Below are 68,300 nucleotides of genomic sequence, written 5' to 3' on the forward strand. Positions count from 1 at the left end.
TAACACAATTTTTATATAAAAATTCAAACAACATGTTTATTCTCACGTGCACACATTAATATATATATATATATATATATATATATATATATATATATATATATATATATATATATATATATATATATATATATATATATATATATATATATATATATATATTAAATATGATTGTGTTTTAAATAAGTAAAAAATTCTTACTGACAAATGGGCAAAAACTTAGGATAGTGGCAAAAAAGGGTAAAATTACAACTAATTAGTATTTGGGGTTAAAGTAATTAGTTATTTAATATGTCATAAATAGATTTTTGTTAAAATGTATCGTATTAATTTTGGTAAAAAAAAAAGAAGAAGAAAAAAAAAGAATATATTTTGGAATTTATTTGTTATTATTTTTTTTAGTGTCTGTGTGTGTGTGTGGGGGGGGGGGGGGGTGTCCGGGTGCAGCAGCAACAATTTAAAGCAGTATTACACTTATTGTTTTTATGCTTTAACACTTTTTGTGTCTTTGACCCATATACAAAATTTATTTTAATTTCAGAAATTGTTCTAAAATAAAATTAAGTGATTTTCCGTTATTAGACATTTTAGATTTAGATTATATTATTTTATATATTATTAATAATTTATTTATTTACATTTATTCATTTGACAGACAAGGTCCACCCTGGAGCCGTAGTCTAATTTTGTCTTTTCTAGTTTTAAAATAATTTATTTTTGTGGACATAATTTCTACATTTACATTTATGCATTTAGCAGACGCTTTTATCTAAAGTGACTTACAGTGCATTCAGGCTAGCGTTTTTTACCTAACATGTGTTCCCTGGGAATCGAACCCACAACCTTGCGCGGCTAAAACAATGCTCTCCAAAATGATTTCCAGTTGGACAGCTGTGCACTGCTGTCTCTGTTTCTTTTGAACAGCTGCCGTCTTATCCATCACGCTAAGAGTCCTCTCCGCTAATTGCTCGTTGTATAGATGTGCGGAACTCGTCGCGAGACTTTCCCGCTTTCAGACTCTATCCGGCGAGCTGCTGAGCACAGGTGAATTAGTAAGCTGTGTGAGTTCATCTCTGCCAGCAGCTGCTCAAAAACAACATTTGAATAATTCAAAGCAGCACAATGCACAGCAACATACTCTCCATATTGTGCTACGATGAACCATCATTTGGTTATGCTTACATTGCTCGGATCTTTGAAATGTCTTCAAAAAAACTTTGATGCCATTTTAATTTAATCTTTCCTATGATGCCTGATGAAGTAGAATATGTGAGTGCAGTTCTGCTTTGATTACAGACGTCCTGGGAAACTGCTATTTCTGCCGCTCCAAAAGCGCCACCTGCTGGCAGAGTGTACATTTGCATCTTCGTGTTGCTGCGCAATTGCTAGCGTGTTGCTAAGCAGTTGCTGTTTTGTTTTTCAGTGGTTGTTAGGGCATTGCTATGTGTCATGTCTGACTTGTGCGTGGTGGATTCATTCAAAAGGTTTAAATAAATAAATAAAGGCACGAGTGTGATTGTCTCGGCTCAAACGTGCCACGTTCCTGTGAACTTCGGGATGCTGTGTGTTCTTCTGTGCATGTGAGAAAAAAGATGTCATTTTTAGTACTTTTGCAATGCCTTAGGCAAGAGAAGACATCAAAAGCATCGATGCACCAGAATGAGAAACAAAAGACTGTTAGCAGTCACGTAATGAAAGCGCCACGGATGGATCTTTTGTTTTCTTTGCAAAGTTATCAGTTTAGTGGCATTGCTGGGCTGATCAAAGCCTGGCCGCCAGACACTAGCAGAAAACAGTTCGTTGGCAAGAATACTTTAGGGTAGCATCAGAGCTCGTTTTGCTGTGCAGACATTATTAAATCCATTGTGTGACAGCGTGTGAATGTGCAGGAAAGAAAGTGGCTAGCGTGCAGAAAACATGCGAGATAGACACTAAAGCATGCTGGGAGTCGAATGTTACATCAAAAGACTTTTACTGGAGTCTCTTGAGAAAAAGATCTGAGTAATCTCACACTTGTCTCCTCCTCTGGGGTGTCTCAAATTCAGCTCAGATTCAGTAAATCTCATTCAAATGTGAGAAAAGTACTGTATTTAGGCCTAAATTTAAGGTCTATGTATTTGAAGTGCATGTAAAATTGGATTGCAAATATAAAAGTCATTTGGTTTTACCAAAAGCAAATTAATAAACTTAATGTGATGCATATTTGTCAGTCTCAAATTGATTAAACGGGCACTCAAAATAACAATGATAATAATAATAATAATAATAATATGATGGCATAATATGGAAATTTTTATTAACTATCTGTGTATATTTGATTTTATTATGAACTAATTAAAATTGATATGAGCATAAATATGTTCATTATGAAAACAATTAAATTGATTCAGTTATGAATGTGGTTCAAATACAACTAACTGTGGAACAAACAATATTTAATTATTTAAAATGCATGCGATTGAAACAGGATTTTATGATGAATATATATATGGTATCCGTGTTTTTTAAGTATTATTGATACTAATTGATACTATTGATACTATTATTGATATTATTGATACTATTCATATTAAATTTTTAAACATTTATTTTACTTAAAGCTTTTTTTTATTAGTTAAGTATGTTAAGTATGTCTATATAGTTTTTATAAATGTTTCATTCCATTTTATCGTTTTAATTATTCAAGATAAACTAAATGAATAAATAAGTGTTTTATTTTAGTTAACATTTATTTGATTTCAAGCAATAATTTGTTTTTCTTTTTTTTTTTTAGTTAACTATAATAACCCCGGAGTGTATCTTTTTCATTGATGTATGACTGAAAAATATGCCTCACATAATGTAATTTAACGTAACTTAAATTAAAAGACTTTTATTTACTGTCAAACCAAACTTTATTCAGACACCTTCACACATTATCGCAGTTTATTTGCTTTTGTTTAGAAAATGGTAATAAAATATGACAAGAACTCAGAGTAAAACAGTGTCAGAACAAATTCATCTTGATAATGTCACAAAACACTTAAGCAAAACATAGTCAGGTCAAAGTGTCTGAATCATATTTGGTCCCAAAATGTACTGGTACTCCACTGCATTAAGTATTTATGGATATAATATGTCACAGCTTATTTTATTTTGCTATCCTCACTTACATAAATGAATTATAATGTCTGCACACACTAATAAAAAAATAACAAAAAATATATCTGGAGTCTAAATAATTAATAAAATAATGGTTTGACTGTAAGTGATGAACTCATCTGTTCTGTTACAGTATGATTTTTCCATGAGAACAGAGAACAGAGCAAGAAGAAATGTGATTAAAAATAATGCAAAATATGTAACACATTTTTTTTTTTTTTTTTGCCTCAGATGAATGCAGTGTAGATTTAAAGGCAATTTATCATCTCGGCTGCATGTTCTGAATGTGTCTAGCACATCCGTGAAACTTTAAAAAAAGATGCATAATGAAATATTATGATATATTCATAGAGTGCTGTGAAAATGGTACATTTCGAAGCAACTCCGACTCTGCCAGAGACAAAAACAACTGTATTATTATAATCAAGAGCTTGTTCTCAAATGAACTGTTTTAACATTCTCTTTTTGTTTCCGTTCATGCTAAATTCTTTATTAGTTCGTTGAAACAGGGCTTTTTTTATTATCCTCGGAGTGAAAACATGAACATAGAAAGATGGAGAAAGACCAAGCAAATCAAACCAGTTTTTTGAGTCTGATCTGCATTTTTGGGTCCACTGATTTAAATCCATTATGCAGATCTTTCTGAAAACCAGCACAGTAAATGCAAAGAAAAGCACTTTAATCTTCGCACTTGGATGGATTGCACTGCCACATAATCTTACATAATCGTAGCATTTATGTTGAATTGGAATTTGGCTTTATTCGCTTCTTTTTTTGCATCTACTAAATGATTAAATAAATAAATGTAAATGCAGGGAAAGATCAAACCGATATGACAGTGAAGTGCTTCCATCCTCCATAATATCCCTCATATGCTTTAAAATAAATGACTTCAGTATGAAATTCAAACAAATTTAGTCATTTAGATGCACTTTTATGTGACTGCCTTTATAAAGTACATTTAAAACTAGAACATTTATAAATAGTTCAGCTCCATTACTCTTGTGTTTTTAATCAAACGTTTTTCAGTGAGCCTTAAAGGGACAGTTCACTCATAAATGCAAATTCTGTCAAAAAACGTCATAACATTTTAATTTTTTTAACAAAAACTATAGGTATAGGCATATTAAATAATAATAATTATTATTAAAATTATGAAAACACACAACAAAATGAAAACAGAAAGTATGAAACTAATTGAAATATTAATATACAAACATAATAATATCTCAGTTATATTAGGTGCTAGTGTTATTATTTTATTATTAATATATATTATTAATCAGCACATCTGCTTTTGTCTTAAACAGGAGAAAGTAAGTCCAAAGTTCCTTTAAGAAAACATGCACAAAGGCTAGAAAACAAGACACTTGGAATGAAATAAAATCAACATGAGTTTTATGGTAAATAATATTTCCACATCATATGCATTTTAATATAAATGCAAATCATGTTTGCCCGGTTTATTTTATCACAATATCACAAATATACCTAAACAGAGATTTGAATTTAAAAGAATTCTACTTTGGGTTGGATGGATGACACATAACTAACAAAAGCGTCACTTAATGACATCATTCTGCAGGAAGTGACATCATGTTTGGTGGAAACAGCAACACAAGCAAACAATAAATGGATTTCATTAATTATTTTGACTGTTTCTATACTTTGATCAAATGATTCGCGATCCCGCTCCGAACTCCCAAACTGACTCAAATGATTCGCGATCTCGCTCCGAACTCCCGAACTGATTCAAATGATTCGCGATCCCCAAACTGACTCAAATGATTCGCGAACCCGATTTGAACTCCCGATCTGACTCAAATGATTCGTGATCCCCAAACTGACTCAAATGATTCGCGAACCCGATTTGAACTCCCGAACTGACTCAAATGATTTGCGATCCCGCTACGAACTCCCGATCTGACTCAAATGATTCGCGAACCCACTTTCAACTGCCGAACTGACTCAAATGATTCGCGATCCCGCTCCGGACTCCCAAACTGACTCAAATAATTTGCGATTTGAATTTAAAAGAATTCTACTTTGGTTTGAATGGATGATACATAACTTACAAAAGCGTCACTTAATGACATCATCCTGCAAGAAGTGACATCATGTTCTCTCTTTGATCAAATGATTCGCGATCCCCAAACTGACACAAATGATTCGCGATCCCGCTACGAACTCCCGATCTGACTCAAATGATTCGCGATCCCCAAACTGACACAAATGATTCGCGATCCCCAAACTGACACAAATGATTCGCGATCCCACTACGAACTCCCGAACTGATTCAAATGATTTGCGAACCCACTTGAACTGCCGAACTGACTCAAATGATTCGCGATTTGAATTTAAAAGAATTCTACTTTGGTTTGAATGGATGACACATAAAAAAAGCGTCACTTAATGACATCATCCTGCAGGAAGTGACATCATGTTTGGTGGAAAGTACAAGCAAACAATAAATGGACGGAATATTTTGACTGTTTTTATACTCTTTGATCAAAGTCAAATAAGTTAAATAGATAAAACAAATATAAAAAAATGGATACAAATATACTTCAATCCCTATTATGTCAAATATGCACATCATCTAATATATTTATTTACAACAATGGCCGCCAATATACTCAATATACTTTTTTATGTTAGCATATTCATCAGACAATAATTACACAATTGTAATTATGTAAAAACGACAACATTACAGCAGCATCAGAGCTCAAATCACACACACACACACACACACACACACACACACACACACACACACACATATATATATATATATATATATATATATATATGATTTCCCCACTGGTCTCACAGCAAGTAAATGAACATTTCAGTATGTTCATTTGCATATATTTACATATTTAGCATGATTCACACACTTCACATATGAATATTGGTTTTGAAACATACTAAGAAGATTAACGTTTTATCCCCATCTCTCTCTGTAACACATTTGTAGCTGCATAAAGTTGCACTTAAAGATAGTTTAAGCTCATTTTAAATGTTTCAGGTATGATTATTCAAATAATCAATGAGTTTGAATCTGAAATAGCAAAACTGAGCTTATTTATTTTTTATGTAATGTAAGTGAGAGTAAATTTGCTAAAGCTATAAAGAATGAATGAAAATTGTATGAGATACCTCAGATGTTTTCCCTAAAACCCCTTTGGAGAAATTAAAATGGACACAAATGAGTCGATAGTTTATAAATAAATAAATAAATATATATATATATATATATATATATATATATATATATATATATATATATATATATATATATATATATATATATATATATATTAAGTTTTTAAGTTTTTACAAGAAAATACAATTTCAGTCATTATACTTCAAAATTACATTTAATTCAATGCGTTACTTGTAATTATTTGTGGAATCTACTGGCAATTTCTGATTGAAAATGTTTAAAATTAATTCTTAAAAGTCTTTCTACTTCAAAATTTCATGTATAAATCAGTTTGATATTTTCTATTTCTTTGTAATTAAGTTGTAAATAAAAACAAAGTTTTGTACATTTTACAAGAAGAGTACAATTTCAATCATTCTATTTCAAAATTGCATTTAATTATGTATATTGCTTTTAATTTTTTTAAGTTTTAAATAAAACAAAGTTTTGTACATTAAATAAGCAGAGTACAATTTCTGTCTTTCTACTTCAAAATTGCATTTAATTAAGTGTGTTGTAATTTTTTGTAATTACGTTGTAAATAAAAACAAAGTTTTGTATATTTTACAAGAAGAGTACAATTTTAATCTTTCTACTTCAAAATAGCATTTAATTATGTTACTTGTAACTTTTTGTAATTGAGTTGTAAATAAAAACTAAGATTTGTACATTTTACAATAAGACTACAATTTCTGTCTTTCTACTTCAAAATAGCATTTAATTATGTGTTACTTGTAATTTTTTCTAATTAAGTTGTAAATAAAAACTTTTTTAAAGATTTGTAAATTTTACAAGAAGAGTACATTTTCAATCTCTCTAATTAAACTGTGTTACATGAATTAAATCAAAGATTTGTCAGTTTTAGAAGAAAATAACATTTTAGGACTACTTTAAAATGTAGTTTAATTCAATGTGTTACTTGTAATTTCTTGGTAAATTTAGCATTTTACAATTAAATACTATTTCAGTTTTTCTGCTTTAAAATGTTGTTTAATTCAATGCATTACATGCCATTTCCTTGTAACTCATTGTGAAATCTACTAGCAATTTCTTAATGAAAATGTCCTACACCAGTTTTTTCGGCATACATGAGAAAAAGGGCGAAATGACGAGCAAGACGAGAAAAGTACAAAAAGTGAAAGACAGACAGAAAAATCTATGTAAATATAGTGTGGAACATAGAAGAGAGGGGAAAATGAGGCCATGATTACATTCCTTCCCTGTCGAGAGGTTGATTCTCTGAGGCAGCCCATGGTTACAGACAAAACTAAATGAGTCTCCAGAGAAAGCAGCCATTACCCGACGAAATGACCCTCATTCGAGGCTTTAGAGCTGCTGCGAAATCTAAATGCACTGTGAGGTGTGACACTCGTAGCTGTGGCTCAGGCTTTTATTAACTTATCTAATTTTTTTGACCCAATAATGTTCTTATGGAAGCAGATATAGTAAGATTAAAGGGATAGTTCACCCAAAAATGGAAAAAAGTGTCATCATTTACTCACCAAACCTTTATAAGTTTCTTTCTTCTGTTGAAAACAAAATAAGATTTTTTGAAGAATGTTGGGAACTAGGTTGTTGGTTTCATTTTTTGTCAAACCATCCCTTTAAGGCCTACAGATGTCAAAATCACAGCGTTTAAGTTATTTGCAGAGCTAGAGATATTTCCATATGAGGCCAATTGTTTGATTGACAAAATATCGGCTTGCTCATCTGTATGCGCCAGATGGAAAAACGGTCAGTTGTAAAATGAATGAAAACATAATTATATCTCTGGCACATCACTTGTTCAGACTGCAGAGTGCAATGAGTTAAACAAACCTACATTAGCAACTTTCAATAAAGAAAAACACATTTCAAACGTGTTCATATTAGAAAAACATGCAGAAAAGTGTTTGGTTTTATATTGTCTGAAAGTGTGGCAGTATTTTATTCTAACTAACATACTATAATAGTTTTTATTAATATTTTGAATTAGTTTTTATTTTTCTGTTTTTATTTTAATTTAAGTTAAAGTTTTAACAGGTGTGATGTGTGTTTTTGTCATTTTTATTATATATTTAATTAATTGTTATTTTTTATTAATTATTATTTTGATGAGTTGAGTTTATTCCAGGTAGCTTTTATTATTATATTGATTATTATTGTTATTTAGTAAGCTATAATACACCAGTAAATGATCCTTTTTAGTTTTCATTAATATTTTGAATTAGCTTTTATTTGAATACTTTTTATATTTACATTATATATTTTCGTTTTAATTAAAATGTTAGTAATTTTGTTGTGTTTTTGTCATTTTTATAAAACATTTTTATGTAAAAAAAAAGATAATATTTTGTGTGTATATTTGTAAATATATATAAATAAACTCAGAATTGTAATAAATAAACTCAGAATAGCGTTAAATAAACTCAGAATTGCGTGAAATAAATTCAGAATTGTGATAAATAAACTCAGAATTGTGATAAATAAACTCAGAATTGTGATAAATAAACTCAGAATTGCGAGAAATAAACTCAGAATTGCGTGAAATAAACTCAGAATTGCGAGAAATAAACTCAGAATTGCGTGAAATAAACTCAGAATTGCGTGAAATAAACTCAGACTAGCGTGAAATGAACTCAGAATTGCGGGAAATAAATTCAGAATTGCGAGAAATAAATTCAGAATTGCGAGAAAAAAGTCTAAATTAAATATAGACAGAATTACGAGAAAAAAGTCTAAATTAAATAAACTCAGAATTGCGAGAAAAAAGTCTAAATAAAATAAACTCAGAATTGCGAGAAAAAAAGTCTAAACTAAATAAACTCAGAATTGCGAGAAAAAAAGTCTAAACTAAATAAACTCAGAATTGCGAAAAAAGTCTAAATTAAATAAACTCAGAATTGCGAAAAAAGTCTAAACTAAATAAACTCAGAATTGCGAAAAAAAGTCTAAATTAAATAAACTCAGAATTGTGAAAAAAAGTCTAAATTAAATAAACTCAGAATTGTGAAAAAAAAAGTCTAAATTAAATAAACTCAGAATTGTGAGAAATAAACTCAGAATCACGTGAAATAAACTTGGTACTGCAAGAAATAAACTCAGATTTGTGAGAAAAAAAGTCTAAACTAAATAAACTCAGAATTGTGAGAAAAAGTCTGAATTAAATAAAATCAGAATTGCAAGAAATAAACTCAGAATTGTAAGTAAACTCTGAACTGCAAAAAAGAAAACAAAAGAAAAAAAGTCTGAATTGTGAGATGAAAAGTAGATATTCTTTTTCTTTTTTTTCTTTTTGGAGAGATTTTTTTATATTTTTTATTTTTTTTTCCATGGCAGAAATAAGCTTATGGATTTATGCTGATTCTAAGCCGTTTGAATTAATAAATTTTAAAAACATCAACTACTGGATTATATAACTGTTATAAAATCAAATAGTTGCGAATAGTTAATAAACATTTTCATTTCTGTATGACTGACAAATATGCATCGTGTTAAGTTCAATAGTTTGTTATAACTGTGTAATTCAAAATCATGGAATTTTAATATACAATTCAATTACAAGTATCTAAAATTGAGACACTGAGATATTTTTTAAATCTCATTCCTGACCTGTGCAGTAGCTGTAAATGCATCTTGTTTGACAAACTCACCTGTTTTCTGACATTGTTTTCTATGTATTGTGCCGCTACGCTGCTTCTGGCCTCCTTCTCTTCTTTACGGTGAGCAGATTTTCATTTCTGCGCTGTCAGTGTGACTCGCTCGCCGCGTCAGCCGTCATCTGTTTAGTTTCGGGCACAGCAAACCATCCAAGTCCAACTATTTATTTTGAGGGAGCTGAAATATGAAATATAAAACAAAGCATGATTTATAGATTCATTATTCTTATGCATTGATTATATTGAATTGTAGGCCTCTAGAATTATTCCCACCCTTCAACCCATAAACTACAACCTTGAGTTTTCACTGAGGAACGGCATTGAATATGTGACATTCATCAGAGCATGCTGATATCAGACATACAACCAATTTTCCATCAGATTGTCATGCAAAACATCTAGTTGCATCATCTTTGATTTCAGAGCTGCATGTCAAAGAATATATAGATGCTTTTATTTCACATCATTAAATAGGTTGGCAAAGTATTTTGGATATTTATGATGACCAGAAAAAACACAACTCCTCTCATATTTGCATAAAAAAGGCAAAAACACGCATTTAAAGGGACAGTTCACCAAAAATGCAAGTTCTGTCATCATTTACTCTTCTTTATGACTATGAATAGGCTCAGAAAATAACTAGAGGAGATGAATTATGATGTAAAAGGGGGGACAGTATATTATTTAATGTGCAATTAATAATAAGAATAATATTAAAGATAAAGCTGTAAAAAGGAAAAACATGCTTCACAAGAATATACTCTCAAAACATATCTATACTCATTTTAAAAAGTGCATATGAAATCCTCTTTTATCTTAAACTTTAAACAGCAAAACCTTTATTTATAACCAATAATAATAATAATAATAATAATAATAATAATAATAATAATAATACAATCCTGAAAAATACTTAGTTGGTTTCAGCTGAAGCAATATGAGAGATTTTATATTATATAAAAAGTTGTATGACTTTTAATAACAATAATAGTTCATTTTAATTAATATGTTAATTTAATAATATATATTAATATAATATTATTATTAAAAATTGCAATATAATTGATTTGCCAAATTGTGCCAATATATATATATATATATATATATATATATATATAATTTTAAATTTTTCTGTTTTATATAAAATCTATAATAATAAAACATTTACAGAGAAAATGTTCAAGATTTTATCTGTTTACTTCTTGTGACCAACATCAGAAAACTAGGAACATACAAAAGTGTTATTAAATATATGAAATATTACATTAAAATGGCAGGGGGACTTCAATTAGTTAATAATAATAATACTATTTCTTGTTTTTATTATTACTTTTTTGTTGTTGTTATTATTATTATTATTATTATTATTATTATTATTATTATTATTATTATTATTATTATTATTATTTAAGCCGAAGGGATTTGGCTGACAAAAAAAAGTTTGGGAATCTCGGTTTTAGAAGCACATTGAAAACAACGCCTTTGCCAAAAAAGGTGGGCGAGATGAGTACATTATTCAGTGTACATCTTTTTTTGTGAAAACAGAAAGCATTTGGGACTGGACTTACATGACTGAGAGTAAATGATGAAATAACATTTAGAAGATACATATCAAGGCATGAGTCTCCAAAAACATCGCTTGGCTGCTTTGGACATGAAATACTCTTGCGCAAACAGGTGAACCTCTCTCTCACTTGACGTCTTCCTGTTAGTGTTTCCAAGAAGCAGACATTAGTATGAGCAAATACATTCTCAAAGGCATTGCCAAACTCTGCCTGATGAAATATTGAGCAGAGCTGTGGGAAGTGAGAGGCTATCGCTCAAGACAGGGCCAGTCCTCCTGCTGCGCCACGGAAGATACGGTCACCGATCCATCCCAATCACTCACATGTGCGCCGTCCAGCCGATGCATTTCATCACCCACATCTCTGACAACAGCCTCAGGGATGGAGAGAGGCGTGCAGGAGGGCGTTATCTGCCTCCAGCGCTGCTGTCTGCTGTTTGAGGCTATTACGGTTATCTGGAGGTTTCTTAATGCGTACAAACCTCTGCACGACCGCTGTGTTGGGTATTTACGAAGCCTTCAAAGATTCATTTTACAGAGTATTTGTATTTATTAGAGTGTGATAATCTCTGAATACTGAAATATAGAGCGATAGTTCAGGCAAAAATTAAACTTCTATCATTTACTTAGGCTCGTGGTGGTTCATAAACAGACAAAGGAGATGTTTTGCAGAATGTCCGTGCTGCTCCTTTACATGCATTTAGGAGCTGCCAAGCTGTAAAAAGAACAAACAAGCTTCATAAGAAAAGGAAAAATCGTATAGAGAGGCATTCTACAAAATGTGTTTATTAAATTTATATTTTCTAAATTAGTTTATTTGAAACAATATGACCTTTATTTTATAATTAGAATTAAAACTAGCAGAAGCAGTATGAAATGAAATATCATCACGATATATGAAAATAATTTTCAAATCTTAATTGAATTAATAATTGTGATATAATTTATATAAAATAATGTAGGCATAAATATGGTCAAAATAAAATATTTTGTTTGATTACCTGCGTGTCATTTGCCCAGTTGGGCATAGAAATAAAACTAAATATAGAAATACAGTATATATATTGTAGCATTCACAATATATGATAAAATAATTTCAATATAATTTATTAGACAAGTACATAAATATTTACAGAAAAAATATTGACTATTTTATTTTTTAACCTGCATGTTAAGTGACCATTAACCAACATCAGAGAACTGTGAACACTCTAGTGTTATTAATTAATTCATAATTAAACTGACATTTACATTATATTTTTACATTTAAGTAAATATTTATGTGTTAGGGGTTCAGATGGAAAAAAAAAGTTTATAATATAATAAAATATACATGAAATATATTTGTATATACATATATAAATATATAAATAATGTATGTAAGTTTACATAATATATACATTTGAATATGTTATTACATTATTAAAATCTTCAAGTATGCATTTTATGTCTTGAGGAGGATAAAAAAATAAATAAAAAATTGGGGGGAAAAAATAATAAATAAATAAAATAAAAGTTTTTTTAGAGCATAAATGTGGCCAGTATGACAGAAAGTAATACAGTTAAAATTTATTTTCTGGAACATCAGCTCTCTGTTGGATTTCTGTCTTAAAAAACAGTCTTACACATTTCTCTCAGCCCTAATATATTTTCCATTTGCTCTCTCCTCTCTGCTTTTCATTCACAGGCACCGATAGTGTTGAAACGTTCTCCCATTGCACTTTACAAACCTCGTACAGTTTGAACCAGTCGAAGTCTTTGTGATGTTGCTTCCCTCGTGACAGCGGCGATGTCTGAAAGATGAACGTGGCCTCAGCGTGCCCTCTCTCTCTCTCTCTGCCGTGTTTCATGACACATATTCCTGCAAACACAGGAACAAACACGGCCGAGGACGAGCCGCAAACCCTGAGCTGGGCTTTAAGACCAGAAAGATGGAATGTGCTACGAGATCACTCCGGGGTACATTTGACCCCATTTGAAAGCTTTATTCATGGGCTTTAAAAGAAAAAGATGAATACAAATGCATTCATCCCAAATAATTTATCTCTCGTCCCTCCAGAGAACATTTACAGCCAAAACCCTGAGATGGGCTACTGTATATGAATAAATGAATAAAAGAAAGAGAGAAAGAAAGAAAGAAAGAAAGTAAAAATAAATGAATGAAGGAAGGAAAGAAATGAATGAAAGAAAGAAAGAAATAAAGAAAGAAAGAAAAGAGGGAGGAAGGAAAGAAAAAGAAATTAAGAAAATTAATGAATGAATGAATGAAAGAAGGAAGGAAAGACATGGAGGAAGGAAGTAAGGAAGTAAGGAAGGAAGGAAAGAAAGAAAGAAAGAAAGAAGAAAGAAAGAAAGAAAGAAAGAAAGAAAGAAAGAAAGAAATTCTTGAATGAATGAAAGAAGGAAGGAAAGAAATGAAGGACGGAAAGAAAGAAAGAAATGATTGAATGAATGAATGAAGGAAGGAAGGAAGGAAGGAAAGAAATGAATGAATGAATGAATGAATGAAAGAAAGAAAGAAATGAAAGAAATGAAAGAAAGTAAAAAAGAAATGAATGAATGAAGGAAAGAAAGAAATTAAAGAAATGAAAGAAAGTAAAAAAGAAATGAATGAATGAAGGAAAGAAATGAATAAACGAATGAAAGAAAGAAGGAAAGAAAGAAAGAAAGAAAGAAAGAAATTCTTGAATGAATGAAAGAAGGAAGGAAAGACATGAAGGAAGGAAAGAAAGAAAGAAATGCAGGAAGGAAGGAAGGAAGGAAAGAAAGAAATGCAGGAAGGAAGGACGGAAAGAAAGAAAGAAATGAATGAATGAATGAAGGAAGGAAGGAAGGAAAGAAATGAATGAATGAATGAATGAATGAATGAAGGAAGGAAGGAAGGAAGGAAGGAAGGAAGGAAGGAAGGAAAGAAAGAAATGCAAGAAGGAAGGACGGAAAGAAAGAAATGAATGAATGAATGAATGAATGAAGGAAAGAAATGAATGAACGAAAGAAAGAAAGAAAGAAAGAAAGAAAGAAAGAAAGAAAGAAAGAAAGAAATTCTTGAATGAATGAAAGAAGGAAGGAAAGACATGAAGGAAGGAAAGAAAGAAAGAAATGCAGGAAGGAAGGACGGAAAGAAAGAAAGAAATGAATGAATGAATGAATGAAGGAAGGAAGGAAGGAAGGAAGGAAGGAAGGAAAGAAATGAATGAATGAATGAATGAATGAATGAATGAATGAATGAATGAAGGAAGGAAGGAAGGAAGCAAGGAAGGAAGGAAAGAAATGAATGAATGAATGAATGAATGAAGGAAGGAAGGAAGGAAGGAAGGAAGGAAGGAAAGAAATGAATGAATGAATGAATGAATGAAGGAAGGACGGAAAGAAAGAAAGAAATTATTGAATGAATGAAGGAAGGAAGGAACGAAGGAAGAAAGAAAGGAAGGAAAGTAAGAAAGAAAGAAAGAAATTATTGAATGAACGAATGAATGAATGAAGGAAAGAAGGAAGGAAGGAAGGAAGGAAAGAAAGAAGAATGAAGGAAAGAAAAAGAAGGAAGGAAAAAATGAATGAATGAATGAATGAAGGAAGGAAGAAAGAAAGAAAGAAAGAAAGGAATGAATGAATGAATGAAGGAAGGAAGGAAGAAAGGAAGAAAGGAATGAATGAATGAATGAATGAAAGAAAGAAAGAAGGAAGGAAGGAAGGAAGGAAGGAAGTAAACAGAGAGAGAGAGAGACTGGTTTGTTCAGTGTTTGAGTGATGGAGATGAATGAAGGATTAGTGATGGTGACTGAACTGGTCAGGAGAGATATTGATCACATTGATTGATTTAGAGTTACACAGAAGCCTGAGATCCTGAATCTTGTTGATCTATATCTTACAGTCCGGGAGGTCTGTGTCTCTCACCGCTGCTTTACACAACCATCCATGAGATGTATTTACAGATTCAGAACTCACCGCATTTATTCACAATAATCTGATGGATCTGCGTGTGTTAAGTGTTTATTTCTTGAATCAATCCTTTAAATTACTGATGAATAATCCGTCTGTACAGTGGACAGTAATGCATCGCCCGCTGATGTAATGCATGATTCCCCATCTATTTATTCTCGGGAATTACATCACATTTTGTTCAGATCTCAGATATGAGAATAGACATTAAAGCATGACACTGACATGCATTATTCCCAGAAAACTGCACAGACACAACATTGAAAATGGCTCTTTTAGTTTAACATTGTCTTTGTGGTTTGAGTGACAGGTTGAATTGACATGGTTTTAATTATAATTTATGAGTGGGAACTCAGAATATCAGACCTAGCATTAAAGTAGTAAAGTTTAGATCTAGAATTGGATGATAAGTGGCTGGGTTAGTGATTATAACCTACTGTAGGAAGAAATTACATCCATTAACACATCAATATGTTATGTTTCGTATCTAATACTGTGATATTCACCAGTCATTTAAACTATTGATTTAATAAATACACACTTAGGTGTATTAGACATTCATAAATCAGTTCATTTCATGCATGTGTGTAATTTGTAAACACACAGGGTTCTCACAGATTGTAAAAATTGATAAACAACATTCAAGATCATCAAAATGTTCATATAACACTATGTAAACCTGACTAACAGATTTAGGTTACAAAAAATGTTGTGAGAACATTGTTTTTCCATTTCTAAAACAATAAAATTAACTTACAACATTCTACTAAGTTAATTTTCACACAAGATATGAAATTATTAGAATTTTTATTTTATTATAGAATTTAATTATTTGACGAAACTTTATTTTAATGTTTCAAAATATTTGTACAAAATTTTACTTCATTTATTTTTACCCAAAATATTACGTTATTTGAATGTTTTTTGAAAAATATTTCTAAGAATGATAAAATGTCCCGTTTTTATGTCATGATTTTAACTTTATTGTAAAATTACAAAATGTTTTTACAAAACTTTTACTGCATTAATTGTTACCCAAAATATTACCTTATTTGAATGTTTATTTGTAAAAAATATCTCTAAGAATGTTCAGTTTCCCTGTCATGATTTTAACTTAATTTTAACTTTACAAAATGTTTTTACAAAATTTTACAAAATTCATTTTTACCCAAAATATATATTATTTTTTTATACATATTTTAAAATGTCAAAATGTCCAGTTTGCTTGTTGTGGTCATAAAGTTATTTAAAGTTTACACAATGTTTTTTTTTTTTACAAAATTCTACACATTTTATTTTCACCCAAAATATAACGTAATTTCAATTTATATATATATATATTTCTAAGAATGATAAAATGTCCAGTTTTCATGATTTTAATTTTTTTTTTTGTCACGGGGCTGACGAGACGTGAGACATGCGCATGTGCAAGCTTTTACTGAACAAAGAAGTGGTCATAACAGGCATGAGTCAAACAAGGGCAAACAGGTATATAGAGGGCAAGACACAACAATAATCCAAGGGCAAGCAATCCAAGGGTCTTCGATGAGCAAACAATATCCAGACAGGGTAATCCAAAGGGTAAATCCAAAAATAAGAATCAAAAACCTGGTAAACAATCCAAGAACAAAACATGAAGGCAAGACAAGGCAGGAAACAAGACAACATGGGCTAAACAACACTTGGCAGTCTGAAAGTGATCTGAGTGAGTGTTATATAGTGAATCTGTGATTGGTTTCAGCTGTGTGTGTGTAATCAGTGGAATGGATGATGGGAACTGTAGTCTGGGGTGAAGTGCAACGGTGGGTGTGTTGCAAGAGTCCATGTAGTGAGCAGGTGACCTCTAGTGGCGAGTGACCAGATAGACCAGATTCATGACAATTTTAATGTTACAAAATGTTTTTTTTTTCTTGTTTTTTTTTTTACAAAACTTAATTAATTTATCTCCACTCAAAATATGTTGTAACAGTTTTTGAATGTTACTTTTATGAAAACGTATCAAATATTAATACAGTAATAAGAATGTTCCATAATTTAAAATAACTGCTTCAAATTTTGTGTTTTGGGCATGGATGCATGTGACTTATGTTGCAGAACAAAAATTGGAAATGATAATTGAAAAACACCACATTACACTTCCGGTTTCTGACGTCATAGTTCCCATTCTAATGGGGCATCAATTAATGCAAATAGTTGTTTGTTTCTACTTTATTTTTTTACATTATTGTCTACCACACACACTGACCAATGTGACCAATGTGCATTACAGCACAAGATAAAATACCCAAATTTGATCTAAAATCGGAAGATTAGTTAGGTTAGATTATTTTTAATTTAGGAAAAACTAAATGATATGATAGCTAACGTCAGAACCTTTGTGTTTTAACCAGGACAGTCAAATATATCATAGTTTATATATTGAGATTGCTGGATCTGTGCGCATTAAAAAACAACTCCTCCTTCAGTCTCTCTCTCTCTCTCTCACACACACACACACACACACAGAGTCAGTGAACTCCGCGTGCGTCTCTCGTGCTGTGGATCGTCAGTCTCGCGCTCGGCGCGTGTAGAGAAACAGCAGCGCCGCGCGCGTCCTCGAGGAGGGATGTGATTGCCTCCTGCTCTTCTTCAGGAGGAAACGACGCTTCGGGACAGTAGGAGAACCGAACCGAACCGGACCGGACCGGACCGATCGGAACAGTGTCAGTGCGCGCGCGACACACGCCGAACGCGGAGCGATGGATTCGTCAGCGCGGCGCTCGCGAGGAAACACAGGTGCGTCTCTGTCACCTGCACAGCATTCCTGACACACAGAGGCGCGCGATTTCACGCTCACATCCGGCTTTAATTGTTTGTTTTATGGTGGAACGAGCGCTATTAGAAGTGCTATGGTGGAACATACAGTGATGCATGTGATTCTCGCTTATAATGGCACTGAAATACAATGGCATGTGCCTGATACTTCAAGAAATACCCTGGTACTATCAGTATACGAGAACCAGTGTAAATCCTGCTGAGGTCATGATTGCTTTGTGAAGAAATATATATATATATATATATATATATATATATATATATATATATATGATGGCATTGAATAATTTCCAAATGTATGCAGCATGTATATACTACAGTATATGTAAGGAAATACTATTGTATAATGTAATAAACATGGTGGTATCATGGTACACTATGCAAGAAAAATCTATTTATTTTTTAGCTGAGGTCATGATTGCTTTGTGTGTATACTTACAGGAAAGCATTACTATGGCACAGTAATTAAATGTGGGATATATATATAGCGGTACTGTTAATAAAACACCGTAGTGCCATGGTAAAGTATCCCAAAACCATGATAAATGTATTTCTTATTAAGGTAATGGTTGTTTTTTTTTTTTCTATTAATACTTACAATAGTGTAGCAGTAGTGATGGTTATACCATGGTACTTTTTGATTAATATATTTGCTATGGTATTTGCATGATGGTCTAAAGTGCTTAAAATAATAAATGTCCAGTAAAACATGGTCTGTCCAAAACAGCCCTGTTGTATCATGATTGCTTTATATTAAAGGTACTCTGGCAGTACTGTGGTACAGTGACGGTGTCAGTTATTGATGCTATTACTATAGTATTTTGATTTGATTTGATTTTCTCTGCTGTATTTCTTTACAGTATAAGCAAGCATGTTTAGGAGCAAACAAGACTTCCTTATATAAATTAGGATTTCCATGGATTCATGCATATACTGTATAAATAGATTTTCTTTTTGCCTTTGGTAGATGCACTAAAAGGATTTCTTATATGCCAGTTCAGCAAAGCCATGCAAGTGAAGTAACGCGCTTTATAAAGTAGGATTTGCATGCTTGAAACTTGTGCAGGTGATTTGATATCCTGAGGTATCGAACCTTCAGTCTGGTATCATGCATTGTGGTTTTAAGTGCATGTGCAAGCTATTTTAGATGTGTTTTGTTGTTGCTTTAATTCTCTTTCAATTCATCAGCATGTAATTGAAACCTGGATTGTTGTGGCGCTTTGTCTCGGGCTGCTATTTACGGTCTAACAGGAAAGCAGACGCGAGCAGACGTGTCAATCCCTCACACAGTTGGAGGCGATACACACTGCATCAGTTCTCATTTGCGAGTGCATTCGGTTTAGCCTTGTGTCATTGTTTAAGTCCGATCTGATTAATGATGTGACGGGAGCTGTGAAGTTTAACCGTTAGTGGCAAAGGTGTTGAGAGAACAGGAATGGATATAATGGACAGCCTATTCAATACTGTTCTTCAGGGACCCTGAGAGGCGTCTCCTGGCCAGTAACCCGCTGTCATCTTATATTGAGCTGTTTAAGAAAGCCTGGGTTTGGTTCGGGGCGTTTTGCCATGGGCCAACCGGTTCACCTTTAATTAAAAGAACGAGGTGCTGTTTATTTTTGGATTCCCTCCGGCTCGTCTCGGGAAGCCTGGCGGCTCGTGCCATTTTACTGAAGCATGTTTTCAATTACATGCATGCAAATGTTTGAGATTGCGTCAGGTGGCTGGAAAGTGACTGGAATGGGTCGTAAATGATCAGATTCCAGATGCTGTAGGAATGCTTCAGATGTCCGACACTTCGGCTGAAAGACACCAAACTTTACTCATTATTCACATACTTCACAGAGAGCTGAATGCTTCACGGTTTTCTGTGCAATCAAACGGCATTTCTCCAGTTTGGTTTACTTGGAGAGAATGAAAGAGTGGCAGAACTGACATCAGGGGGAAAATGAATCGCATTTACTCTATTAGATTAAAAAGTTTAGAGATTAGAAACAAATTACCTAATTACATAATGAAATTTGCTGCGTTTAAAAGAACTGAAAACGGCAACAAATGCATTAGACATGATAAGAGAGATACATGCATTAATAATGCAAACCCCGAGAACATAAAGATGCGAAGCTCTGCGTCCTTGATGAGATCAAATAATAATTATTGTGTTTGTGTTCTGATCTTTTAGATTCATTTCGAAAGGAGGCGTTTTTAGTTATTTGTTTGATTCTCGCCTTTCTTTCCTCTTCCACTCTGTTAGAGACAACTCTAGAGCGATATTAATATTTGATGGGATGGTGTTAGTTGAATTAAAGGAGGAAAATTGCTAGCTGAGGGAACGGTACATTGTTAAGCATGTAAATGTATTCTGCTCTTTTTGGGAGAGAAAATCTAGACATCTCTCCCCTCAGGAGGTCCACGAGCTACACACGGCTTTAATGCGTGCCAGATTCAATCTGCAGGCCTTAATGTCTGCTGATAATTAATATTATCCTGCTGGAGATAGGACGTACAGACGTACAGTTGTTATAGGAGCAGATTGTGTTCGGAGGGTGTAGTACAGATGTCTTGCCAGCCGTTTGTATTATTTCCACTTTTTGAGCTCGTATCTGTTTTGGAAATAGTTTTACTCTTGGGTGAAGCTAACATTGAAAGGTTGTATTCCATTTCGAAATCAAAAGAAACATAGGAAATTATATTTTGCATGAAGAAAATGCATACATTTCATACTAACATAAAGGGTTTTCTGTGGGGCTTGATATTAAGGCCCTAAAAAGTTCTAAAATAAGAGCAGAAAGGTTTTGAGTTTATAAAATCATGGCATTGAATGTTGCATGCATTGCAAAAAATAAAAAATATATCTTTTTTTAGTATTTTTATCCAAAAAGAGGAAATTATATTTAGCATGCATTAAAATGCATAAATTAAATACTAACATAAAGGGTTTCCGTGGGGCTTAAAAAGTCTTAATATGCACTCCCACATAAAAAGCCCTAAAAAGTTCTAAAATAAAAGCAGAAAGGTTTTGAGTTTATAAAATCATGGCATTAAATGTTGTATGCATTGCAAAAAAAAAAAAAAAAAAAAATCTTCCTCATTATTTTTATTCAAAAATTGCATGTTATATTTTGCATGGAAAAAAATCCATAAATTAAATACTAACATGATAATTTCTGGGTATTTATGGGTCTGAATATATTCCTCTGTATTTGTATTTTCAAGTAAAAAATATCTAAACGTCCTTAAATCAAAATACGTTTCCTTGAGAATGCAAATGTAAGTCATTTTATGATTCAAAGTTAAAACAAAAACAAATGTGTCAGTAGAATATAAATCTTGTTTCCCTTTTTGAATTAACATGATTTTTCTAAGCCCATTAGTAGATATTTGTTAGGGTTTTAATCATAAATTCTCTCTTTCAAGTAAATATATCTTGATTTAAGGATCTTTAGAAATTTCAGTTTGTTCCTCAGATTTTCTTTACTTGGTCTTTAAAAAGTGTGAAATGTACCTTCATCAAACCTGCAGAAACCCTCGGATCAATATTTTATATTTGACATAATAAATCATTATATGCATTACAGTAATGAGAGTGATATTAAGAAGTGGGGGGGTGAAATATGCTCAACTGGCATTAAAAGTAAAAAAATATCACAATGCATAAAACCCAGGTTCTAAAATAGGCTTCATTTTCGTCGTGCATAATATCATTCGTGTATTTTTCTTTTGAGTCGGGGTGAAATATGATCTGGATGTGTTTATGACAGGTTTTGTGAGATTCGCCTCATTTAGCTCATTTTGCATTGGAACGAGAGGGACTACACCCTCAATGAATAATACATCAAAATATCCCAGCGCTAAAAGAATGAAGTGTTCTCGCACCTGGAGGCTTCTGTGGAGACGGGCACAGAGGATGGTAATATGGCATGACCAGAGGAGTCGTTTGTCATGGGTGTGTGAGCCGCTCGCTGCTGGCGATGTGTAACTCATCCAGACACGTCAAGGCTCTCAGCTGAGTTCTGTTCTGTGACTTATTGAACTCTCTTTTATATGGTTAATGCTGAACTGGGCAAATACAGATTAGCCCCTGAGGGATGCGCTTTGCTTTTCCTCTCAGATCTAACAGTGCTTAAAGGCAGTCTTTGACTGGGCACAATTCTCTGACTTATGGACCCTTTCGAAATCCAAAAGAGGCTTTCGGCCACAGATGGGAGTCGAGTTTTGTGTACCTTGCTGTTTTTTAAAAAGCAAATGCTGCAACGGCTGTCAGAGCAAAGGATCATCATTGTAAATATACCTAAAAGCATTGTTTTGGAAGCACATTGGACATCATGTGATGAGCTTGGTGTTGCCAGATTGGGAGGATTTCCGTCTGGTTTGTATTTTATTGTGCGGATCAAAATTGGGTTGGAGGGTGGACAACATTTGGGCTGGTTTGGGATCAGTTTGTGGATCATTTTATAGGCTAACTGGTTAACGAATAAAACCCTAGTGTGCATGTCCTCAATCTAGTCAGTCATCATGAAGATACTATACAGGTAACACATTTAGGTTACAAAAACGTTGTGGGAACATTGTTTCGAAATGTTTCTAAAACATTCAAATGTCAATTTTTTTTCATTAACAAAAACTTTTCTACTAACCTTATTTTCGAGCAAAATATATTATTAGGTTTTTTTTTATATTTTAAAAACATGTAAATATCCAGTTTTCTTTTCACGAAATCCAAAATGTAACGTTATTTGAACGTTTATTTTTAATATTCTACAAACATTCAAATGTCCAGTTTTCTTTCTGTGATTTTAACATTATTAAAAGGTTACAAAACTTTTCTACTAACTTATTTTTTTACCCAAAATATAATGTTATTAGAACTTTTTTTTAAATATATATATTCTAAAACCATTAAAATATCTTTTATTTTATTTTCATGCTTATAAAGTTATTTAAACGTTACAGAAAACGTTTCTTACAACATTCTTTATTTTCATCCAAAATGTAACATTATTTGAATGTTTATTTTTAATTTTCGAAAAACATTAAAATGTCCAGTTTTCTTTCTGTGATTTTAACATTATTTAAAGGTTACAAGTACGTTGCTTACAACATTATACTAATTTTATTTTCACCCAAGATATTTTATTAGAAGGTTTTTTTTTATATTCTAAAAACATCAAAATATCCATTCCTTTCATGATTATAACGTTATTTAAGCGTTACATCTTGAACGTTTATTTTTATAATATGCTATACATATTCAGATATACAGGTTTCTTTGTGATTTAAACATTATTTAAAGGTTACAAGTTATTTTCTTACAACATTATATATATATATATATTTTTTTTTTTTTTACCCGAAATTAAAATACAGTATTCTTGATGTAATTGTAACATTAGGTTAAAAAAAAAAAACATTTCTTAAACCATTCTGCTAACTTTTTCATCCACAATATAACATAATTTGTTACTTATTATTTAAATGAGTTTTTTTAAGAATGAAAACGTTACATAAAGGTTACAAAAATGTTTCTTAGAATGTTCATCAAGTACAAGTAACATCATAAAGACATTCAAAGAATGTTGATCTCAGAATGTGTTTCTCTCAACATTATGAGAATATGTATCAAATATTAGAGTTTTCCATAAACATTTCTCTAAGAACGTTTATATAACGTTTAAGAAACTAGTGAGAACGTTTCCTTGATTCGGCTTGTGTTGGTGTTAATATCAACACTATTATTGCGATAAGGGATCAGATTTTGAACTTGAGCTGAGTAATAAAGTGATTGCTGTGGCATAAACAAGTTAAAACTACAGTAAAGAATGGGAGAGTGACCCAACTCTCAAATCTTGGACGCTTCTGTTTAGAAATAAAGTGTAGCACTGTCATTCATTTGTAGATGGTTTTTAGATGGTTCTTTGACTTCCGTCTGCAAATATTGTACATGCTTTAATATAATTGTCCTCTTTGCTAATTCTCTTTTGCAGTTTTCATCTGTTCTCCTCTCTGGGAGATCGATTCATTTTTATAGCTTTATTTTGTCACTCGTTGTAAGGAGGTAAAAACTGTGCTTTTTCAACCTTGGTTGGCATGGGAATAGAATTCAGTCGCATTCTTCTAGCATTGAAGTTTTTGGGTGGGTTTTGTGCTGGAAATCATTGCTCAAATCTGGCACTAAGACTAATGTGAGACATGCATACAGTGAAATATGCCTATGCATACCCCCCAAAAAACATGCACGTTATTAACAACTTAGTTTCTAAATGTCTCTGGAAACTGAAAGTTGCATTTTGCATGTTAAAGCTTTTTTCCTCTCCATCCCTCATATGAACATAGCCTTACATGTCTTTAAAAGTTTGGCCTAGATTGGGCTCATTTGGTCCCCAATGAGACTCTCCTCGTGAACTCTTTCTGTTAAATTGACTCAGATGTAGATGGATGGGATCAGATTCCTGATTAGGCCTTTAGGGGAAATGAAAGGATTAGCTTCAGCGCTACGCTTCGCCTCAGTCCATCTCACAAGCCTCCCAAACCTAACGACATCATTGTCTTTAATAGCTGCGAGACTTATCCGCGTACTTCTACCCAATTCCCTAAGTCTCCCAGGATTTCATTTATTAGTCAAGTAGACATTAGGATTTTGGAGCTGGTTCACAAGTTATCGTTAGCGTTAGCAGCCGACGAGCTCTTCATTACACATCTCATTCATATATAATATATAACTCGCCGTAAGTTACAGTGCATGCATAACATATTTGAGCCGAACTGCATTATTCACGAGAGCACTGAGGTTTTTCTTCACCACCTTCACCTTTTTAAGTTGCATTGGGGAAATTGTTTAAATGCTAGAAGGGAATTATTTTGATGTTGGGTTCTGTTAATAGGCTACTTGTGCTTAAAAATATTATGTGTGTAACACTGAATGTGATTAAAGACAAAAACATGTCTTTATATGCAACATTGACTCTTATAAGCAGGTCATTTGCAATGATTTTGGTCTTTATGACTCTGTATGTACTGTATTTCAAGTCTTCTGAAGCTTTACAGGATATTTGTCTCAGTAAAATACCCAGATTTAAGTCTTTACTCACTGAAAATCTCCTTTTTTAGATCACAGCCAGTAATGTTTGGTGTTACTGACGTCAAACCAAGGTTAAAATATTAAACCGTGTGATACCAAATTTGTTTTTTCGATCGTGGACTATTAAAATCTCTGTTTTTTTAAGAAATATGCTATCATAGTATCATGCTGCGCCACACATCAGCATACATTCACATGAAATATTAACTTACACTTGGCTTTAAAGACTTTTTAAAGGGTTTTCAAATACAACACGTTCTTGTGTTCAAAAACACTGTATAAATTATAGATAGCTTCTTACTGAAGTTCTCTGTGTTTTGCTGTCTTATTTAAATTAAAGTGATAGTTCACCCAAAAATGACAATTCTGTTATCATTCACCCACTCTCAAGTTGTTTTAATCTTGAACGAGTTTCTTTCGTCTGTTGAACGTAACAGTTATTTTGAAGAATGTGGGGATCCAAACAGCTGCTGGTCTCCAGTGGCGTCCATAGTGTTTTTTTCTTTCTTTCTTACTATTAAAGTCAATGGGGACCAGCAGGTGTTTGGTAAAATATCTGTTAATATCTATTTTGTGTTCAGCATAAACTAATACAGGTTTGGGACAACATGAGAGTGAGCAAAGTCCCTTTAATGACAAGCGGCATCACCTTTGTTACTGTTAGACTGCTGTCACTTTAAGACCTACACGCATCAAGCATCTCAACTGTTTTCTTTCAGTTTAGACATAACCAACTTGGTTTATATGTGTGCTTTTGACAGTATTAGCGCAATCAGATGCAAAATATATCTCAGTCTAGTAACCATTGACTTTGATAGTAAAAATTTGTATAAATACTATGGAAGTCACTGGGGACCAGCAGTTGTGCAACAAAAGAAATAATTCGTTCATGGGTGAACTAACCCTTTAATGTTAATAAAACATCAAAACACAGATAAAAATCACTCAATGCTCTTGACTGAAGAACTTTAATACATTTGCTATAGGAATCAGCGTATAAGTGTTTTATTTTTATCTTTCTAAACTTAACAACTTCAACAAACAACTTTCTTACTATCAATGATCAGCAGAGTTTATTGGGAGACAATTATAGTGAATATGTGTTCTCTAATCTAAAGTGTACCATAATAAAAGTTTAGGAATGGAGTAGGGTTAATGGATCCAGAATATGGTCATGCAGAATAATGCATTCATTTGTGCTTTGTAAGTACTATTAAACAGCCAGTATGTAGTAGTTTGCATGCAACTAGTTAGTATTGAAAAGTGTTTGTGGTTGTAACCAGTTCTTTAATGCATCTAATGTGATCTAATTTAGTTTTTATTTCTAAGGCACAAACTGGCATGGATGTAATATCATTGATTTTAATCTTGGCGTGACATTCTTGATGCAGCATATTTAAATAAATGTAAACATTAATGCGATTGGAGAGCTAAAAAAAATATCAGCGAATAATGGTTTGCAGTGTAGGATATTGACGAAAAAATGGGTTCTCAATATTTTGTGGAATTTTTTCCGACACCGATAATTAAACAGTATTTTTCTGTTTTTGTGCTGGTTTAGGTTTGTCATGGATAAATAAATACGGCACTAAAACTTTCAGTGGAAGCAAGTCCCTGTTTTAATGAGTGATTCAGTGAATCATTCATTCAGACGATTCATTTAAAGCAGCTGATTCGTTTAGAAATGAAGCAAGTTGCTGTCTTTGTGATCAGATAATTGAATCGTTGACTGAACTCACTTTCATTCGGACTATTTTCGTTGGCATAAAACATAATATTGTGTGAAAAACCCACACAGGGATGTTCTTTGCTTTCATAACTTGAATTATGGTGCACTGCTATATTCTAACCCACTTTGACATTACACAGTAAATGCATTTGGGTTCACAATACTCATACACAACCGAGAAAGTAGCTTGCATAGCATTAAAAAAGCAATTACGATATTATCATAGACGATGAATATATCACACCCCTAATAATGGTTCAAACTCTGATCAGCTGCTCAAACGAATCAAACGATTCACTGCCATTGTACATTTAAAGAGCATCTGTTTTATGTTCCACAGAATAAATCAAATCAAAACAGGTTTAGAACGACACAAGAGCGAGTAAACGATGACAGAATGTTTATTTTGGGGTGAACTGCCCCTTTAAATTGAAATGGGAACCAGAATCATTAAATTCCTAACGATTCTCATCCCTAGTTTTATACCGTGGCTGTGCAGTGCATCTGGATAAGTGTATTGATTTCCGTTCCCTCTCATAAGCTCCTTTAAACTCACACAGCATCAGATGATCGCACTTGATCCGTGCTGATGGGATATGCTCATTAATGCTGTATGTATTCCGATCAGGCTTCCTGGATGTGCGCCTCCGAGTGACGGCTTTGTGCTTTATTCTGTTCAATTTGCTGTCATTTTGGAATAATTGGACGCTGGCGCGTTTGGAGTGCGGTTTGAGAAGGAGTTGTTCAATATGAGGCTTTTGACACCTAATTTAAAATATTTTTTCATCACAAATTCTGAGGCAAATGCATTATGGGGGGGAATTTATCATTCTGCTTGATGAGCGGAAATACTTTTATTCATGGCTTTGGTTCTCTTCGGATCAGAGAGAAAGCCTTCGTTACTGCATGTTGTGTTGCTCTTTATTTCACGCTACAAGCGTGTAGTTATTCAGCTGCACAATAAGACAATAAATGTGTGTTTAATGACTCTGTTTCTCAAATAGTATACCTGTGAGAGGCAGGAGCCAAAATATTGTTCTAGTATTGCAGTGTTTAGTGTGAAATGAAATTACCCGGAGATTAAAGCTCAGAAACAGCAGTCATTTGATTTTGCGGCTTACTTTATTACGTTCCACGCCTTAGATTTTCCATTCGGTGTTACTGGAATCATTATTTATTATTTTTTTTTGTTTTGTTTCCAGGCTTTCATAAAATGATTTTTTTTTTTAATGCAGCATTGGAGAAAGTACAGCTGAAAGACTCTTTCTTGCAGTAGATGTGGAGGTGATTCACTCAAGAGGAAACTTTTAAAGTGCTCAAGTAAAAACTAATAAGGTTGTGCTTGAACAGAGGCGTAAGGGTCATGTTTTTATTCGAGGTGTTTGTAGTGTTAGAGATTTAAATAAACCTTTAACCCAAAGTATTCATACTTGTATTGCACAATTTTTCATGCTGTTTGTAAGCATTTAGTGTCAAGTTTAAAATATTCAAGGGTCTCAAGACCCCTGTAGTTCTCTTGTATTTCGTTTTTTTTTTCTTGTTGAGCTATTTTTGAACGTAAGAACGTCATATGTGAAAACCCTTAATAATGGTTTCTTTTTTCCTTAGAACTTCCTTAGAGTTTCCTTAAAACTTTACATTGCACAAAAGCTTCTTTTTTAAGTGGCTGTATTATGAAAAGTCCTTTGAACTTTATTAATATTTGATATACTGTACATTCCCTAGATGTTTTCAGAACACAATTTTAATACGTCCTTATGTTATTTGTACCGTTCTACGAAATGTTTTTGTAACTTTTAAATAACGTTTCAATCAGAATAAGAAAACTGGATGTGTAATGATTTTAGAATGTTAAAAGGAAACATTCAAATAAAGTTACATTTTTAGATCAAAATAAAGTTAGTAGGATGCTGTAAGAAACGTTTTTGTAACCTTTAAATAACGTTACAATCACAAAAAGAAAACTGGGCTTTGAACATTTTTAGAATTCTAAATAGAAATGCAACATATTTTAGTTAAAAATAAGGTTTCATCAAACCGCATTATTATTTAAATTGACCTTTTGCTATCAAAGTAGTATTTTTGTTTGTTGTTTTGCCATTTCTCTCTCCTACAGCCAACTTCCAAAATTATTATCTTCACCGTTGATTATATCTTATGTGATTTACCCTGCATCTACCCTTTATTTTTCACTTTAAGTGTATGTTTATTGCTAATATAATATGTCTTTCTCTGACCTAGAAAACAGAAAGCCTTGACCCTTCGGCAAATGAAAGTTTCTGAACTTAACTTCACTCTTGATGAGGGTTTGTGTTTTTGTCATGTTTTTGAAGTATGCCCTGATTCTGCCTCTGTCCCCCAGAGTGGAATATTTTAAGGTTTAATTTAAGGCCTTATTTTAATTTACATTTATTGCATTGAAATGAGGCTCCACTCAAAAATCTTAGAGATTTTAGTGTCAAGACAAGGTGATGTGTAAAGGACAGCATGTGGACTGATTCCACTCACAAATATGATAAATACTGTATGAAGGACACTGATAAATGAGCCTTAAGTCTTTTATAAATGTTGCCATTATAAAACAACCAAATTTGCGAATATCTAAAACGTCTAAAACGCATATTAATGCATATATATGCAATCTGATTGTTGCATGCATTTTAAGGAATTTTTTCCTGCTTCATTTGCAGTCACGAATTGAGTTTGTCTAATGGTAATTGCAGAGTAAACAAAAGGTAAATCATCCTTGTTGGTCAAATTAAGCTATTAACTCACCGGCCTGAGTTAAATGTAGAGAAATTGCTCATTTAATGTCTGATTACCAAATAATAGAGCGCCATAAACAATGGCCGACGCTCTGCACCAGATGCTAATTCTCCTCTCTTTCCCAAGATAACAGCCTTTATCTTCACGCATAGGCGCCTAACGTGTGCAGACGTGGACGTTTTTTATTAAAACGCACAATACAGTGAAGCCTTCTGATTCGTTATTAAAAAGCTCTTCATTCTAGAGATGCATCTTCATTATACTCGTGCACGCTTCGTGAAGATAATGCTCCCTCATTTGCTCAAAAACCCCTCAATTTTCCCACAGACGAGAACGCAGCATCTTTCTCACAGCCATTCGGATGACAAGAGCACACCGTCTTCCATGTCCTCACCGGTTTACAAAGGTTAATCATCAATTTGAGGCTTATTATGGCCAAATAGTAGCAAGACTACTCTAACAGAATTGAAGCTGCCGGTAGATGGGACAGATATAATCGACCGGGCTGAGAACACACGGTCCAGTGTAAATTGAAGTCCCTGTTGCATGATGATTAGAAGGTGTTTGATGGCTTAAACACATCTCTGTTGGACCATTGAAAATACACAGAGCAATCACGAGTCACTGGGCCGTATTGATCGCGTTTTACTCCGTCAGGAGGGACTCTAGTGAATTCTCTAGTAGCTTGAGAGAGAGAAACACTGTGGGATTGAATTTTAAATAGTGAAGATGGTACCGAACCTTTGCACAAGTAATAGTGTGATTATTCAAGTTTAACTGAATAGCAAGGCCAAGTAAACCACATAGCAACACTCTAGCAACTGTTTTTTGCAGACAAACAACAATCACATTTGCTTGCATTTGCATGCTGGTTAAAGTTGGTTCATCCTGGTTCATGTTGGTTAATGCTGGTTAGTTTTGGTTAATGTTGGCTGGTTAATGCTGGTTAATGTTGGTTAATGTTGGTTAATGTTGGTTAATGCTGATTAATGTTGGTTAATGCTGGTTAGTTTTGGTTAATGTTGGCTGGTTAATGCTGGTTAATGTTGGTTAATGCTTGTTAATGCTGATTAATGTTGGTTAATGCTGGTTAGTTTTGGTTAATGTTGGCTGGTTAATGCTGGTTAATGTTGGTTAATGCTTGTTAATGTTGGTTAATGCCGGTTCATGTTGGTTTATGTTGGTTAATGTTGGTTAATGCTGATTAATGTTGGTTAATGCTGGTTAGTTTTGGTTAATGCTGGCTGATTAATGCCGGTTAATGTTGGTTAATGCTTGTTAATGTTGGTTAATGCCGGTTCATGTTGGTTTATGTTGGTTAATGTTGGTTAATGCTGATTAATGTTGGTTAATGCTGGTTAGTTTTGGTTAATGTTGGCTGGTTAATGTTGGTTAATGTTGGTTAATGTTGGTTAATCCTGGTTAGTTTTGGGTTAATGCTGGCTGATTAATGTTGGTTAATGTTGGTTAATGTTGGTTAATGCCGGTTAATGTTGGTTAATGCCGGTTAATGCCGGTTAATGTCGGTTAATGTTGGTTAATGCTGGTTGGTTTTGGTTAATGCTGGCTGATTAATGCCGGTTAATGTTGGTTCATGTTGGGTAATTCTGATTAATGATTGGTGATGCTTGTTACTGCTGATAAATGTAGCTTATTGTTAGTTTATGACGATTGTACAGCATGGCAGTTGTGGAAATCTTGCTGGTTAAGACACTGGTTAAGAAACCTGCCTGAAAAACCCAAATGCATGCTGCTCATTTCAGCAGCGAATGTATAAATCTAGTGTAGATTTACATAGTTTTCATCCCCTGTGACTTGCAATGCATTCGGTGTTTTTAATTTGATCGGTGTGTGTGTGTGTTTTCTGTGAATTAAACCCATGTCCTTGACATAACTAGTGCTGTGCTCTTCTCTATGAATAACTTTAAGCCTATATTTTGTGTCCACTGCAATATAGTCCACAATCTGCTGCCTGGAAATAGCTTCACACCATCATCTACTTTGCGTTTCACTTCCTCAGTCCACACAAAGTGGCCAACAGGAGTGCTTGCTCATGGAAATGTAGTGGTTTAATCTGATTGATGTCAGTGTCAGAGTTAGCATTATGAAGAGACTGCAGCTGGAGGTTGACATTTGCTTTGCACATGAGCACCTATGTTCATTACATAAGAGTCTGAAGCATTTTATCAAAGAGCACGATGGAAAGTGGATGCAGCTGTTTGGCGCCCGTCTTCCTTCGCTGAGCACGATCCGCACACGAGAACTCTTACAGTGATCTTCAGTCACATTTCCACAGCCTGGCTCTCAGCAAGGCACTCGAGAAGAGCTTTTGAAGTAAGTATTTGTTTCAGACTGAGTGGCACAGTGTAGCTTTCCAGGTAATTTTAATTCAGGTGAAGTAGAGCTTCGTTTTATTGTGTGCATTGTTGGTCACAGTGAATGTCTTTTCCTCATATTGCTCTCTAGTGGGTTTAGTCATTGTTTCTTCAAGATGTTTCTAAGAAAGCAAAGGTTTGACAGGTTAATTAAGGTTGTGCAAGGCTGTTACAGCACTATAGTTACTTGAGATACAACATGACATGAGATATTAAATCTTTTTCTGCAAAATGTGTCAAAAGTAAGTTCGAAGATAAAACATGAAAAAATATCTGGTAATAAAAAAAATGCTTCAATGCAGTTTTTCTGACCCCACTGGCAGGTATTTTCTTTACATTTATTTGTACATTTTTCAGAAAACAAGCTTTATCATATCATGTATTTTGCATCTTTGCGTTCATTTGGTAAAAATATCATGATTAAACAAAGTTAGATATATTTGTAATGGAAATACTGTGGAAGAAATAAAATTTTCGCAGCGAAATCGACTTTAGTTTTTGCAATGGTAAATGTTGCAATGAAATTATTTGGGATTAAAATGGAAAATAAATAATACTTTCAAAACATCAGCAAAAAAACACCATTTCTAAATTGTTCATGGAACATATTTTTTCTGAATTTTTTTTTACAATTTTTGTAACGTTCCAGTTTGTTTCAGAACATTCAGAGAACATTCCAAAACTATCCCATAATGTTTGCAAAAATGATTTCATGGAATGTTTTCTTAAAATTTGCATTACCATCATATCGAGGAAAGATTTTTAGAAATTTGTACTGGAAACCAAGACAAAAACACAGAGTAAGAACTGGTGAAAATTGACTCTGTCCAGTTAGTTCTTACTGGTAGATGCTATAACCAAACTATTTGTGAATAAACTGCATATTTTTACATTGATGGCCATTTAAAATAGCTCTGTATTCTGACTGAATAACCGTTTTTACATAAAATAAATCATATTTTAGTAAACGTTTGCCAGTGACTTATTCTTTGGAATTTTAAAGTCTGATATGAAGTATAGTTAATCTTTTAAAAACACATCTGGAGACCAGCTTCTGCTCTGTTGAGCTCCATCCAGCTGTTTTCAATATAATTTATGAACAGCCCCTAAAAATCTCTGTCTGGTAGATATGTGCAGCATAGTTTTGCTCATCCTCGTTGAGAAAGTAAACAGAAAGCTGATCGAAGTGTTTACATGCAAAGCAGGACAAACATCTAGCGGTGGACTTCGCTTACACCATTTCTCTGATAGAAGAAAAGCATTTAAATTCAGCTTAATTAGTTTAATCAGATTTTGTTAGCATTCAAAACATCAGGAAGGTGACTCTGTGGAAATGTGTTGGTTCTGAAAGCAGCGGTATTTGGCACAATGGATCCGTGTTGAAAGTGCCTGCAGTTTAATGATATTTGAAGTGAGATGTGTGCGCTGGCCTAGTTATCCTGTCAGAGTCTGACTGATGAAGTCTTTGGCTGGAACTGCTGCTTCTCCGAGTCTAATAGCTCAGAATGTAAGCCACCGTCGCAGAGGTTGTCACTTTAATTACATGGACGGGTGACCCAGGAACCAGAGAGACGCTAAGATCAAAATCACCTGCTCAATCAGTGCAAAACACTTTACTTCAGAGTTAAAAATAAAATAAAAAAGAGATCCGCTAGTGAGCGACGCCTCGTGGTACCATCACAGAGAGTCTCAAAATAACTTTCCAGAACATTCTCCTTCACCGGTCCTGGCTGGTGAAATGATCTTCCCTCCCCGATCCGGAATACTGAATCCCTGACAAATTTCAAGCGGCAGCTAAAAACCCATCACTTTCAAAGCTACTTGGCTTCATCTTTATTTATTCCTTCTCATTCTAGCTTGTATTTATTTGAACAATGTCTAAATCTTGGTATTACAAGCACTTCTGTTAAAAAAAGGTTATAAAAAACGATCGATACCGATATGAAACATTATATCGCCCAGCCTTAATTTTATGTCGTAATGTAACGTTTTTTAAATGCTACTAGTTGTTTTAGAATGTTCAGAGATTTCAAAAGTAACGTTTCCAAAATGTTTGCAAAATGATACAATGGAATTTTTCCTTTTAGAGCGTTATTTTTAAAACAATCCCATCAAGAAGACATTATTTCTGAGTATTCTTGGAACAAAATGTCAATTAAAAAAAATTAAATAAACTTTTGTCTTGGCTATATGAATGTTAAAGAATTGAAAACTGTCATCATTTACTCACTTTCAAGTGGTTCCAATCCTGAGTTTCTATCGTCAGTTGAAGGTATAGGTAACCAAACGGCTGTTGATCTCCATTGACATCCATAATATGGGGAAACAATACAATTGAAATCAATGGGAACCAGAAACCGTTTGGTTACCAGCATTCTTTAAAATATCTTCTATTGTGTTCAACAAAAAAGAGGAACTCATGCAGATTCGGAACAGCTTGAGGGCGAGTTAACAGCAGAATTTCAGGGTGAACTGTCTCTTTTCAGAGAAATGAAATATTGAGGTTCTGTGGTTCTGTCTGAAAGCGTTCTGATGGCTGTAGCGGGTCAGTGACTCGTATCGGTCCAGTCCTGAATCCTAATCGCTCAGCTTTGTCATTTTTATGTACCCGATGTTCCTGTGGAGCAAAGCAAATAAAAGAAGTCCAGTCTGTTCTCAGATTCACTCCAGATTACTGTGTTCTTTGTTCTTTATCTCTCCAGCTCTACCTGAAGTCATTGGTGTCTCTACAATTATTGCTCCTCTTTGTAGATTAAAGGTTAGAGTTTCATCTCTGCACAGCAGAGCTTTTACTGTATGTTATACATAAATGTCAGAATCATACGTGACTCGTTCTTGGGGGAAAATGGTGCAGATCCTGTGCCAAAAGCCAAAATCAAAGCCTCTGTCAGTATTGTTTGCACTCATATTGACCACATAAAGCTCTTTGCTATAGAAAAATGTAAAAAAAATATATATATATTGTGTATATTGCTTTTAGTACAGTAATAGTGTAAATGTAAATAATAACTTGTAGCACAAAATTCCACCCAAACCATATCTATGGTGCTCACAAAACATGAACATATTGTTGTCTACAACAAATTAGACTGAGAATGACCCATTTATATTAATTCAGTGATGCTATTTATCCTTTATAGTTGAGAATTTTTATTCGATCGAGTTATATTAAAATATTTCAATAAAATGGTGAAGATAAACATTACTATACATTACAACAAAATTATTTAAAATAGACTTATATAAATATATACACATATACACAATATATATATATATATATTTCTAATTGTTAATAAACAAATGAATAAATAAATAAATAAATAAACAAAAAGTTACAGATACTATATTTTATTAAATATAAAACAAAATAAACTCATTTGAATAAAATAAATTAAAATAACTAAACATGAAAAGCACAACAAAATTACAAAAAAGTGTTTTATATGTATATATATATATATATATATATAATATTATATTTATGTAATATTAATATTTAAATGTTATTTTAATTATTTAAAAAATTAATGTCTGTATAGAAATCTTTTTTTTTAACCCGTTGTACATTTTCTTTTTGTGTTTATTTTTCTTTTTAGATTTTGCTAAATTTAACCTGTTTCTTGCCATTAATACATCCACTGGCCTAGTGTTGAATTACAAACAAACAAGCAAACACAAATCTTTCAGAGGTGATGTGTTTCTAGTATTTTAGCAGTCATTTCTGCCGCTGGTTAAGTAGTAATGCATGTTCTGTAGTCGCACACCGCTTTTAAAGGTCATCTCTGAGAACAGAAAAACAAATAAGAGTGTCTGAAGATGTTTTTGAGGAAGCAGCTATTAGTAAAGCTGAATGTCATTGTCTTTAAAGGCACACCAAACGGGACGCAACAGTACATCATCTGAACCCAAGGGCCTCAGTAGAGCAACACAATGAGTCACTTCTCATCTGAAGTGCTCCGAGATAACAAGAGCTTGTTTGTCTGTAATACAGCCATTGGCAGTTTGATAGAAAGTGTCATTGTGGTGTATTCACAGCAGATGTCTGGCTTCAAACGCATCCACTCGGCTGCAATCAGAAAAGCGCCAGAAACACCGCTGCTAATTTGCGACAGCTGAGTCGCGATGATTACGCTATTTGGATTTTGGAGGTCAGTCTGTTCAATCAAACACAGTGACTTCCCACCATCGCTTAAAAAAAGTGAAATTAATGAGCAGTTCTCCGCCCTGTTTACTTCCAGTCTCTCCGTCTGTGTTTCTCTCTGTGTCAGTAGAGTTATTAGCGATTGATGGAAATTGTTTCCACAGCTAATTAAAAGCAGTTCGGGTTACAATGATGAGTAAATCAGCAGAATCATGACACATCCAAATGGTTTGGGATTGCTTGGGGATCAAAAATAACTTGGTCTTGTTTTGATCCCAGACAGAGTTGTTTTAGTTGTTTTGAATAAGCTTATTTATATTTATCATATTTTCCTATTAACTAATGTATGAAATAATATTTTGCGCAAAGAGATTGAAGCTTTAATTTTTTTCAGGATCAGTAAGATGTTTTGTATTGCAACTTTTTCATCACATTAATTACATTACATTAAAATCAGATTTATTTCTGTGATGTTCAGCTGTATTTTCAGCATCATTACTCCAGTCTTCAGTGTCACATACCGATACCGATACCGATACCGATATTCTTGAGCCGATATTTGGAGCCGATACTGCTTTTTCTCACTCAGTTTACATCATAAAAATGACACGATGATACCAACTGTTACAAGTCTCAATTTAAAAAAGGAACATTTATTGAACTTAATATGGATGTGTGCACTGCATATGGTTAACTGTGCAAGGTTAAAAGGCTTTCATCAGCATCTACAACACAGTCTTGATGATGCATTGCTTGCTGACGTATTATAAGACCGATATAATCAGGTCATCACAAAATGTCCTGACTGTCAACACATTTAAATCATTTAAGAAAACAATAAATGTGTGGTTAGTAGCCATTGAAATAAAGTGCTTGATTTGTAATTTAATACTTAAAATAATACATAAAATAAAATGAGCATGTCTAAATAGAGCTGGGTATCGTTATTTTTAATAAATATTATTTATTTATTTTAATAATAATAAAAAGAAATGGGGGGGGGGATACTTGAAGAATAAATATTTCTACCTTTTATTCTTGCCAATTTTAAGGAATAACCAATAAAATGACTAAAGTGAAAGGAGTCTCTTCAAATAAAGATCGTGTTGATTACATTACTCCAGTAGGTGGCAATTTTTTTTTTCATTTAATCATTTATTTAAGAAGACTCAAGAGATTCATAAAAAAAAAACTGATTCATCCATTAATCAAACAAGAATTTATGAATGAGACTGAATTAATTTTAAACATGTTCTTGAATTAATGATTCAAATGAGTATAAAAAAAATAGACTGGAACATGTTAATCTGTGTAGTTGTCTGATATATGTAATCGAGTTTATTATGAATCAGGGGCCGTTATCACGTCTTAAAATGCGTTCTCCTTTTCACAAGTGCTTGCGCTCCCGTGGCGTCTGTCGATGTTGTCATGGAAAGGTCAGTTATTTTTGTCACATGACCTGCATTTGCTTGCGGCATTCTAAAAAGTTGAGATGTTTTTCATCTCTACACGGCATAAGCACGCCTGGACAAACGAGCATGCGCACACCGCGTCGCTTCTTTTATGAGCACGTGTCCAAACCTCAGCCAGGTGGTCTCTGAATAAAACTCCTACAAATACCACAGAATCACGGAACAACGTAGGCAACTCTGCATTATTTTATTATTTATTTATTTTATTTTATTTTATTTTATTATTACCAGTGTTCGTAACAGCTACATACGGAAAGCCTACAACTTAGCTATTTGCAGCTCCCTAAATACAATGGCTAGCAGTTTTATAGGCATTCGGCATTCGCGTTTTCCATTTTGACCCACAGACTTTCTTAGATATAGTTTTTTAAGACATAAGTGTTCATCGAATCAATTGTAGAATCGATTTTCCATGTCAAAATAAAAAAAAGTTGTTTCCATTTTAAACACCAAATAATGGACGAACGTATAGAGAGTGCTGGAAACACTCAAGTCAGCAATATTTCTTATTTATTGGCATGAAGTTTCGTGCAGAATAACAAAAAGCAACAGGAGTGCAACATTCTCGAAAAAATATATATGCAGGGTGGACTGCGGCCATAACATAAATGTAAAACATTACTGCAGGCTTCAACCCAGCTGCATTTATGCAATTCAAAAATCTCCACATTTATTTTAAATAATGATTCAATCCATTTCAAACAACTGTTCAAAAATGAAACTTTAAATGGACTTACTTGAAGTTGAGAACAGGCCATGTGTGTTTTTTCTAGAACGTAACCGACAACTGGGCTAGACAACATTAGGCAGGCATAATGAAATGCACAAAAAGGCTAGACCCATTACAAACTAGTGGACAGGTAACATTAAACAAGTATAATTTGCTTAATTCTTTTAAAATTCATAGTGTACATATTTGGTTAAAATCGATTCCCTATTTTCGTTTTCGAAACTTTTTTTGGCTGATCCGAACGATTGTGCAATCGAAAAGTGACAGCCCTAGTTGCACGCACATATAGAGCAACGTGTTTCCACTTTCAAAGTGGTGTATGGCAATATTTCAGCTAACTCAAACAGTTAAACGATGCTTTGAAAGTTTCAAACTTACCAGAGAAGGCTTCCAGCACTCCGCTAGTGGGGGATTGGGGGGTATCTCCAGCAACACAGAGCTGTCTGTGGACGCATGTCTGTAAATAATGCCGGAGAAAAACTATCGGCGAACGCAGCAACCACATATCGGCCGATACACGTAAAACCATCAAAAATCGGCCCGATATATCGGTTGATCCCTACTTAAGACAGGTTATTGCTCCAGGGTCACATAATACTTATTCATAATCAATGATTGAAACAGTTGTGCTGCTTAATTATTATTATTTTTTTCTTTTGTCTGGATTTTTTGATGAATAAAAAGTCTGAAGTCACAGCATTTATTTGTTTATTGAAGTTTTCCCACCTTATTTTTATTTTTTATTTAATTTTATTTCAGAAAACATTTCTACACAGTTTTAGGATTTAGTTCCAAATAACCCAAACGTTTGCACAGTTTTCACAATCTCTCGTCTGCACCGTGTGAAATGCATCGGTTTGCTGAGAACACAAACGTGTCTGTTTTAGTGTGTCGGTTTCGTGCCGCTTTTGTTTGAGGTCCAGCGGTCAATAAGGAAACTGTCCTGAGATCATTGGGTGCATCGATCGTCTGAGTCTGACAGGAACTGATCAATACGTTCTGGCAGATCAATCGCCGGGTTTAAGTGTCTGCTCCCCGGCCTCCATCCAGACCAAAACCTCATCAGATAGGATGAAATCAAGCCCATCAGAAAGCTCTCATTTATATTTAACACAAGCACAGTGTTTAGCGGCAGGTATTAAGCGTTAATGTCTCCCAGAATGACGGTGGCTCTGCAGATGGCTTTGTTTTGGCTCCTCTATCAAGACCGGGATGTTGTCGACTCCACAGACTCCCCTAATTATCCATTCTGCTGTCGTTGGTGTGCGTCGTAAAAGTCGATGCTCGGGGAGGACAAGGAGTGATAAAAGCGTTATTGGGAAGGCATCCTCTCTGGCTCTTATCTCCCATAAACACTTCTCTGTGTTTTACAGGGCATGCACTGCTCCGAGCCGAAGGGGGTATGGCCTTTATGATTTATTCATAAGATCAGTGGAACAAGTGCGTGAGATGAAAGTCACGGGAAGTTTGTTGTCTGATAAGCCCTTGTTATGGTGATAAGACCTCTTTTCTTTTCTCCGTTTTAAAATGGAAAGCCATCGGCGGTCTGTTTGGCGCTTCACGCTCTGCTTCACGCTCCGCTGTCGTGATGCAACGTGGATTGTGGATCTGGTTTGAGTTTCCGCTTTTAGTTTCATGAACGAGCTTTATTTTGCTTTTCTAGTGAAATGGGATAATGATCTGAATCTGACGAGGTGAATCTCTCCAGAACATGTCAGAGTATAGTTTTCTCCACCGTGACATCACAAGGAAAAGCTAAATTATGTTTTGCACAAAGATAATGAAGCATTGTTTTGAATTGTGGAAATTGTCTTGACATTTAACCCTCTTATGCTCATTTCTCACGGCTGTGAAAACATGCTAAATTAAGGAAACATGTATTGATGTTCACAACCTAAAATTGAGGAATTTTAGTAAATATAAACAATATTTTTTTCCGAATGTGTTTTTGTGCTGTCATGGATAAATAGATATGACAATAAAACCACCTGTTGATGGCAGCAAATCCTTGTTATAATAAATTATTTATTGAGTCATTCAAATCAAACGAATCATTCAAAAGAGCTGATTCGATTAGAAACGAAACAAGTGAATGGATTGTTGATTCACTGACTCACATGATTAGTTCAAAAGCAGATGAAACACCGTGTTGCACTACACTTTTGGATAAAATTATTTATATATTTATGTGCTTATATACAAGTACATTGTGTAATGAATATAAAAAACATAAAAACTCGTACATGGGTATTTTTTCTTTCATTCCTTGAATTATAAGGCCATGCTGACTGCATTCTAATGGGCTAATCACGCTCAAGATGTTTTTTTTTTTTTTTTTGCACAGTTGTCGTTTATGACATGCCATTTAAGTTTCTTCATATTAAAATATTTATGTCAGGATTTAGTTTGTTGTGTTTGCTTTGTTATGCAATTAACAGTATGCAAATAATATAATTTATTAAAAATAAAATAAATATAAATAATTGTGATTATATAATTTTAAATATTATTGCATGAAATATTATATATATATATATATATATATATATATATATATTATTGTGCATTATAATATACTGTATTATTATAAAATATTATTATTTATATATTAATAATAATATATATAAATTAAATATGTATAATATTATTTTATATATGCATTTTATTTATGTTTTATTTCAATAATTAAATATATTAATGTTTAATTATTAAAAGAGGTATAATTACCAAAACTGAGAAAGATACAAAAACTAGAAATTATTATGATATTTCTAAATGTATTTATTAAATTTATATAAGAAATATATATTGTGTGTTCGTGTGTTCGTGTGTGGATATGTATCTATCTATGTATGTATGTATCTATCTATCTATCTATCTATCTATCTATCTATCTATATATATATATATATATATATATATATATATATATATATAGATATATAGATATATATCTATATATCTATAGATATATATATATATATATATATATATATTAGCATATAATTTATATAATCTTTTGTATTTTGCAATGAAATGTATCATGTTTTCGTGAGATTCAACTATAGGCTCATGATCTCATTCATTAATTTAGTGATGAATGAACACATGGTTTCCTTCTGATTTGATTCTGAATAGGAACTTCATTGTGAATTTGAATCTCATTTGATTTCTGACATTATAGATTTGAATGTGAAGTGCTGGACGCGTGTCGACAGCGATCAGCAGGCTTCGTGAGTGTGTTGTGGAGCGGTGTGTTTTGCTGAGAGAGCTCCATCTCTGTGAGGATCAGCCGCCTGACGCTCTCAAATCTGCTTTCGTCAAGAGACTCCACTGCTGATGCTTTCCAGGCATTTATGCAAATGAGCAGCAGACTGTACTCGACACACCTCCTCATGCATCTGTGCCTTTCCTCCTCTCGTGTTCTCCGTCTGCATCGCTGTTGCTCGTGCTACTCTTACTGTACGCATTAAACTTCAGTGTGTAACTAATCCCACACAGTTAGTGCTACACACACATGCAGGAGACCTCAAGTCATGAGGATCGTTCAAGAGATGTATTGTGCTGTGTAGGTGGATTCACACGACAACAACTTATTACTGAGTGAGTTATATTTTAGTCACAATAGTGTATTGTTCACAATAGAAAACAATAGTGGAGTATTTGTGATGAGGAGATACCCCCTGACCATGTAAGCGCTTTGAGTGTCTAGAAAAGCGCTATATAAATGTAAGGAATTATTATTATTGTGCATCTCAGAGCAACACTGTGCTGGTTCATTCCCATTTTTGAATGAATCTTGTGAGTCAGTGATTCAGTGATCCGTTTTAATATGAACGATTCGTTGAACGGATGATTAAATGAATCACTCATTAAGACAGGGACTTGCTGCCACCTGCTGATGGTTTTAGTGTCAAATTTATTCATTCAGGATAAGCCTAAACCAGCCAAGATACTAACACAATATCATTTAATTATCACTCTAAAAAAAGATCAAGATATATATATATATACACATGCTGAGGGTCACTGTGGAGACTGTAGGGAAACACACTTGAGGTCAGATACAATACACACTATCTCTCTCTCTCTCTCTCTCGGTCGCTCTCTCTCTCTCTCTCTCTCTCTCCATAACCTCAGCATCACCTCCATCGGGAAGCAGCAGCGCAGCATCTGATCGTCATCATAGATAAGCTGCTGGCTGAGATCTGTTTCACTCACAGTGAAAATTACAGCGAGTCACGTGAAGCTTAGTTACTGCTCTGATACCTCGCTCTCTCGGGACGAGACACTAAATAGTGCACGCACACACTCACACTCACACTCACACACACACACACACATGTACACACACACACACACACAGACATTCACACTCGCACACACACAAACATGTGTGCACGCACACACACTTGCAAACAGTCGCACAATATACTCATATTATTATTATTATTATTATTATTATTATTATTATTATTATGGTTGTTGTTGTTTCAAAAAATATAAATAATAATTGTAGATTTAAAAAAAAATATGTGCAATGTAATGATACACCGATATTTCCTCCTTAATATTGTTGTTATTATTTATTATTCTATATGCAATAAATTATACATACTATAATGATATGTATTATTATTAGTATTATTATCATATGCAATGTGATACATTTTATTATTATTATCATGGTTGTTGTTGTTGTTTTTATAATATAAATAATATTTATATATATATATATACATATATATATATATATATATATATATATATATATATATATATATATATATATATATATATATATATATATATTTAAATATATATATGCATTGTAACGATATATTTATCCTCTTATTATTGTTGTTAATATTATTATCTAACTATATATAATATAATGATATTTATTATTATTATTAATGTCATTATTTATATTTGTTATTGTTATTATACTGTATATCTTTTATATTACATTTTTATAATATAAATTATTCCTATATTTTTTATATATATATGCAATATGATATATTTTATTAATACATTATTATTATTATTAATTATTATTATTGCATATAATGTTTATATATATATATATATATATATATATATATATATATATATATATATATATATATATATATATATATATATGCAAAATCCTTCCACTCTGTAGATTCTGTGACCACTGGCAGGAGAAACAAGCTCAAATATTGAATGCATCGCTCCTCTTTTCCTCCGAGGCACAGCTTTGTTTACAGCACTGATGAAATCAGCTTCACTGATGGATCCGTCCCATCAGCTGGCAGTCAGTGTCTCCTCACAGACGGCTCTGGCTCTGCTGGCTTCATCTGTAGCATTTACTAAGTACATATTTACGAGCACACAACTCCTGCTAGAATACTGGCGGGTTTGCAGGACGCTTGAACAAACACGAGTGGATTTGTGACACATTAAAGCCTGTATCTGTGTGATCCCAGCTGCAAAAGATGTGCACAATATCTAACAATCGCATCTTGATAGTGCATCCAGCCTCCTCTAATACTGTGTGTTCACTTATTAAGTGTAATTGCATCATCTAAGCAAATACAGTATTGTTCAAAATAATAGCAGTACAATGTGACTAACCAGAATAATCAAGGTTTTTCGTATATTTTTTTATTGCTACGTGGCAAACAAGTTACCAGTAGGTTCAGTAGATTCTCAGAAAACAAATGAGACCCAGCATTCATGATATGCACGCTCTTAAGGCTGTGCAATTGGGCAATTAGTTGAATTAGTTGAAAGGGGTGTGTTCAAAAAAATAGCAGTGTGGCATTCAATCACTGAGGTCATCAATTTTGTGAAGAAACAGGTGTGAATCAGGTGGCCCCTATTTAAGGATGAAGCCAACACTTGTTGAACATGCATTTGAAAGCTGAGGAAAATGGGTCATTCAAGACATTGTTCAGAAGAACAGCGTACTTTGATTAAAAAGTTGATTAGAGAGGGGAAAACCTATAAAGAGGTGCAAAAAATGATAGGCTGTTCAGCTAAAATGATCTCCAATGCCTTAAAATGGAGAGCAAAACCAGAGAGACGTGGAAGAAAACGGAAGACAACCATCAAAATGGATAGAAGAATAACCAGAATGGCAAAGGCTCAGCCAATGATCACCTCCAGGATGATCAAAGACAGTCTGGAGTTACCTGTAAGTACTGTGACAGTTAGAAGACGTCTGTGTGAAGCTAATCTATTTTCAAGAATCCCCCGCAAAGTCCCTCTGTTAAAAAAAAGGCATGTGCAGAAGAGGTTACAATTTGCCAAAGAACACATCAACTGGCCTAAAGAGAAATGGAGGAACATTTTGTGGACTGATGAAAGTAAAATTGTTCTTTTTGGGTCCAAGGGCCACAGGCAGTTTGTGAGACGACCCCCAAACTCTGAATTCAAGCCACAGTACACAGTGAAGACAGTGAAGCATGGAGGTGCAAGCATCATGATATGGGCATGTTTCTCCTACTATGGTGTTGGGCCTATTTATCGCATACCAGGGATCATGGATCAGTTTGCATATGTTAAAATACTTGAAGAGGTCATGTTGCCCTATGCTGAAGAGGACATGCCCTTGAAATGGTTGTTTCAACAAGACAATGACCCAAAACACACTAGTAAACGGGCAAAGTCTTGGTTCCAAACCAACAAAATTAATGTTATAGAGTGGCCAGCCCAATCTCCAGACCTTAATCCAATTGAGAACTTGTGGGGTGATATCAAAAATGCTGTTTCTGAAGCAAAACCAAGAAATGTGAATGAATTGTGGAATGTTGTTAAAGAATCATGGAGTGGAATAACAGCTGAGAGGTGCCACAAGTTGGTTGACTCCATGCCACACAGATGTCAAGCAGTTTTAAAAAACTGTGGTCATACAACTAAATATTAGTTTAGTGATTCACAGGATTGCTAAATCCCAGAAAAAAAAAATGTTTGTACAAAATAGTTTTGAGTTTGTACAGTCAAAGGTAGACACTGCTATTTTTTTGAACACACCCCTTTCAACTAATTGCACAGCCTTAAGAGCGTGCATATCATGAATGCTGGGTCTTGTTTGTTTTCTGAGAATCTACTGAACCTACTGGTAACTTGTTTGCCACGTAGCAATAAAAAATATACTAAAAACCTTGATTATTCTGGTTAGTCACATTGTACTGCTATTATTTTGAACAATACTGTATCTTACACACTTATGACTTCATTTTTTGATACCCTTTGAAATTTGTCACTTTTAACATGGCACTGATGGCGAATACAGGTTTCTGGTCTATGTAATATTATCACCTTCATTAATGAACTGATGGGCCTCATCAAAGATTTACTCCCTCACAGCCATTTATCTGAAGCACCTCTGGTTTTTATTCAATCTAGTCATTCATTCATTATGTATGTGTGCGTCTCGGGCTGAATGAGAAACCGCACTGAATGAGTGAGGAAATGATAGGAAACGACTGTTTAAAGAGTGGATGGGAACGCACTGGTGAGATGCTAAATGTGCAATTACACAAACCTGAGCAGCGCTAATCGTTTTCTTCTAGAGGCGATTCAAAGACGAACCGTGTTTTCTGAAGATGCAGTGAGCAGCGAGCGCTTGCCTGAAGAATAACAGAAAGATATTATAGCACTTTGCACCAACTTGCAGTCTATTAGTTTCAGGTGGTTGCTGTGCAGTAACTAAGGTGTTGGAATGTTTGTTTTTTATTTATTATTATTATTGCATTATTATTGCAATGTGGTTGATAGGGTTTTTTTGTGGGATGTTTAATGGTCCAAGTCAAGCACAGACGCCCAAATATTAGCAGCTGTATATTTTTACATTTGGTGGCGAAATCAAAAGTTGGTTTTGAAATAATGTTGACTTAGAAATTGCTAGTCAGTTTTATAAATAAATACAAAGAAATGGTAAGTCACACTGAATTAAGCATGAAATGTTAAGCTAGAAACATGAAAATTGTATTTTCTTATAAAGCATACTGCAATAATCCGTTTTACGTATAGCTTAAAATATATATATATATATATATATATATATATATATATATATATATATATATATATATATATATTTATTATAATTAAAATTATCATGCTGAATAAACATACAGACAAACAAATATATATTAATAAATAACTGTAAAATATTATTTAAAATAATTATTTGCATTATGTAGTTATTATAAATAAATGTATTATTTTAAACCATTTATACTTTATTTAGTTTATTTATATGTTTTGTTATTTATTTTTAATTTGAAAGTTTTTCTTCAATTTTTTTTTTTTTGTCTCTAGAACAAACGTTATATAAATTATGTGCAGAAGTGCAGTACTTTGCATTTTGGATTTGTTTGGTACTAGTAGAAAAACAATAATAATATGCAAAATTGCTAAATGCGTAATACAGTTTCATGGTCGCTAATACACATTTATTAATTATGATTTAATATTGTATTTATTTATTGTAAATCCATCTCCCATTTGTAGGTGTGGCAAAAATTTCTGATTTTAAAATAGTAGTAATAATAATATATTATTAATATGAAAAAATGCTAAATTCAGTTTTTTGATCAGTAATAGTGTTTGATATTAGTTTTTGTGTGTGTGTTTTTTCATTTCTTATTGGTATGTGTGGCAAAAATTCTTATGATATTTAATGTAGTATATATATATATATATATATATATATATATATATATATATATAGTATAATGAGATTTTAATGTAGTAATAATAATTAACAAATATTTTAAATAACATTTTTATTTAGATACATTTTTCTTTATTTTAGAAAACTGTTTTTCAGATCGTTTTGGCTTAGAGGAAACATATTTCTAGAGCACGAAAGCTGCAGAATAAATTACGTGCGTAAGAGGTTTGGTTCGAATCGTTACCACTAGCTATGAGCAGACGTGATAGTGATGTTTGCAGTTTAAAGGGAGATAATGTAATTTCCTAGTGCTCTTGAGCTAATTAGACATCATCACATCGAGATATTGACCACAGAGCGGGCTGTCTGAAAGAGAGATGTTTTAATCGCAAAGCAAAGAGCACCGAGGCTTTTTCTGATGTTTGGCGTTTGTTTTTCCTCATTCAGATAATCGTTAGGCCTCTGATCCGTTCTCCAGCAGAGCAGAGATGTGTTGTGTTTCTCTTCAGATCCGACCTGGAGAAACGTTAGGAGATGTTTCCGGTGCAGACGGTTAAATTGTTTGACGGCCGTATGAAGACGAGTGGAGGGAGGACCACGAGGGGTTTTCTTTTGAGTGTTTTCACTTGACGTCCCTGTTGGGAAACGGCTTATCGCTCAAGATCAGCCTCATGTGCAGCGTGTCAGAAATGATGCTGAAGTGATTGAATCATTCTGTTCCCAAACTGTTACAGCATTAACTAAACCGAAAGATTTAACTAATGTGATACAAAAAAAATAAACAAATGTTACCCTGATGTTTAACATAGTAATAAACTGTCATTAAAGCTGATATGTTTGACCATTTCATTTTTTTATAATCTATCGACAGGTTTTGCTGTAGCTATTAATTAAAGTTTTTAGGAGTATTAGAAAATGATGATCCTAAAATCCTTAAAATCCTGATGTACGTTAAGACTCATTTTTGGACATTGAAAATATATATATTTTTTAAATAACATGCACTGATAAATCACTCACTGTAAGACCATCAACATGAATTAATAAAGTAATATAGGTCTATTTAGATTCCAGATGACAAACAAGCCACAAAAATAACTAGTTTAACAAGCTGGATGAATCTCATATTGTGTCTCTTCTCATCTCTTCTTGTCTCGTCTCGTATCTTCTCATCTCGTCTCTTCACTTCTTGTCTCTTTTCGTCTCTTCTTGTCTCTTCTCTTCTTTTCACGTCTCTTCTCTTCTTTTCTCGTCTCGTCTCTTCACTTGTCTCTTTTCGTCTCTTCTCGTCTCTTCTCGTCTCTTTTTGTCTCTTCTCTTCTTTTCACGTCTCTTGTCTTCTTTTCTCGTCTCGTCTCTTCTCGTCTCGTCTCTTCACTTCTTGTCTCTTCTCGTCTCTTCTCGTCTCTTCTCATCTCTTCTTGTCTCTTCTCGTCTCTTCTTGTCTCTTCTTGTCTCTTCTCTTCTCATCTCTTCTTGTCTCTTCTTGTCTCTTCTCTTCTCGTCTCTTCTCGTCTCTTCTTGTCTCTTCTCTTCTTTCTCTTCTCTTCTTTTCACGTCTCTTGTCTTCTTTTCTCGTCTCGTCTCTTCTCGTCTCGTCTCTTCACTTCTTGTCTCTTCTTGTCTCTTCTCGTCTCTTCTTGTCTCTTCTTGTCTCTTCTCTTCTCATCTCTTCTTGTCTCTTCTTGTCTCTTCTCTTCTCGTCTCTTCTCGTCTCTTCTTGTCTCTTCTTGTCTCTTCACTTCTTGTCTCTTCTTGTCTCTTCTCGTCTCTTCTTGTCTCTTCTTGTCTCTTCTCTTCTCATCTCTTCTTGTCTCTTCTTGTCTCTTCTTGTCTCTTCTTGTCTCTTCTCTTCTCATCTCTTCTTGTCTCTTCTTGTCTCTTCTCTTCTCGTCTCTTCTCGTCTCTTCTCGTCTCTTCTTGTCTCTTCTCTTCTCATCTCTTCTTGTCTCTTCTTGTCTCTTCACTTCTTGTCTCTTCTTTTCTCTTCTCGTCTCTTCTTGTCTCTTCTTGTCTCTTCACTTCTTGTCTCTTCTTGTCTCTTCTCGTCTCTTCTTGTCTCTTCTTGTCTCTTCTCTTCTCATCTCTTCTTGTCTCTTCTTGTCTCTTCTCTTCTCGTCTCTTCTCGTCTCTTCTCGTCTCTTCTTGTCTCTTCTCTTCTCATCTCTTCTTGTCTCTTCTTGTCTCTTCTCTTCTCGTCTCTTCTCATCTCTTCTTGTCTCTTCTTGTCTCTTCTCTTCTCATCTCTTCTTGTCTCTTCTTGTCTCTTCTCTTCTCGTCTCTTCTCATCTCTTCTTGTCTCTTCTCGTCTCTTCTCTTCTCGTCTCTTCTCATCTCTTCTTGTCTCTTCTTGTCTCTTCTCTTCTCGTCTCTTCTCGTCTCTTCTTGTCTCTTCTCTTCTCTTCTCTTCTCGTCTCTTCTCGTCTCTTCTTGTCTCGTATTGTCTCTTCTTGTCTCCTCTCATCTCTTCTCTTCTTTTCCTGTCTCTTCTCGTCTCTTCACTTCTTGTCTCTTTTCGTCTCTTCTCGTCTCTTCTCGTCTCTTTTTGTCTCTTCTCTTCTTTTCACGTCTCTTCTCTTCTTTTCTCGTCTCGTCTCTTCACTTGTCTCTTTTCGTCTCTTCTCGTCTCTTTTTGTCTCTTCTCTTCTTTTCACGTCTCTTCTCTTCTTTTCTCGTCTCGTCTCTTCTCGTCTCGTCTCTTCACTTCTTGTCTCTTTTCATCTCTTCTCGTCTCTTCTCACCTCTTCTTGTCTCTTCTCTTCTCGTCTCTACTTGTCTCGTATTGTCTCTTCTTGTCTCCTCTCGTCTCTTCTCTTCTTTTCCTGTCTCTTCTCGTCTCGTCTCTTCACTTCTTGTCTCTTTTCGTCTCTTCTTGTCTCTTCTCGTCTCTTCTCTTCTCTTCTCTCTCTTCTCTTCTCTTCTCTTCTCTTCTTGTCTCTTCTCTTCTTGTCTCGTCTGTTCTTGTCTCCTCTCGGCTCTTCTCTTCTTTTTTCGTCTTGTCTCTTTTCTTCTCTTCTTGTCTCTTCTCTTCTCGTCTCGTCTCCTCTTATCTCATCTCGCCTTGTCTTGTCTCTTCTCTTCTCGTCTCTTCTTGTCTCTTCTCGTCTCTTTTCTTCTCGTCTCTTCTCTTCTCGTCTCTTCTCCTCTTATCTCATCTCGCCTTGTCTTGTCTCTTCTCTTCTCTTCTCTTCTCTTCTCTTCTCTTCTCTTCTCTTCTCTTCTCTTCTCTTCTCTTCTCTTCTCTCGTATAATGGAAACCGTGGGTTTGGATCCCTCGTCTCATTCCCAAAATAGCTTAATATCCATCTCTCTTCACCATTGCTAACTTTCACACATTTTCTGGCACATACCTGCCAGATTCTTCATCAGTGCCCGCAGACTCATCCAGAGCCTCAAACAGCCTTATTACTCGCACATCTCTTGTGCATTTCTTCTTTTTTAACCATGTTATTGCCCACGTGAGCCTGATAACTGCTTTTGTGAGATGACACTCTCTTTGTATTGCTCCTTCTTTCTCTTAATGCACAGTAATTGATTTGCAACATTAAAAACACAATGTTGGTTTAATGTAGTGCATATACAGTATATGCACATATATTGTCCTGGCAGGTGCATAAATCTTTTGGGTGCATTTCTTCATAATATTAAGTGTAATATTTAGACTTGAACTTCTTGGCACCTGGGGGCATCACAGAGCATCTGGAGATGAGACTGTTCAGGTCTCACGTTCTCCACACATACAAACTGTAGCACATTTTAATACGTTTCTTTCCTCCCAGGTGTGGCAATGCAGAATAGACGGTTTGCAATTCAAATGAAAAATGCTATTTTGAACACTTGAGCTGTGTTTTATATTCACCCTCAAACCATTTTCAGCAGAGGAAAACCAATTACATGAGCTGCTGAAAAATAATGCAAAGCCTAATAAAAAATGTAAATTCATTTGGCAGGTTTGCCGCCTAAGTGGAGTTTTTTCCTGTAAAAAGATTTGCATTTTCTCCTGTACTCCGTTTCAGACTGCATGGACTCTTTGTTGTTACTAGTCAAATCTAGCATTTTCGGTTGCATGCAAAAGGTCTACAATAACTATGATATAGCTCCAAATGGTATTGCATTTATTTGATCCAATTACTGCAAATCAGTGAAAGTTTGAAATATTTTTACTAGCCTATTTAAAAAAAGCTGTTTTCTATTTGAATATATTAAAAAATATAATTTATTGAGATTTCAAGTTGTAAATCATGGTGACTTTTAATGTTTTAAATGACATCTAAATCATCTTTTTTGCATGCATTGTCTTTTTATGCTTATTAAAATTGTGGTGCTGAAGTGGCTACATCAAGTTTTATTGCAATCAAATGCTGCAACTTCCCAGAATGCACTGCTACGACGAAACTATTTTTCCAAGAAAGCAGAGAGAGAGAATATTCTTCTAATATTTCATCCAATACTGAAAAAAAAGTCTATAGATGATTTAAACTATAAAAAAATTTGACTTTTTTACTCAATATAGAAGTTCGGGGAACCTATAACCACAACTTAAATCAGTGCATGTTTGTGAAGTTAATGAAAATTATGATATATTTATTTAATTTAACATTTTAAGTTGCAAGCTTTGTTTATATAATATTGATAATTTTATATTGAACATTTTTTATAAATTTAATATTGTGTGTAATTTAAACTGAAATGTGTAAAACTGCATTTAAACTGTTTTGATTTATTTTATTTATGTATTTATTTATTTATTTATTTATTGTGATTTAATGAAATCATCTTGCTAGTTTTAAAAATCGGTCAGGGATTTCTAGTTCCCAGCATGCTTTGCATAAGAATAGATAAGGAGAATGAATATGTTACTTAACTCAATTATGACAAAATTAATTTCTTAGTAATCAACTTTAAACAAATGTGTTTATGCTACACACACTCAGTGCAGTTTGTTAGGTAACACTTTATTTTACAGTATGTGTACTTACAGTGTACTTACCTAAGAAAGTATGGGGTAGTTTAAGGTAAAGGGTTAAGGTTAGGTTTAGGGTTAGTCCCTGGTTATTACACAGTTATTGTAATTGCAATAATAAGTACATAATATATATGCACATGCTGAACAGAACTGAGAAATAAAGTGCTGTTATTTGAACAAAATGTAATAAAAAATGGTCATAGCTTAAAAACTGTTGAGCCAAACAATTGTTTTTATTGTCTTTTTTTGCATATTTAACCTGTGTTGTTAGTTTAGCAACATCCTAACATCGTACTCTTCATTTGCAATCGATTTCTTGTGTTTTCCTTTTTCTCTCTCTTTTTTTTAATAGCTCTTATCAATTTTGAGATATTGGGTTAATAGGCTTTTCATAATGTGTTTTTTCAGACTAGTGGAAATAAAACATCCAAAATACACTTTTAAGTATATATATTATTGCACTTTATCTATTTGCATCAGTAGATGTCAACATTTAATAATTTTATCAACCTTTTATATTTTACACAGAATAACATTTTATAAATGTTATGTCTTATCCAACATGGTGAAACAAATTTTGTAACCCAATATTTTATTTTTTATTTTATTTTTATTTTTAGATTTTATATAGTTTTTATTTCCTGATTTATAGTGTATTAAAAATAGATATCAAAAATGCTTTAATTGAATGTCAACAAAATATATATATATATATATATAAAAAAGAAAATTATAATGATAATAAAATAAATAAATAAAGTGCATGTTTAATTAGTTAATGCCTTTTTTTGCATATAAAAATGCCTTTTATTAATTTTTTTAAAATAATTTCAGGGAAGTTATATATATATATATATATTTTAAAAAAAATTTTGCAACTCTTAATGCAATTAATCAACTGGGGAAGTGTGGTAGTAAATATTACTTGCATTTTTTTTGCCTATTCACCCGGGGTTTCACTCAGTATTCATATTTTGCAGCTTATTCCCATCTCTATTGGAGTCAATAGTAAGTTATGTCCCTCTTGTGTTGTTCATTTTGAGGAAGTTCACTTGGTTTTGGTCTTTGTCCCGCTGTACTCAAACCCTTCAGCCTCTGTAGAGAAATCTTCTGGGTTTGTTCGATAGCATTGTTTTTGAAAGTGTGAAGTACAAAGAGTGTAAAAGTGTGTGAGTCTCACCGAGCCTGTCAGGAGCGGGTCTGAGTCATATTCACCCCAAATATATAAATCTATATTCATTGGATATTAAAGGTTGTTCGTGGAGCCATCAATGCCTATAAAGAAACCTTTAAGAGCGCAACATCTTCAAAATGACTAGAACAAAATAACTTGACTGTCACGTTTTCTTCACCTGTGTTATTCTTTAGTGTGAGAGCTGTGAACTGATTGCGGTTCGCAGCAAAACCTCGTTATCGGCTGTAAAAACAGTTGTGATACTGTGGGAAAAGAGCACTGTGATATCAGGCTTCATTGGATTAATGATTGTTTTATGCTAATCGCTCTCTGCTTAGCATCACGCTGCCTGCTGTTTCCATCTTGTCTTGAAGAAAAACAGAGAAACTGAATAAGAATGAGACACAGAAACAGCCGCTTTGGGTAATTAGCGACTCCTTGTGTCCCGGGGAGAGACCTGGAGCTCAACACATGCGTGTGCGTGCGCATTTAACATGACTAAACATTAGATAGAGTCCCATAGTGTGCGCAGACAGAGGAATATAAGAGGAGTTGTCATCTGCGAGCATATTGCGTCTGTAAATAGATGCATCTGACAGAAGCAGTAACTCCTGTAAGATATCCTGTAATGGCATGTTTAATGCTAAATATCCGGAAATGTAATTGTATTAGAAGTTAAACGGTGTATTAACGATGAATAATAAGAATACAGCTTTGATGCACTTTTCAAAATAACAAAAGCAGTAACTTTTTTGTGTCTTTAGAATGTTGCTGCATTTAATCTGAAACAACTTGCATTGCATTTAGCTTTTATCAATTCATGCATTACCTGGAAATGCGTTTGCATTAAAATGTAAAGGTAAACGTTATTGCAAAGAAACGGTGGTTTGCTGTAGGATTAAATTTTTTTAATTGTAAAAATGCAATGATACTCTTTAATATTTATGGGGAACCACACACTTCTGTACCACCCAAAAACTACCCTAGAGCCTCGGTGCTTGCGGTCACTGCGCTGGCTTTAGAGGTTTTGATGCATGCAGCGCTGCGGTCAGCCGAATCAGCTTCGACAGTAATCTTGGCCGCGCGTCTCGCTGTTAGCATCAGGCCTGGCAGCTCTTCTTCTGTTTGACCGCTGACAGGGAGACAGAGATGCCACAGTGCATCAGCCACATCAGTTCATCTCAGCCAAACACTGGGTCTCCTTCACTCCCCTCTGCTCCTCATCTGTCCATCCATCTGTCCGTCCTGTCATCCGCCCGCAGGCTTCTCTCCATCCGCACGCACAGATTACAGACAGAGACACAAGCAGTGTCACTCTGAGCTCGCGGGAAGAAGATGCGAATAAGAAAGAGAGAGAAATGGGAAGCAGTTTGTGGTGGAGGACGAGGGAAAATAAAGTTCACACTGTCATACAGACAGCAGAGCGTCCTTCTGCGCAGGAAGGTGAAAGCCATGAAAACATGTCTAAGACCCGGCTGAAACAAAACCCGAAAACTATGAAACCTATGAAATCGTAAAAAAAAAAAAAAAAAAAAAAAATTGGAAATTATTATTTTTTTTATTATAAAATTCCATGTTTTAAATTGTATTAAACCAAAAATGATTTCTAATTAATTTAATTAATAACTTTAACTTTAATAATAATTTTTTTTTTAAATTTTTACCAATTTTAATGGTTTCTGTTTAATTGTTCCTAAATGAATTTTTTAATGGTTTAATTAAATTGTAATAATCAAAAGGTACATTTAATTAATTGAATACATAAAATGTGAACTATTTAATAATTTATTACAATTGTAACAATAATACGGCTCTATCAAATGTGTCTTTGTTATTTTCAAATTCCATGTTTTCAGTTTAAATTTTTTTTTTGGATTCCATTTTTTTATTACATTTTACTAATCAAGAAGGATGTCTAATAAATTGAATTCATAAAAAAATAACAATTTAATGTTTTTTGTTTAAATTAGTTGTTTTAATTTAATTAATTTTTTCTGGATTTCATTTTATTTAATTCTGTTTAATTTAATTATATTCATTAAGAAGGAGTTGAATTAATAAAAAACTAATTTATTAAAGATTTAACAATAACAGAGATCTATAAAATGTTAAATTTATTTTCCAAATTCCACTTTTTTTATTTTCCCATTTTGATATGTATTTATTTTTTCTGATTCCATTTCTCATGTTTTACGTTTTTTTTTTTTTTCATTAATACAGATGTCTAATCAACTGAATTCATACTCCAAACAGTGTAATAATTTATTTTGTGTTGTCCATTGTAATTTATCTATATTTAGTTTTTTTATGATTGAATACAGATTATCAAAAATTATGTAAATTAAATGAATGCATAAAAATTCAACAGTTCATCTTTCAATATGTAAATTAAATTTGCCAAAAGTGCTGCACATCAGGTTTACAGTTTAAATTAATTGTTTTATGATATTGCTTAAATTAAATTTAAACAACTTTACTGGATTCTGTGTTTTATGATTTAAGAAAATATAAAATAAAGTAAATATAATATAAATATAGTTCTTTCTTGCAGGTCACAAGAACTTGAAGAGGTTAATCATAATAAACGTAATGATTAATATGTGATGACTGGAGTTGGATAAGGTTTCTCAGAGCCGAAATCAAGTAATGTAACGGTGTCTCATGAAAGCGTTAATCTGTAATAGAGTTCTGAGCTTTAATCAGTTTGGAGAGCGGCGGTAAATGCCACTGAAGTGACCTTTAACTTGAGCAATATTGTGACTAGACTCTCCACTGTTTGGTCTGTGTAAGAGGCTCTGTTAACTGTGTCTCTGTTTGCTTCGCTCTGGAATCTGATGAAGCATAAATGTCAGAAGATGTTTGCAAATTCACACATTTGCATGGGATACTTGAGAATCCATTAAACTCAATCGGCGAGAATCTTTCCGCTCTCGTTTTTTCTCTGTCTCGGCCTTGGCTCCTCTTTAAGTCCGCTGAAGTGATAAAAGCATCAGCTTTAGTGAAAAGAAACACGTCCCAGCTGCTGCACAGGATATTTAGTGCTTCATTATCTTCTGTAACACAACCAATAGGGTATAAATGTGATCTGAGAAAGGACGGCAGTGGATTGATCTCGCTGATCTGGAGGAATGATTGTGGATTGTTGGGCGATTTTGTGCCAAGAGTAAAATTGCAATGCTTGGCACAACCCTAACCCTAACCCTAACCCTAGCAACACTTTTCATATAATTAAATGGTTTACTGAGTTATGAGGGGGTTTTAGCAGCCATCATGAGTGGAATTTGATAATTTTGCATGATGTGTTTGACCACACATAAAACCAATTTAACTGGCTTGGATTCATGTAATATGGAGGAATCATTATATTTTATTTTATATAGAATTAATAAAATAATTTGGTCACATTTTCTCAGGAAGGTCTTTAGAGGGTATTTGAGAAATGTTATTTGTGGATCAACAGCTTAGGATGTGATTGAAAAGCTAGATTTGGAAAATATTGGAAAATTCATAAATGGTGCAAAATAATGGAAACATTGAAAACTGAATTTGACCACCACAACTAACTTCATTGTTCACTAAATCTGAAATTAGAACTGTAAAAAAAAGAAAAGAAAAGAAAATCAGTACTTGAAATAAACTTTTTTAACTAAAATAAAAAAATATTTCAGTATTCATATTTAAATAAAAAATAACAAAATGACTAAAACTTAGTAAAAAGTACAATATATATACATAAAACAATTTTTAATAATATATACATGTATGTGTGTATTTATATATACATAGTACACAAACATATAATGTTAACACAAACTTTTATTTTGTATTTGATTAATCGTTTATCGTTAAATAGGCTTTATTTATTTTCAGTTTTAGTAAGTTTAGTACTTCAACTTAAACTAGCTATCGATATACTAGTATATTATTTTGAGTAACCTTTTATTTTTATATTTTACGTGACTTTTATTTTAGTTTGAGTAATTTCTCTAAAGACTTTCTTTTCTGGTAAGCTTGTTAAGGCTTGCTTTATTTAATCGTAATTTTATTTAGTCAAGTTACCTGATCGTTCTCTTGTGTTTTCCAGATGCGCTGTGGACCGCTGGCGTTCCCTCGTCCTTGAGCTCTTGAGAAACTCCTTCAACACCAACCCTCCACCGACTGCCGTTCTTCCTCTCGATCTCTTCTCACGCTCTCCATGGCTAATCTTCTGAGCTATGTTTTGTTCCTGGCGCTCCGGACGTTTGCTGCTCCGCCAGAGTACATCCAAGTGTGGCCCGGCGGCTCGACGTCAGACCCAAGAGATTCGGGCAACGATACGGTCGGCCCTTCTTTAGTTCCCCCTCCAGGAACAAGCAAACACGCTCCTCACAGCATCATCATCGGCGTGCGGAAAGGAGGCACCAGAGCTTTGCTAGAAATGCTGGATATCCATCCCGGAGTGGCGGCGGCCGCGACTGAAGTTCACTTCTTCGACTGGGACGACAACTACGCCAAAGGCTTCGAATGGTACCAGGACCAAATGCCCTATTCGTACCCAAATCAGATCACCGTTGAAAAGACGCCGGGGTACTTCACGTCTCCGGTGGCGCCTGCACGGATTCATGCTATGAACTCTTCCATCAGACTCTTGCTGATCTTGAGAGACCCGACGGAGAGAGTCATATCGGACTATACACAAGTCTACTTCAACCGCTTGGAGAACCACAAACCCGTTCAGGCCATTGAGAACATGCTAGTCAAGAACGGCGCGCTAAACACGCGCTACAAAGCCATCCAGCGCAGTCTTTACGACGTCCACATGAGGAACTGGCTTCAGCACTTTCCTCTGGAGCAGATCCACATTGTGGACGGGGATACGCTGATCCACGATCCCTTACCGGAGCTCCAGCGAGTCGAACGCTTCTTGGATGTACCGCCTCGGATTATGGCGTCCAACTTCTATTTTAACCAGACCAAAGGCTTCTACTGCATTCGCAGCGATGGCCAGGAGAGATGCCTGCACGAGTCCAAAGGACGTCCGCATCCGCCGGTTAACAGCACTGTGTTGCGACAGTTGCGTTTGTACTTGCGCCAACACAATCGGAACTTCTACCGACTTATAGGACGTACCTTTAACTGGCAGTAGTGGGAGGGGCTGGAATCAGCCAATCACAGCCCAGCTGAGGGACTGATTGACAGCTGACTGGCCATAGAAACCACTCCCCCTTGGACACGTCTCTTAAATGCCTTCCAGCTGCTTTTATAGGGATAGTTCTCCCAAAAATTCAAATTCACTGTCAAGGCTATACAAGATGTAGGTTAGTTTTTTCTTCAGAAGAGAGTAAAGAAGATTTTTTTTTGCTGAGAACGTGGTTCTTGGTGATGCATAACATGCATGTCAATGGCTAACAGCATTTAAAGAGTTAAAAAAGTACATTAAATTAATCCCAGTGGATCCTGACGATATACTGAGATCTTATGAAGCGAAATGATCAGTCTGTGCAAGAAACTGAACATTATTTACAACATTATTACCTGTAATCCTGAGCCTCAGGCAAATTGGGAAATCTGATTCTTTTCTTTGAACTGATTCTTTTGGACAGATTGTTTCAATGAACTGGTCCGATTTACTTGTTTTTTTACTCAATCATGCATTGACATAAAATATATGCATTTATATTATTAAAGCACCCAATAATGATGTGAAATGTGGACGGATGCGCATATGAGCGGCTCGTCGGTCTTCGGTTCGGAGTCGAACTCTTTCCTCAGCGTTGAATGATTCATTCATCATAGGATCAGATGCGCCTCTATTTTGCCTCATTTCAAGTGTTGAGTGAATGTCAGGCATCTGAAAGTGAGTTTTGATTGAGTAACTTGTAGATCTGTACTGTGTCATACACTTAAGTCTGATTTGATGAATTGAATCAACTAGTACGCTAAAAAGAACCAGTTCAAAAGAATGATTCATTTGTGAAACAGACTCCGAATTGTTTGCCCGAGGCTCTGGATTACAGGTAAAAATGTTGTAAATAATGTTCAGTTTCTTGCACAGAATGATTGTTTCGCTTCATAAGACCTCAATTTATCTTCAGGAGCCACTGGGATTTATTTAATGTTGCCTGTATGTACTTTTTTGACTCTCAAAGTGAATGAAAAGTCATTTTGTGAATCACAGAGGACCACGTTTTCGGCTAAAAATCTTCTCGTTCCACTGAAGAAAAAAGCTCTTGAATGTCCTGAAGGAGAGTAATTTACAGAACATTTTCATTTTTTGGGTGAACTGTCCCTTTAAGATTTCAGAACGATCATGCACTCAATCTGAAATTGTAAGGAATAAGATATTAAAACTGTTCTGTGGGGGAATATCTTTGCTGTCAAGTGTCTTTGTCTTAACAAAGTTACCCGAGACACGTACGAGTCTTTTTCTCTCTCTTTCTTTCTCTCTGTTGGTTTGATATTCTTGTACTTGATAATAAATGGTTCTGCTTCTGAAATGGGACCTGAATATCTCCTCCGTTTCTTGGGTTTTGAAACATACAGGAAAATGCTCCGTTTATACAAGCCCTAAAATAAACTCATGTTTTATTCTCCAGATAGGGTTTATTTTGTGACAGGGACTGTCTAAATGTACAATATATTTATTAACCATTTGCCAAATAAATCAGTGCGCATAGTATATTGATTTAAATAGTTATCACATTATGTGTGAAGAAAGAAAGTGTCAAGTTTCAGTTAAAAAGATTGGGACTAGGGGAAATTCTACATTGATTTTGGGACTCAGTATGTTATTATATTGATGATTATAAGTTTTTATCACAACATAATAATATATCAAAAAAATCATAAAAATGTCTTGTGTAAAAAAAAAAATTTAATAGTAATGCTAGAGTCTCTGCACAATGCTCTACAGCAGTTAATGTAGTACAATTTATTTACTATTATATATTTTGAATTAAATTTTATTTTTATATTGTCAGTTTTAATTTTAGTTACATTTTTAGTAATTTGATTGTTTTGTCATTTTTTTAAATAGTTTTAATTTAACTTACTTTTAATTTAATTTAGTTAGTACATATAGTATATGTACTTATTTAATTTATTTAAGGCAACATTTCTCATTTTCCCATTTAGTTTAAGTTTCTCATCTATTATCTATATTTTATTGGCTTTCAGATTTTTTCAGTTCAGTTTATTTATTTTATTTAAATTATTTTAATTTTTTTGGTTATGCTTTTATCACGTTTATTAGCTTTTTTCTTTTCTTTTAATAATGGTTTTCTAAATGGTTTTAAATTATATTTATATTCAGTTTTAATACCAGAGCTTAAACTAATTTCAGTTAGTTTTTCATCTATTATTTATATTTTATTACATTTAAACTTTATTCTGATTCAATTTAGTCTCATTTGTAGTAATTTAGTTTTTTTTTGCTCCTCTCATTTATTTATTTATTTATTTTATATTTCCAAATATTTTATTTATTCTGATTAATCACTTCAATTAGCTTCCAAGTTGACTTTAAAAGTTTTTCATCTAATATTTATATTTTATTTTATTTTCATAAACACAAATGTGTTATTTTTAAATTTTCAGTTAATAACAAAGTCATTGGCACACATAAATACTCTTGTTAAAATAGCACTTGTTATTTTTGAATGCAAAGCGCAGCAGACGGTCAGTGAACAAGCTGTGGTCAGAAAGTGAATCTGTCCTGACAGGCAAGAGTTAAACTGAAGATCCAGGCATCCTCTGCTTATCTTCATCTATTTCTTCTAGCATCATATCGCTGCATCCTTCTCCATCTCCTCCCAGCTCAACATCTTCCCCATTTTTGAGAGCCGCTGTTTAGCATGTGTGCATCTTTAGCGTGTGTCTGTGTGATTTGGGTTATCACACTTCACATCTGAGCGAGCTGATGTCAGGGCACTTCTTCACACGTGCAAACTCGTGAATAACCGTGATGGTGAAGGGAATTGTGAGAGGATCATATTCAGATGCAAAGAGACGTTAAAAGTTTGAAGAAGAAAAAAAAGATGCTAATATTTACACATTATTATATACAAATTCTAAATAACCATTTTAATCAATCACCGTTTTTATACTATTATAGATTTTTGGAACTATTTGGAGCTTATTATATCTATTTTCATTGTAATTTTAGTTTAATTTATGTGCTTGTCTTGTTTTTATGTTTTTGGTATTTTTTAATGTCTGAATGGTTTTAATTGTTTTTTTTTACATTCAGTTTTATTTTTATTTCAGTTCGTAATTTTAGCCAAAGCAACACTTCTAATTGTCATTTAGTTAAGTTTTCACCTGTTATTTATATTTTATTCTATTTCAGCTGTATTTCAATTGAGTTTAGTTTATTTTGTATTATTTTCTAATATATATTATTTTTTATATTTATAATTATATTTTAATATTTAGCTAAAATTTATATTTGATTTATTTTTCAATATCTATTCAGTATTCAGTTCTCGTGTTTAATAGTTTATGTAGTTTAATAGTTTAATAGAAATGTTTTTAAATAGTTTAATATTTTTTTTATATCAGTAGTAGTTTTAGTAATTCAACCTTAACTTATTTTAATTAGTTGCAACATTTTCTAATTTCTCACTTTCATTTAATAAAAATTTTTCATTTAATATTTATTTTTTTATTTATAAAAAAACAGTATGTTGTATTTTTGTTGAGATTTTCATATAGTATTTCTATTTTATTTCTATTTAAATTCCATTTATTTTAATTTGGTTTAGTATCTTTATGCTTTTCTCATGTCTTTTCTCAATTTTTGTTTTTTAAAAATATTCTAAATATTTTAGTTTTAATAAAATTTTAGTTTTATTTCAAAAAATAATTTATTATAGAGATTTATTTTTTTGTTTGACGTCAGCGTGTCTTCTTTAAGATGATAACTGAGTGCCATATTAACTAACTTTTTTTCATTAATCAAAGATGCCTTAAATTTATCAAAAGTTATAATGTTACGGTTTCAAATGAACGCTGTTCTTTTGAACTTTCTGTTCATCTGTAAAAATAAAATGCATCACATATTACACAAAAATATTGAGCAGCACAGCTGTTTTCAAAATATAATCAGAAATGTTTCTTGAGCAGTAAATCATCATATTTTCATGATTTCTGAAGATCATGTGACACTGGAGACTGGAGGAATGATGCTGAAAATACAGCGGAGCATCACAGAAATAAATTACACTTTAATATAAATTCACATTGGAACAGAGTTATTTTCAATTATAATAATATTTCACAATTTTTACTGTATTTTAATTAAATAAATACAGCCTCGGTGAGCAGAAGAGACTTCTTTCAACCTCTGAATGGTAGTGTAATTAAAAATGCACTATGATTGACAGTTGAAACATTTATCTGCTTAAAATTTCACATATTGTGCATGTAATAATAGCAGTATGCAGTATATATAGTGCACTACTGTTGTATTCTAGGCACACCGATCTTATAATTATGCCTTTTTGTTATTTTTTTATAAATTTAGCAGAGCCCTTTATCCAAAGGCAACTACAAAAGAGAACTATAAGAAAAAACGATATTCGTAATACACAATGACAGGTTTATTTGACATTATTTGATAATGATTTGAACTGCATTTCCATTTTCATTTTTTTTATTACCTTTCTAGGGATTAAACCTTTATTATGATGAATAATGTGTTTAATTGTGCTAATAAATGAATACAAATTAATTTGTTGTGATATTCAGAATACACGAAACATTTTGACTTTTCTAGTAGTAGTAGGAAAAATAAAACTAAAAATTACAAAATAAAAGTAATTTTGTCAGAATGAAACCGAAACAAAGTATCTTGTTTTAATTCAGTTTAAATGTGTGTTGACTTGGATTCAAAATGTTGGGCTCAATAAGTTTTTTTATGTCTCTTCTGCTCACTAAGGCTGCATTTATGTGATCAGAAATACAGTAGAAATTGTGAAATATTATTATAATTTAAAACAGCAATTTTCCATTTGAATATCTGTTAAAGTGTAATGTATTTCTGTGATGCTCCGCTGTATTTTCAGCATCATTCCTCCAGTCTTCAGTGTCAAATGATCTTCAGAAATCAGAATAATACGAAAAAAAACATAAATCGTATAAGGATTGAAATTATGCATTTATCTCATTGTGTTTGCATGCATAAAAAGTCATCACATTTATTTATAATGTGCTTTTTGATTGTTTCAAAGCAGCTTAAAGAAAAAAAAAAATCAGTTCTCATCTGACAGTGTCAGTACAATCACATCAAAATGATATTACCAAATATGAAGTGTCTTTAAATCTGTTCAACAACTCATTTTTACAGGGTACTGGATCGATATTATAAAGAATAATTCACTGGATTTGCCATATATACGTTATCAGGTTTGAATCATGTAATCTTAGAAAGGTGCACAATTTTGTTTGAAAAATCAAAAAATAAAATATTAGTACCAAAAGCAATTTCTCCCCAAGTTTGTCCTTTATTTGAAGAGAAATTGTACACACATTATTCACTAAGTTTCACACCTGTTTACTATGGAAGCTTATATCCTCCACAGGTTATAAACATAAAAAAGGTATTTGTGAATTTTGATCTCAATAGTTCTGACGTATTCTCCCCACAATTGCAGTTACATCAAATGTTTAGTTTACTTCTCACTATACTTGGCTTTTCTCGTGATTTTAAGTTTATGTCTTGCAATTCTGACTTTAAGTATCTCAGTTATGAGTTCATATCTCACAATTATGAATTTATGTCTTGCATTTCCAAGTAAATCTTTTGTAATTCAGAGATTACAAAATGCCATTCTGAGTTGTCTCACAATTTTCAGAATTTGACACTCAATTTCAATTATATATCCAATTATATATATATATATATATATATATCACAATTACGAGTTTGTATTTCATAATTCCAATTTTACCTCGTGCAATTCCGAGATTGTATCTTGGAATTCTGAGTTTATACCTCACTTTTCCAAGTTTTTGTCTCGCAATTCCGTGTTTATACATCACAATTCTAATTTTATGTCTCAATTTTCCAAGTTTATATCTCTCTTTTCCGAGGTTTATATATCACGAATCTGATGTTATGTCTTAACTTTTCCAAGTTCATATTTCGCATTTCCAAGTTTATATCTCTCAATTCAGAGTTTATGTATCACAATTCTTCTTTTATTTCCCACATTTCCAAATTTATATTTTGCATTTCCAAGTTTATATTTCGGGACTCCAGTTTACATCTCTCAATTCCAAATTTATATATGAATGTTCCGATTTTACATATATGACTTTTTTCAGAATTCTGAATTTATATTGTTTTGTTCCTGCCATAAAATAAATAAATAAAAGGTTGTTGTGACTTTTTATTACACAGTTTCTCACAGTTTTTTTTTTTTTTTTTTTTTTTCTGAGGTTTGTGAGCAAAAAGTTGTAATTGAGAATTATATATATATATATATATATATATATATATATATATATATATATATATATATATATATATATATATATATATTTTTTTTTTTTTCATGGTGGAACCAAGCTTCCATAGTTTACAGAGAGAATATTATATGAATGTTTTTCCATGTCTTCATGTTTGTGTTGTCGGCTTCACCTGACGCCTGTAAACCCCATATAAAAGCTAAATGAACTGCACTCATGTCAGACTTGTCTTTCGGCTCTATTCGGGTGATTCTTGGCCTGAATAAAAACTCAACCGTCTGACTAACACGTGTATCCAGACTCTCTCGGGTGAACAGACTGAAGTGATGAATGATGCATGTGAACATCATGAGATCAGAGGGGCTTCAGCTCTTCTGACAGTCAGATGAACAAATGAAGGTCAGTGAAGAGGTGTAAGAAAATAGGCCATTATCTTTCCATCTCGGTCTCTCTCATCTCCATCCCTCGTTCCCTGTGTAACCGTATTCTCAGCACCTCTCTGCCTTCGGCGGCGTTTCGCTCTCAGTAATTGAGCTGATGATTATGATGATGATATCTGATGCGTATCTATTCTTTAGGACGTTAAATCCATCCTGTCAGTTCTTTTAGGATTCACTCAGCTCATTGTTTCTGACGCTGTCAAGGAGAGAAGCACGACTGACTTGGTCTGCAGGGGTAGACATAGTTTTTGCACATTCATGATGGCCTAGATAACAAATGTAGGTTATATAAACGTTGTAAGAACATAATTTTGACATGTTTCTAAAACATTGAAATGTCCAATTATTGTGACAGTATTATTACAAAAATTCTCCCCAAAATGTTTATGGAATGTTTTTCTAAAACTTTTATTCAGACGTTTGTCTTACGTTTTTAAATGTTACTACTCACTGTCTTTAAATTATTAAGAGAACGTCCAAAATTAACATTCCGTGATATTTAAAAAATAATAAAATGGAACGTTGCATTAATGTTGTCTTTAACATACAAATAACCAAGAATTAACATATAAAGAACTGGATGTCTAATGTTTATTATTATTATTATTATTATTATTATTATTATAATTATGTGTCTCAGATGGTTAAGAAAACTATCAAAAATAATTTTCTCATAATGTTTGCAAAATAGCGAACGTTCCTGTAACGTGGTGAAACATAATTTATGCACTGTTTAAAACTAACAACAAATACTTTAACAATTCAAAATATTAATAAAAACTATAATAGTTTCGATGAAACTGAAATATCATGATTATTCTGAAATATAAATGATACTAAAAATATAATACAAATCATGAATGATATATACTATAATATACTATAAAATTTAATATTTAAAAGTTAACTACTTCATTTTTATTTAGTTGAATGCAAATGCAAAGTTATGCACAATATGCATTCTGTAAAAATAGTAGTGCATTTATATTTTATAGTATATTATAGTATATATCATTCATGATTTGTATTATATTTTTAGTATCATTTATAGTTCAGAATAATCATGATATAAATGCACTACTATTTTTACAGAATGCATATTGTGCATAACTTTGCAATTAAGTAATTTTAAATCATTTTCACTGCAGTAACATGTTGAATTTTAACATGAAATTTTCAAGTAAAGACTGAAACGATGTTTTCTTGTCAAATGCACTTTATCTTTGTTTTATTCACATTATTCTCATTATTTCTTTGTACTGTGTTCCAGTAAAAATGCAATAATGCAATGATTAATTAAAGCCAGAAAACAACTGATCATGGTTTCTGCATCATCAGATATTTGTGCATTGCAAAAGCAAGCCTTAGACAGGTAAGAGTGTTTGTTTATAAACCCACACCTCATTAACGCCTCAACACAAAGCCTGGTCAACATCTGCTGCATCCGAGCGTCACTGCATCTGTGATGGATGACAGAAAATATGTGTCCAGTTCATGCTTTCAGATGCTCATGACTAACATTTTTCTATTGATTCAATTGACCCGCTATTTCAGACCTGCAAAGCAAGCAACGCAGGAAACAATATTCCTCTTCCAGACTTTATTTCCTTTTTAATTGACTTCTTAACGAGGTAACGAAGCGGCGAGGCAGATAGTGAATGAATGCAAGCTTCTTCTACTTTATCACTCTGTCTGGGAGAGCGGCAGACTGAACAGAGACATTCATTAATGGGGGGGTGAAATGCTATTTCATGCATACTGAGTTTTTTACACTGTTAAAGAGTTGGATTCCCATGCTAAACATGGACAAAGTTTCAAAAATTAAGTTGTATGTTTGAAGGAGGTTCATGTGAAAATGCAAATAAATAAATAATTAAAATAAAATATTAATGCAAAAAAAAAAAAAAAGCTTAATGTCTAATTTCTACAAACTGTAATTTCGTACCAATTCACTCATTTGAATAAATACATTTTACTCTAATTTTACATTTTTATTCCTATGTTATTCCTGATTATTGTGGGATACAGTATGTGCAGTGTGCATTGTGGAACTTTTGACCCTATTTTTAAGATAGCTTGAAAGCATGCAGTATGCATACAACATGCACACAACTGAATACTTCTTTACTCAACTTACTCAACTAGCATGCAATTAATGTTTTTAAGCAGCAGTGCACTTTATTATGATCACATGACCTCGTTTGCATTCTGCTGCATGTCATTATCTTGGCAGAGAGTTACTGTAATTTTTCATTTTTATACAAATTTTATTTTAAACATGCCTTAACACAAGCAAGCGCAAGGTCGGGGGTCGATTCCCCGGGAACACATGATATGTAAAAAATGATAGCCTGAATGCACTGTAAGTCGCTTTGGATAAAAGCGTCTGCTAAATGCATAAATTTAATTTTAATTTTTTAATTTAACATTTAAACAGTCTGAGTTTTCATGCATAAAGGCAGTTTGCAAGCTATGCATATTGTAGTACAGTAGCACACTTCATTTAGGTCACATGACCTCATTATGAGTGAGATGCATGCAGTTATATGGGGGGGGGGTTACATGGAAAAATGCAAATAAATAAAATACAAATACAAAAAAAAAATCTAAAAAAAATACATTTTCTTTACTCATTAAGACGTTTTCAGATTTTTTTTAAATAATACTTAATATTAAGAATAATGAAAAGAAAAACTGTAGTTTTTTCATTTTTATTCCAATTGTATTCCTGATTATTGTGTTAAACAATTAACCATTTAAATGTCTTTTTCATGCATAAAGACAGTTTGCAAGAGATGCACAATGTGGAAATATAGTGCAGTCAAAAAAAAGGGTTATTTTTCACTTTTGATAGACTGATCTCAGGTGAGATTTTGTTTATATTTTGGCTAATAATTGTGGGATACAGTATGTGTGTGTAAAGTTAAACTATTGACTGGACTTTTCATGCATTATGTTAATTTGCAAGCTATGCACCTCCTGTACTGTAGAAACAGCTGAGCACTA

The 68,300-nt window shown here is 33.2% G+C and overlaps 1 protein-coding gene across 1 annotated transcript; it reads left to right on the top strand.

Moving 5' to 3' along the window:
• The first annotated feature begins 18,006 nt into the window (after positions 1–18,006).
• LOC113112310 (heparan sulfate glucosamine 3-O-sulfotransferase 1-like) lies at positions 18,007–59,911 on the top strand. Its single transcript, XM_026277758.1, has 2 exons — positions 18,007–18,265; positions 57,491–59,911. Exon 2 carries the CDS (start codon positions 57,602–57,604, stop codon positions 58,529–58,531), a length of 930 nt encoding a protein of 309 aa, XP_026133543.1. The 5' UTR covers positions 18,007–18,265; positions 57,491–57,601; the 3' UTR covers positions 58,532–59,911.
• The last annotated feature ends 8,389 nt before the right edge of the window (positions 59,912–68,300 follow it).

This window comes from Carassius auratus, chromosome 13 (genome assembly GCF_003368295.1).
Source record: "Carassius auratus strain Wakin chromosome 13, ASM336829v1, whole genome shotgun sequence".
In the NCBI taxonomy this organism is placed as follows: Eukaryota; Metazoa; Chordata; class Actinopteri; order Cypriniformes; family Cyprinidae; genus Carassius; species Carassius auratus.

Coding starts and splice junctions, on each gene's coding strand:
- LOC113112310 (XM_026277758.1), top strand. CDS start 57,602: ATGGCTAATCTTCTGAGCTATGTTTTGTTCCTGGCGCTCCGGACGTTT.